Below are 66,505 nucleotides of genomic sequence, written 5' to 3'. Positions count from 1 at the left end.
AAGAATTATATTTGGAATTGGATGAAAGCAAAGATAAAACTACTTAGATACCTAACATTGTCCTTATTTAAAAATAAAAAATATTTTAACTTAAAAGATAAGCCAAAATTTTGAATTTGGACATTTAGGGCCTTGTGTTTGAATTTGGATGCTTTTTTAGCGTAAATCAGATATCTTCTATGCGTAATTATAAAGATTAATTTTTTGACCTTTGTGAGATTCAAATGGGTGATAAACTCTTCCTAAAAGTTTTAACACGCCACACGCGCAAACTATTCAATGTTTTCTTTTTACTAGTCCCACACCCGTGCGATGCACATGTGTTATGTGGTATTTTATATTATAATGTTGAAAAATTATTTGTATAAATTGTAATAATAAGTATTATAAAATGAAAATTATAATAATAATAATAGAGTCAGGATCCGTTGACACCAACTAGTTTGACACCAAATGTTACACCTCTCAATAACGTTTTAACCGATATAAATTTTATAAAATCCACCGTTGGATTGAAAGTTTACATCATATAGATCATTTGTGTAAAATTTCAAATAAATCCAAAATCATTTGATATGTTATTGAGATACATCAAAATTAACGGTTTTTGTATTTTTTTAAATGTCGTTAATCTTTATGTGTCTCAATAGCATATCAAATGATTTTGGATTTGTCTGAAATTTTACACAAATGATCTATATGATGTAAACTTTCAATCCAACGATGGATTTTATAAAATTTATATCGGTTAAAACGTTATTGAGAGGTGTAACATTTGGTGTCAAACTAGTTGGTGTCAACGGATCCTGACTCATAATAATAATAATAATAATAATAATAATATAAAAGTGATGTACTTATCACTTCCTCCAACCAATATATATACCTATATGTATAGAGAATGAGTACGGACCATCAAAATTGAATGAAATATATTTATTTTTTTGGTGGGGTGTGCCAACCAATGCAATAGTGCAACACATAGGCGACACACTAAAATTGAATGAAATATGATAATGATAATGGTTATTATATATTTCAATCCCATAACCTAACTTTTTGCATAACCTTCACTCTTCTCTAAAATTATAATGTAATTAAGTCAATAATGTATATCTTCGTATTTTTTTTTGTGACTAAATTATAAACTCTTTGTTGTTTCTATGAAAACGGTTGACATTTAAATGGGATCAATGTTGAAAGAGAATGCAACCATGTTGATCTTCATTGTCACTAAGAAATGTTATAATAATGTAGAAAAATTTAACATCTTGTGACATCAATTTTTGGATAATTGGAGAGGTATAATTCAATAATAATGTAGAAAATTGTAACATCTTGTGACATCAATTTTTGGATAATTGGAGAAGCATAATTCTTTATTATTTATTATGAGACTGATATAATATAGAATAAAAAAATAGATATGAGAATGATATAATATAAGGAAGTGACGTGGAAACAAAAAAAATAGAGATGAAAATGATGTGACATTATTGTGTGATTTAATTGGATGTAATGAGTGATGTGGATTAGGGTTAAAATGGATAGTAGGAGAACTATCTAGGAATTATATATATAGATTAACCGATTCTAGTAAAAAGAAACTGGATAGTTGAGGAGCTAATTAACTACATTTTTCATGGGAGTTGAATTCTACATTTGGAAGTGTATTCTATAAAAAAAAATACTCATAGGTCTTAATCTCCACCTTTTCCCAGGTTGGGTATTGTCTGACTTTATGGGAAGGAGCACGCAACAATTAATATTTAATACTCTTTTGGGTCTTGTATATAAATAAAGATTTATTTTTCAAGCTTATTGAATAACTATTGTATTTGGTCCATAATATGGACGAGATATGGATCAGATACATTAGTATCAGTTATTAAGTGGATTTAAAAAAGAAATATTTACTTAAAATTGGAGGGAGTGCATTGGTTGTGGAAATATTGGTGATGCCCATACGGGTGGTGCAGTGGAGTATATGAAGGTGCAAATATTAATAACTTTGTCCTTAAATATAATATTTTTGTGAGAAAATTATGAAGATTAAGAAAATTAATTGTTATATTAAATTTTTCAATAATTGATATTGCTTTTATAATTTTATCTTTTAAGAAAAAGAATAAGTTAATATTTTCTTTAGAATATTTACTACCAATTGTATTGCTTTTCCTTAGAGTATTTTCTTTAATTTTTAAAATCTTAATAGTTAAATCTTGCGCAAGCAACTCGTTTTAATGCTAGTCTCTAAATCTTTAATTATTGTCCACCTTGTATTGAAATTATTATTATATAAATAAAATGCACTAAGTTTGCTGGCTTAAAAAAAAATCTTAATAGTTAAATAACAATATATTTTCCCTAAACTTTTTTTTTTTTAATTTCAGATAACTTATACAATTTATTTCTCAAAAAAAATCAAATTCAAAAGAAGTTATTTTAGAAACAACAAAGGATGATTTGGAATTATCACAATGATTAGGATACAAAATATCAGTTTAATTCTTATTAGTTGCGTTTGGATTGTTTTTGTTAGAAGCTGGGCTTTTTGGTATAACGATAAGAGTTTTACTTTTGCTACCTTATTGATTCTGGGATGCGCCCTACAAAATTATTAATATATCCCTGTCCGCTACCCTACCTTTATAACGTCCGCTACTTAAGTAGCGGAATGATAAAAGGAAAATTCGTAAGGTGCGTGAGTAACTGTTGGAACACGATGAAGAAATATGGAGGGAACTTGGTATTGAAATAAACACAAGTGTAAGAACCATGTATAGTGTGAATTGAAAAAGGACTCCTTGAGTCCCACATTGGAAAAATCACACTACTTGGTAGTGTTTATATACCACAAGGTGGCAACCCAAGGGTGTGCCCTTGGGGTACCCACTTTTGTAAGAAAGGGAGACCACACACAATGTCGAATATCGCGCGCCGCCGCCGCCGTCGGGCCACTTTTGTAAGAAAGGGAGACCACACACAATGTCGAATATCGCGCGCCGCCGCTGCCGTCGGGCCGGGCTTGGGCTTGGGTGATATATTAATTTTTTAATACTAAGAAAAAAGAAATTTTTGAATTTAAATTTCTTTTATGTGTGTCCCTTAATTCGCACATGTTAAATGTGCTTAGACCAAGTCTGAAACAGATTTTTATCTGTTAAACGGTCAAATTACGTGTCCCAATTTTTTTGCCACGTTTTGAAATTTGACTGAGCAATTAAACGATCAAATTACGTGTGCCTCCAGCTCCCTACTTGCCTATAAATACCACTTCATTTCTTCAGTTTTTACTCACTTCTTTTTCTCTGCATTCTGAGAAAAACTGCTTCTTTCCTTCTCCTTTTTTCTTCTTCGAAATTATTTTGTTGTTTCAAAATTGAACGGTTGTAAACCGTAGAATTGATATTCGTATATCAATAGAGTGGTTCGATATTTCGTACCATATTTGGTATTATTCTGGCCGATACTACAGTGCAGTAGTTTATCGGTATTTCTTTGAAAAACGGCTGTTTTATCCTGGTGACTTCGCGGTTGATATACTACAGTGCACTTCTTCGAGTAGTTCTGCGAAACGTCTTAAAGAAAGCGACCTAGTACGCGACTCAGCCAATAATAGTTTCGTTGCCAATTTTGAAAAAATTCGTTTTTCTGTTTTTTTTAAATTCAGTAAACCGTTTTACAACAGTAACCAGTAGAGTGACAAATGTAAATCTCTAACAATTTGGGCCTTGTATCTCCTTGCTTTTGAATTGATTTTGTATCAATACTTTAAGGAGATTTTCTTTTCACACTCTGAAATCTTCTCAAGCGCTCTAGAATGCGAACAAGTTTAAAACTCTAAAAACTGAATTGTAAAATTATTTTGACATTTTCCAATATTTGAACCCATCACATCCTCCATATAAAATTATTTTTAAAAAAACTTAAAACTTCTCCAAACAACCCAAAATGCCAAACCCTCACCATCTCCAATTTCTTCTACACATTTATGGACGAAACTCCCTCACAAGTGAAGATTGTCCTCAACAAACAAGAAGTTTGTACATATTTGTTCAGATTTACACATTTTTGCATTTTTTTCCTTCTTGGAAACTAGTTCTATCCGCACTCTATAGTGCAAACCATGTTCCGATGTGTTTGCCCTCTAGAGTGCGAACGTTGATGATGCAGTGATGATTTTTGATGATTCTGCCTACATTTTTTTATCGACATTTGTTGATCTTGTGTTTTTTACTGTATTGCTGCTTCAATGCCTAAATTAGTGAGCCACTTGAGAGAGAGAATAGGGAAACATCAACCGCCTCGTCTAGGAAAGAGCGAGTGCCAAAAGCTCGTGCTGAATCCTCCTCGTAGCAGGCTGAACCCTCTCAACCCTAATTGTAGTTCTTCCATAGTCTCTTGTTTGTGTTAAAATGGTATTTTGAATTTATATTTATGTTGTTGATTTTCATTTCAATGTACTATACTCCCTCCGTATCAAAATAATTGTCATCCTCACTTTTGAATGTAATACTTTCCAATTGTACCCCTAATAATTACTATATGTATTATTCCCAAGGAAACAAACCTATAATTTATAGGGGTAATTTAGTAAAAATATTATTTCTTTTAACAACATTATTACATTTCTTAATATGTGTAAAACAAATTTAAAGGACAATCTTTTTGAGACGGAGAGAGTATGTTTTTACTAATGTACTGTACTGTGTTGTTATTGAAAAATCATATTTTCTACAACGATTCCTGTAACAAACACTTATGCTCCCTAGAATGTAACCATGTTTCACTTGTTAAGCATCGAAACATATTTTTTTCCAGAACTTGCGCTATGTAGAATGTGAGAGGAGCATGTTTGGACATATACAGGTAGTGCGCGAGAAAAGTGGGGGTGCGAAACGAAAAAGCCCACCGTAGGGACTAAACAAGAGTAAGTTTTGAGAGAGAATTGGTTGCTTGGTAAGCCCGTTAGTGAAAAGATTAAATAGCTTTTTGTTTTCGTTCATTTCCTTTAAAAAAGTTTTATTATCTTTTTCTTTAACATGCATGCCTTTAATTATTTTTTCTGACAAATATAACACATACCTTTGATCTTTCATAGTTATTTTTCAAATTTGTCACATCAATGATATTTATAAAACATATTAATTTTCGACTCTTCAGATAATTTAATTACTCTTCCATCCAATATAAGTGTTAGTGTGAGTGATAGTGAATCCTCTAATGGTTGATTAACGTGTAGTAATTGATTAGTTATCAAGAAAGACAAAGTGAACATGATTTGGGTGCTTCAATTCAATAGCTAAACATCTTTTTATCAATTTATTGATAGCGACACAAATAGAAAAGAACAATGATTTGAAAGAAAAAGAAAGGGAAATCAAATAATGTGGAATTGTTTGTTGATAAGTTCCATAAATCAGGTTCACTTTCTTGACAAAAAAACTTTGTTTGAAGATCTGTCCAAATGATTAGAGGAACATGGACCCCTAACCCATTCATGCATGTTCCTCATCGTTTTGGATTTGGATTTTACCATTAATAATACTCTTGTTTGTAAATGGCCTGTTTAATCATTAATGTTTATGTTATACATGTGATAATGTTTGTGTTATACATATGTGACTATGCTAAGAACATTTGTGATTAAGATTTTTAGACTCAAGTTTTTACCTCAATTTATTTTATCTAAAATTAAAATGATAAAAATTATGAGTTTGCTTAAAATCGTATGAGTTTGCTTAAAATTAAAATGATCTAAAAATTATTATGTAGATTACATATATAATATATTATACTAATAAATATGAGAGTAAGTTTGTAAAAAAAAAAATATGAGAGTAAGACTTGCAAGAATATATATGTTGGTGGTTGAAATGAATGAGTTATAGGGAGTGGAGTGATAAATGGTTGCATGCATGAATATAAAAATGTTTATGAAAAATGCTTCTTAGTACCAACGAAACATGAGAATTGATCATGGCCATTGAATTTGTATACCAACTGCACCATGATTTCCGCTCCAACCAAATATTATATGCATGTTCCTTTTTATTTTTTCTTTAAGGTGTAATTCTTGCACTTCGTTTACATCACGGTTCGTACCAAATAGCACAGCTGAATGTTTATATATGATGATACGAGGTTATGAAACCAAAATATTTTAGGGTTTGAGAAATGGGTGTTAATTTTTTAAAGGCAAAATTATATTTTTAATCTTTTAAATTATTTTTATGTTTTACTTTGATCTCTTAATTTATTTTTTTTCATTTCATTTTAGTCCTAACTAGCATAATACCCGTGCGTACGTATGGATCGCGGCGTTGCCACAATTTTTATTATAGAGCGGATATTATATAGTGTGAAATTAGTTCCGTTATAAGAATAGACACTTATATTAATATATAAGTAGAAATATTAGTCATTGTAGAAATTTAAAAAAAGAAAAAGAAAAGGCACTTGTATTAATATTTGTAGAAATATAGATCTCATACAATTTTTTTTAAAAAAAAAACATGCGTATTAATATTTGAATAGGTCCTCATAGAAATTATATATAAAAAAAATGCATGCAATGAGTATAAATATAGATTTCAATAAAAAAAATAGGCATGTATATTAATATGAGTAGAAATATATAGGTTCGCGTACAAATATAATAAAGTAGGCACGCGTATTAATATATGAGTAATGTGTATATTAATATATAAGTAGAAATATAGATCCGCGTGAAAATATATGAATAAATTTAAAATGATTATATAATAGGTAAAGAAGTGAATTGTGGATTTTGATCCCCGTAGCAATTATAAAAAAACAAACACATGAATTAATATATGAGTAAAAATATTGGTCCCCTTAAAAATTATAAAAAAAAAGAAAACAAAATATGATAAGAGATGGTTGCATGCATGAATATAAATATGTTTATATATATGATGATATGAGGTTATATGAAACCAAAATATTTTAGGGTTTCAGAAATGGGTGTTAATTTTTTATTTTTTAAAAGGCTAAATTATATTTTAAATTTTTTTAATTTTTTTATGTTTTACTTTGACCTCTTAAATTTTTTTCATTTTATTTTAGTCCTAAGTTACGAATGTAACAACTCAAACCCCTTTTCTATGTATTTAGTAAATAATCTCGGTGTTTTTTTTTTGGTATTCAAATCTCGGCGTTTTACATCCTACAAATTAAAAATTAACATCTTTTTGGTCCCTTTTTAGGGAAGAATGTAATTTTTATTTTTTTGGGATTTACATATGATTTGTAATTTGTAGGACTGGAAAGTGGATATATGGACTAAAAATAAAATTCAAGAAAATTATTAAATTAAAAACATATTTAATTATTGGCAAATGCTAAATAGTGCCCCCGGGGTACTCTTTAAGCCCTTAAATAGTAAGCTTTTTATAAAATTTTTATCGGAATGCGTAAAGTCAACGCATTGGAAATTGTAATGTTTAACTTTTTGAATAAAAAGTTTCTATAAATGGAATGCTTAAAGAGTGCGGGGCACTCGTTAGCAAGACCCTTAATTATTTTACCATTTTCTTATTAACGAATGAAGAGACATGGGTGACAAAAAATGTGATGTAAAAAGAAAGCGAGGGTTGAGCTAATAGAGTACATGTTATACGGTCATCGTGAACATATCTTAGTTGGTAGACATTATATTATATATATATATATATAAAGGTTGGGATTTGAATATGAGATTCCTCCCTTATTCATCTTAAATGGTAAATTTCTAATCACTAGGCTACTTGACAAAAAAATGTATATGTTATATAACGGGGATTAATGGCGACCCATTTTATTTTTGTAAAAATTATATGGTTAATTAGTTCTAATTTGTTGGGTTTCAAGTGTGGATGGTTCGCACCCACATCGACTATAAATGAAAAGAATGTTAGATATATAAGATAGGTGACTCATATACCTATAATGTCTTAAGGTTTTGGACGAAGATATGGTCTCTCTCTCTCTCTCTCTCTCTCTCTCTCTCTCTCTCTCTCTCTCTCTCTCTCTCTCTCTCTCTCTCTCTCTCTCTCTCTCTCTCTCTCTCTCTCTCTCTCTCTCTCTCTCTCTCTCTCTCTCTCTCTCTCTCTCTCTCTCTCTCTCTCTCTCTCTCTCTCTCTCTCTGTCTCTCTCATGTTGTGATCTTGGAGTTTCCATTATTTCCCCGAGCTTCCTCTGACTCCCCCAACAAGTGTTATTAGAGTTCTAATTTAGTTTGGTGGGGTAGCGGGAGTGAATAATAGTATTGGATCAATTATTAGATGTGATGACTCGCACTCATAGGGAGAATATTGTGAGGTTTCAAGTGTGAGTGATTAAGTTTCACATCAACTATGAATGAGAATAATATTGAATATATAAGAGAGGTGACCATATTACCTAATGTAAATTTTAGGTAAAAATGTGACGTCTTCATCTCTTGTAATCTAGAACATTGATATGTTATTTCTCCTGGACTTGTCCAGACTCTAACACACACTCATTTTTATTTTGTGATTTCTTCCATTCTTTTGTTTTTTCATCTAGTTTCAAATCCATGTTGTCTTTCAAGAATATATTTTCACATTTGGTTTTTTTTTTTTTTAACAAATATTCTAAGATACTTGTTAGCATCTCTCAAACAAATTAGTGTTAATGTTTGCATAATTTATAAGTAAAATACCATAAGATTGAGATGTGTACATATTTCTCACTATGATACTCGGCTCAAAGATTTTTAATAATATTCTATTTATCAAAAGAAGAAGAGAGGTAACATGATTAAAATTTTGTTATATGGTCAATAGGTCAAGTATATATAATGAGATGCACACAAATGAAAGCCGAAAGTATGTGTAGATAGATGTATTAGGTCCAACTTTCTTTTTGTCATTATTTGGTTGCCTTTTTGCAGTGTGAATATCCATCTAAGATGAAGGGGTTATTTTAATTTTGCCCCACAAGGGAAGTAACCTTTTTTCCAAATTTAAAAAAGAAACATACAATACCAAATCCCACTATATGATATACTTTGGCCAAGTTTCTTTCGTTTAGTCTTTGTCCAGTTCATTATTTTATTTGCTCAGTTTTCATCAAGAACATTATTCTTAACAAATCAAAACCACTTTCAAATGTCATATACTAGCCTATAGGAATGAAATTGAAAAGTACATTCGATTAGAATATATATTTAGTAATTTATTATTTTCACATTGCTACGACACCGAAATTTTGAGTGTTCTGAGCGAAATATAAATCCTACATTGTTGTGAAGTTCAACATGTAACTTAACGTCAAAAAAAAAAAAATGTAACTTGGCTCCTCTAAAATTTGGAGCTTTATGCGATTACACACTCTAATTAAATATGTTCATGTCTGTCATTGTATACGGACATAAAATAGAGAAATAATTATATGAGTAAAAGTTTAAATAAATTATACTTAAGCGCCTTCACAATAAACAAAATATACTTAAAAAAAAAAATTAGTAAAGTGACATTAATTCCCGGCTAAATTTTATTTTCATATTCTTGTGTCCATATATGATATTCTCTCCCTAAAATAATAGTACTAAGATTCTAATTCACTTGAGTTGTTTTGATGGTATTGACCTGAGACTTAGGAGCGTGTTCTTCTTTAAGGTTTCAGATTTGATTCTTTTTTATAACAATTTGAGTGTGCTAATTTAGGTTGATAAAAAAAAAATTACTAAGATTCTTTCTAATCCCAAGGTGAAATCATTCCAATCCATATACACTTTTCTTGCTGGCGGGAATTAGCATGATGTTTTTTCTTCAAAAAGAAGAGAGTTGGAAAGAATGTTGAAAAGGAAAAGTTGGTAAAAAGAAAAAGTGGTGGTATTCATACATTATCATAATAGAGTGGTAGTGGAGAAGCTATAATAGTACTACTCCCATCAAATTAAATAATCAACTCAATAGTTTAAGAAATGAAATTAAGTCTACTCCCATCCATAATCCATAAATAAATAAAAATAAGATCATAGATACGTGTTAGCATTTTCCGTAAAAATTAAACATGAATTATTTGCCTCTGATTTTTTTTTGCATTAAGCTTTAGAAATTAGAGGCAAAAGACAGGTGTTGTGTTTGATTTGGTTATCGTAACATAAACATTTTTAACAGTGAGATAGCTAATGTTTTGTAGGTATTAATTTGGTCATATTAAAGGTTGTTTTGGTTATGGTTTATTTGGTAGATGATAAGGTATAGAAACACATTTTGGTATAAACTTGCCCGGTGATTAGGGTTTTAGTTAGTTTCATAAAATAATATTAGGTGTTTTTTCGAGTTGTTTCTAGGTCTAGGCGTGGGTGAAAAGTCTAGGTTAGGTTGAGTTTTAATTTGGCATGTTGCTGTATGAATTATCTGGAACGCTTGAAATGATTTACTCTTTGTAAGGGGAACTGTCTTTGTTGACTCTTTGGTTAATAAGGTGAAACTTTCTTCCTGGAAGTGGTTTTTGGCAACAAAAAAAAAATGGAAACCCCTAGCTACTCCTTCTATGAGTGGGAGGAGAAACCAGTTATGTGTTGGAGCCGATAGAGGTTGGTGGGGTCTGGGTGTTGGGTGCTGATAGCTCTGCTTGGTGGGTGGTTTGCTCCATTTTCTTCCTCCTTTGTCCTTTGTTTTCTCTGTATCTAGTTGTTTTGGTGGCAGGTTTTTGTTGGATTGCTGCCGGATGGTGGCATCTTTTGGTCAAGACACGTGGTAAATAATTTCTTATGTTTTCTTCTTTCGTGAATACTTCTGGTACTCTTTGTTTTGACTTTCCTCATGTATTTTGTAACATCTTTTTTATATACTCCCTCTGGTCCTATATATAAGAAAAAATTTATTTTCAAGATTCATTATAAAGTTGATGCATCTAGACTATAATGTTGTCTAAACCCAAAAATGGACTCATATTTTTCTAAATCAAAAAATTTATGTTAAAGGTACTAAAACAATATTTTCTTCTTGTTTTTATATTGAGACCATTATAATTTTCTTTTACCTATAAATCAAAGTTCTTCAAATAGCAACGTTTGAATCTCTCTCTCCCACACACAACACCAAAATTATTTCTTTTTCCCAATTAAATCCAAATGTTGCAGCTTATGTTAAAAAATTAGGGAATTCGAATATGGGAGTTAAGAAAAAACATAAGTTTGTGTTGAATTGTCAACAACTTATGAGTTTAGAGAAAAAAAGAAAAAAAAAATATTTTTTGGTTTAATTTCGTTTTTTTGGTTTTGGTCTCTCTCTGCAATTTTATTTTTGGATTTGGTCCCTCTAAGTGGATGACTAAGCATCATCATTGACACATCATCCTCGTTTGTCACATCACACATTGCCACATCAGCCTCAATTTGCCACGTCGTCATTTTTGAAACGATACTTAACGTTAGGGACTAAAACCAAAATGATTTGCACATTCAGGGACTATTTTAAAACAAAAAAAGATACAGGGACGAAAACCAAAAACTTGTGAACTTACAGGAACGAATTGATCATTTAAATTTTGAGAGAAGAAATTGAAGTTTGGAAATTGAGAGAATAAATTAAGGTTTGGAAAATTCAAAGAAGAAATTGAGCTTTGAAAAAACTGAGAGTAAAAATGTAACGAGGGAGAATGAAAACAAAGCGCGCAGTTTTGTATCTAGATTAATAAAATAAAAAATTATGTTAGCCACGGTTTAAACTGTGACAAACATATATTTAGAGACAGTCAATATAACCGTGGCTAATATACTGTGGCTAATAAGCGTTTTTTTGTAGTGAAGCTTTTATTTTATTAAGGAAAATGCTAACTAGTGCCCCTAGGGCACTGGTTAAGGAGTTAAATAAGGTATGATTGTATTGGAAATTGTGTAATTTATTTTTTATAAGTATAAAAAATGTTCTTTTCAATGCAAAAATTACTCCTTTTTAGTATCATTAACTAGTGTCCCGGAGGCATTGGTTAGCATGACCCTTTTATTAAATCTGTATTTTTGGTCTTTTATTTTATTTTCTGCAATTCTAATCCCTTAATTTTTAAAAATAGAGACATTTGATTCCACCTCTTATTTTGTCCTTTAATTTTCATGATGTAGCACTCATTAAATGGTCGTGGCATTGTGTATCATCGCTTATGTGGCTGTCACATAAAATATATATTTTTTTTTTGTTATTTAAAATGATGTTATTATTTTTTAATTTAAACAAAAAAAGTTGAAATACAGATAAAATAGAATAAAAAAATGGGCTTCGGCCCTCTTTCTCTACCAAAAAAAATAGAAAAAATAGATTGGATTGTAGGGTTCTTCATTTTCCATCTTCTTCATAAAACTTCATTTTTCAGTTCTGTGATAGTTGGTAGAGACATTGCATGTACATAATATACAGGTGTCGAAGTTCGAACCTCAGTACTCAGGGACGGACCTGGAGGGGGGCAAGCAGTGGCCAAGGCCCCCCCCTCCCCCTCATCTACATACATAATATATCATATTATATCATATACCATTAGTATATTATAATTTGTAAATATATCTATTATTTATCATTTACATTATATAAATAAGAATTTAATTTATATGTATTTACGGTGTAAAAATATTTATATTGTCGAACAATTATAAGTGTTGAATTATTAAAAACATAGCCTTATAATAAACAAAAAATTAGTTGTTTCGAGTGGTAAGAGTTTTGGGTCTCTTAAGTAAGTGGTCAAAAGTTTCATATTTGACTCTTGTGTATGAACAAAATTCGATTGAGGGGAAGAACTTATTTTTTGTGCCCCACATATTTCTCGGAGGCGATTAGTCATCGGTCACCATTAAACAAGAAATTCGTAAATATAATACGATAACATTAAAAAAAATTACATGGACAGATGTAATAGAAAAATCTACATTCATTTTTATTATTATTTTATTATTTTTCGGCCCCCGGTGTGATAAGCTTCTGGATCCGTCCCTGTCGGTACTCCCACTTACTCACCTTAAAAAGTGAAATTTTAGCGGCTAAATTACTTGACAAAAAAAAAAACTCGCATTTTGCATCTTTTTTATATTAACTGTCTTGAACTCGATAACTCAAAGTTTGATTAGAAAGTAATTATGGGTCTGTTTGGTAAAAATAAGCTATAAGCTAACTGATAGCTGATAAGCTAGCTGATAGCTGAAAAGCTAGCTTATAGCTGATAGCTGAAAAGCTAGCTTATTGAAATTAAAGTGTTTGGTAAAATTAGCTTTTAAAGTGGTTATTAAATATAAAATTACATAATTGATAGTGGGTAGTTTATTTTTTAGAGTGGGTAGTTATTAAATTAAAGGGTAAAAATGGAATAAAGTGTAAAAAGCTATAAGCTATAAGCTCAAATGCTACTTGAAATAGCATCTGAGAAAAAGCTATAAGCTAGTACAAAAAGCTTGTTACCAAACACTTCTAATTTTTTGAAACAAGCTTATAAGCTCATATAATAAGTTATAAGCTAGCTTATTTGTGTTACCAAACAGAGCCATGTAAAATTTAAGAAAAAACTATTCCCTCTAAAAATTAAATTTGGATTTTTCATTAACCACTTGAATCTAACAACTATTAAAGCTAGACGGAGTAAACCATTAAACTTTTCTCATAGAACTTGCTTGTATTGAATTGTTTGCCTGGTTATTTTCGTGTTTAATTTGCTAACCAAAGTGAAGTTGTTTTGGAAAACAAATTTAGTTGCTTAAATGTATTGAAGTCCACTCTTTATACACCAAAAGTCATTCAGTGTTAATGGATTGTTTGTTTCGTTGGATTAGAAGTACCAAGAACGTAGCACTAACATGTGAAGTCAAATTTTCCATAGAGTGGGTGTCCTAATTTCTTCCTTTTTGACGATAATCATTCAATTGTCTACCAACTTTTCATAAGCTTTCATTATCAATTATCAAGCTCCCAACTTTTGGGGGAAGGAAAAAATATCATATACACCTTCTGTCGAAAATATATATATATATATATATCATACACCTTCACGTTCATTTATTATACCCCTAAACATTGTAACTAGTTACTAAATATTGTAACTAGTTAAAAAGTGTGATGATTAAAAAAAAATAGGTTTAATTATATTTTTGATGCATGATTTTGGTCTTCTTTTTAAAAATAAAACATTATTATCCCCTATTTTAATTATTATTTTTTGTGGTTTTTCCCCTTACCTCATTTTGACGCATAAAAAAACTGATGTGTTCCATTTTTTTATAGTTGGCACATAAAACACTAATTGGCAATTAATACACGTGGTAAATAATCGTAACATGTCGGTAAATCTTCTTCACTAGAGATAAAATTAAATGACCTCTTTAATGCATTGTTCTTCAGTCTAATGAAGAGGATTTGTTGACATGTCATGACTATTTCACATGTGTATTGTCATATCGGCATTTTATGTATCATCTATTAAAAAAATTGGGATACATCAGTATTTCGTGGTGACCAAATGAAATCAATGACAAAATTGCAAAAAATCAAAATAGGATAACAAAAATGTTTGATTTTTAAATATTTCACTTTCTCTTGCGAGCTTCCTCCGGAAAGATTAAACTACGAAATGAAATACAATCGTCTTGTCTTAATCCATTATATTCCATTCACTTTGGCTTGTTCAATAATTTCAAATTTTAACACGTAAGTCAAACCTCATACGTGAACGTGTGGAGAATTTCATTTTGATTTTATTCTTCAACATTAATTTAAAATAATAAAGAGAAATGCATCGTTATCCTTTTAAGTTTATGTTTTTAACATGGTCAAATAATGTTGGAACAAGTTTGCAACTTAATTGCAGAGAAAAATTTTTGGTATAGAAATAAACACAAATGAAGAACAATGTGTGAATTGAAAAAAACTTCATTTAGTCCCACATTAGTTGGAACACACACATTGATAGTATTTATATATGAAAATGTCACTATTTGGGGTATATTCCAATGGGTACCCAATTTTCTAAATGGATCACACCATGATGAATATCAAACACATGCGTGCGCAGCTGCCTCTAGCCGGGGTCGGACTTTGGGCTTTGTGATATATATTAATTTTTAATGTCCATAAGTGAAAAAATAATTATTAATTATTATTTTCGCTATCAGTGTGCACTCTTATCCATTTATAATTTCGCGCACATGTTTTTTGTGCTCAAGAACAAGTCAGAAACGGAATATTATATCTGTTATGCTTCAGCTCCGTCAACAACTAAGTGGCTAGAATATCTGGCCACATTTTTGCTTTGCTGGCGTGATTCGGCTCCCACGAAATCTTCCTCTTCAATTTCTCACTTGCTCTATAAATTCAGCACTTCAGTTCTCCCAATTTTTTGCTTCAGATTTCTGAATTTTTGAAATCTTTCTTATCTCTCATTTCTTACTTCCAAATATTTTTCTTGTTGTTTCACAGAGTGGTTGTTGCCACATCGAATTGATATTGTTATCAATATTCGACTGATTTTCATATCAGTATCGAAGGTGTTTTTCTGCCCGATTTTTTACAGAGTAGTAGATCATCAATATTTATAGAACGTGCTAATTTATACTGGGGACTTCACTGTTGCTAGTCTGCCTTGCACAAATTTTTGGACAGTGCCGTGAAACATCTTAAAGAAAGCGTATCGAACCGCGATTCAGCCAGTAATTTCTTTACTGCTATTTTCTAAATCGAATTTTTCTAAACCGAAAACTAACAAATAATAAATAGGCTATGTACATTCAAAAATCTTTTAAATTTTATGTTTATAACAGTTACCTCATTTAAGTATTTTAGGTAATAAATAAGTTTTTTAAGTTTTTAGCTTGCTGCATCGTCATTCTTTCAATTATCCTTCATTACAAAATTTGTTACACCGTTACGCTTATAGTTAATCTCATCCAACTTATGTGCATTTTTCATCAAAATATCCACATAGTGAGAGTCAACGTTAACGATCATGGTCCAATAATATAATGGAGGTTAACTGAAATCATAACGATGCAATAATTTACAAACGAATAAATGTTTTATTCACTACTTAAAAAATTTAAAGAACCTAAAAGTTACCTAAAAAACCTAATTGTTAATTTGTTATAAATGAGAAAGTCAAAGGACTACTAGATGCATTTTTTATTTTCTAATAAATATTACTCTCTCTGATCCTATATATAAGAAAAAGTTGACTTTTTAGATTCATTGTGAAATTGATGTATCTAGAAAATAATATAGTCTAAATACATCCATTTTACAATGAATCTAAAGACCGGAGGGAATATGTTACTAAAATTTGCTAGTTTTGACTTTTAAGACCGTGGTGGATTCTGCACCCAACTAAGCAAAATCAACACATCTCTTTCACTTCTAAATTTCCATGTTTATGAATTGAAATTTCAAGTATAGGTCAGTGTCTCAAAAGAGTAGGTGGCCACCATCAAAACTAACTCTTCATTGCTATATAAGAGAAGTAATGGGGGTTAAAATATAGTACAGTTTAATAATGATACATTGATGATGTAAATAGATTTTACGTCTATGACTAATTAATAATTATATTTCATTATTTTATATGATAATTAAATAAAATTGTATTATTTTTTTAAAATTCATTAACCTATAATGAACGATGATATATGATAAAAATGTTGTCAATACATGTAGTTTAAATTATACTAATAAAAGACTATAAGATATTTGACTGTATTTATACATTTAAAGTGTGAATTTTACTGATTTTTTATTTTATTTACAATATGCTATAAAGTTTTTTTTTGGTTTGCAATGGATAGGACCTCGTGATCTATACTATCCAAATCTTTTATCACTATATCAAACTTAGTAATTTTATGCTATGAAGTTCTTTGAAACAAAAGAAAATGATTAAAATTGTTGGGTGTTATCAACGAGGTTTGAGTTTAACAGAAGTTGTTAAATACCTATAATTTGACAAATCAAATTTTTAAATTTAAATTTTTTAGTTGAGAGAAGTATTCATATTTATATCTCAAATATGATTAGGTTCGATAGAGTGGGAATAAGTAGATGAAAAAGCTTTCGTTTGAGGGGTGGAGCATACCCACAAAGAATAGATGGAATCACATTTGAGAGAGATTGTTGGTATTTCAAGTGTGAGTTGAGTCCCACATCAGATGGAAAACTAGAAGTTGAACACTATATAAGTGAGATGACCCACAAACCTTGGGTAAAAGTGTGGTGTCCAACTCAGTTGTGTAGTTCTTCTTTCTATGGAAATTGCTTCATTTGGAGACTCAAAGGTGAAGAATTTTTCCCAACCGAAATAGAAACGGAGGGAAAACTTCCCGCAAATGTAGTTTTGGAATGGGGACAAAATTTTATTTCCCGTCCCACAGAAACTATGTTCCTGAAAACTCGTTAACAAAACCCTATTTATATGTGTATATTCAAATACTTTATTTATACTCGACGTGAGATTAATCACTTACTTAGGCTTAAAACTCAATGTGTTATCCATATGTTATGTACTCATTCACTCTTTCCTTTCTTGTTGGTTCCATCTTATCATTAATTACGGTTTCCTTGTTTCTCACTCTATCTTCACAAGACTTCAATTCAATGCCACAGTAATTTTACCTAAAATAAAAATACATTTATACATGTACTTAAAAAATCAACATTACAAAACAGATTGAAATTGAATGAATGGAGCAGCTCCAACAAATACTTCCAAAACCCAAAAATATAATTTAAAAATTACATTCTAAAATTTAAAACCCCCTTTATATTCCACAATCCACTTTCAAAATTTCTATTACCCTTTTTGAAAAACCAGAACACTTATCAAAATTTTCAAACATAAAAAACAAACAATACAGCTTCAAGAATTCTTCCAACAACAAACACCACCACCTGCCTCTTCCATTCATTCCTTCCACACACACACATACTAATATATTCTCTCTCTCTCTCTCTCTCTCTCTCTCTCTCTCTCAGCTTATTATTATTACACCCATCATCCATCCATTTACCACGCCTACTCAATTTGTGGCGCATGCTATGCCTCATTTTGCCTATGTTTGAATTATCTGCAACACTCTCTGACTTCTCCACTAACCCTTTTAATATCACAAAAATTTCAACTGCAAAATTCAACTCTTTAAGTACTCTTGTGTACTAAAGCTTCAATCTTTAACAGGTTTTTGTGTTTTTCTCTCTGTTTTCCTTCATGGGTCTGTTCCAATTCCTCTCAAAAATCCATTCTTTAATTACAGTTGAGAAATAAAGATTCAAACTTTGTTAAGTTTCTGTGTTTTTCTTAATGGGTCTGTTCTAATTTCTCTCAAAAAGCTCTTTTTGGTGATTCTGAGCTTCACAAAGGTCTCAGAGTGATTGAATTTTGAGACCCCATTTTGATTCTGCAGAAGATTTTTTTGAAGGAAATTTTGTAGCAGATATGGTTGCAGAAGCTTGGATTCTAAAGATGGGTAATCAAGTAAGTTCAAATCTAAAACATGCTCTTCTTCTTGAAACTTTAACAAAGAAAAAACAGAATCAAAAAAGGTCAGAAAATAAAGAAACTATAGGTATTCTTTCTTTTGAAGTAGCAAATGTTATGTCAAAAATTGTTCATCTTCATAAATCACTTTCAGAGTCTGAGATCTCAAAGCTTAAAAATGAGATCTTGAACACTGAGGGTGTTAAGAATTTGGTTTCATCTGATGAAAGTTATCTTCTTGAGCTTGCTATGGTAGAGAAGCTTGAAGAGTTGAACCGTGTTGCTAGTGTTGTTTCTAGGTTAGGTAAGAAATGTTCTGAGCCAGCTTTACAAGGGTTTGAGCATGTTTATAGTGACATTGTTGGTGGTGTTATAGATGTTAAGGAATTAGGTTTCTTAGTTAAGCATATGGAAGGAATGGTGAGGAAAATGGATAGGTATGTTAATGTTACTATGAATTTGTATAGTGAATTGGAAGTGTTGAATGAATTGGAACAAGCAGTGAAAAAGTTTCAGAATAATCAGCATGTGGAGAGTAGAAAAGCTTTTGAGCAGAAACTTTTATGGCAGAGGCAAGACGTGAGACATCTTAAGGATGTTTCTCTTTGGAATCAAACCTTTGATAAGGTTGTTGAGTTGTTGGCTAGGACAGTTTGTACTATTTATGCGAGAATTTCTGTGATCTTCGGCGAAACTGGTTTGAGGAAGGATAGCCTTGGATCACCGGTTACGCAAAATGAATGTGGGTTTGTTTCCGGTAATCTTAATGTTCAGATGAATTCTGAGAGGTTGAAACGCAACTCGAGCAAGAGAAATGGAATTCATCTAGGTTCGACTGCAAGAATGCCTGCGGTGGAGAGACGGGGAACAGCTACTAGTAAGCCGCGGATTGACATGAGGAGTGGCGAATTAGCTTCTCTTCGACCCGAAGATTTTGGTTTTCCTTGTGGAACAAGTCCAGGGAGACTTTTTATGGAGTGTTTAAGTTTGAGTAGCTCGGTTGCAAGATTTGATGATAGCGATGAAGGTTATGTTATCAATCACGAGGATCAATACAGTCACGTATCAAGCAGTCGCAGTGGCGTCATTGCAAATAATAGCATGAAAAGGGAGCATTCGTTCCATTCTGGTGTTCTAAGTCATGTTCAAAGTGGTGTTTCGTTCAGTGCAGATCTAAGACAAGCCAAATCCGGTGTACAAAGTTGCTCTACATTTAGTCCGAAAAGTAGGTTAGCTTTTTATGCTCCTCCTTCGACTCTTGGTGGCTCGGCTCTTGCATTGCACTATGCCAATGTCATAATTGTCATAGAGAAGCTTCTTCGCTATCCACATTTAGTTGGTGAGGATGCTAGGGATGATCTATATCAGATGCTACCAACAAGCCTAAGGTTATCTCTTAAGACGAAACTGAAGTCGTATGTCAAAGATTTGGCCATATACGATGCGCCTCTTGCACATGACTGGAAGGAGAATCTTGATGGGATGCTTAGATGGCTTGCGCCTCTAGCGCATAATATGATGAGATGGCAGAGCGAACGTAATTTCGAGCAGCACCAGATTGTTAGCAGGACAAATGTTCTGTTACTTCAGACATTATATTTCGCCGACCGTGAAAAGACCGAGGAATCAATCTGCGATCTTCTTGTTGGTTTGAATTACATATGTCGTTACGAACAACAGCAAAATGCATTGTTGGATTGTGCAAGTAGTTTCGATTTTGAAGATTGTATGGAGTGGCAATTGCAATGTGGAGCTTCTTTTCTCAATTGAGTATATAGACTATAATTTTTGAAAATCCACAATTTGGTGAGCATTTTATTTGTTTTGAAATATTTTATCATGAGGGTATCATCTCAAATTTTCAATACAATGTTGAATTCTTAAGTTAGCTACTTGAAAAGTATGGTTGTATTTAATTAAAATTAAAATTTTACTTGTGCAATATATAAGAAGTCATAAAAGTTGATGTTGAGCTTGTATATAAGTTTATGTACAAATTGCATATTGCTTAGAGTTTGATTCATTAGAATTATTGTCATGAATATCACAGAAACTAGCATTTGTATTTTAAGGTAATTCTCATCCTTGTGTTGATTTATTGGTACATGTATTTCTGGTCTAGTTCTGTAAAATATAATCAATTTTTTTTTCTGGTATAAAATCTTGAATTAAATCACATATATTGGATTTGTAGCATCTTTTGTTAAGTCTCTTAAGAATCTACTATATTTAAACTCATGAAATATTGTTCAATTGGCAGCCAAATTTTATGCTAAGTTATGTTATGTAGATGCTTAATGAATAAACCAGGTGTCAAACCTCATTAACATCAAGGTAACTTCATCAATCATGAATTTGAACATATCACAATTTTCAAGTGTTCAAATCTACATATAGTTTAAAGGCCTCAAATTTATGGCTAACCGCGTCTAAATTTGTGCTTAATGAATGAAGGTATGTCGATGGTTAATCAGTTTTAACAACCGTGATATATCCATCAGCCATCTACTGAACATGACTAACCATATACAAAGCCAGCCTCAAGGCACAAAGTTGAGGGCGAAAAGCCTTTTTGATTAAAGAAAGAGGGACTTCGATTGTCATCTAGTGATTTTTCATATATAGATTTTTGGCCTCGGGTCGAATTTCCTAGGAACGGAAGGAGTGGCATATACTACGATGCCGGCAGGAATGGAGTCTTGAGCCCCTTATTAGTAAGTTTTCGCAAAAATTGCCTACACCACAAAAAAAAGTTGTCTAAAATTACAATCATGGAAAGATATACAAACCAGTAATTCTCCAAAGACTATCATTTTCTTTTCTATCAAAAGAAATAAGGGTTTAATGAAAATGTAATGTTGGTGTAAAATATTTTTCCTAATTCAATCTGACCAAACATCTCAATTGTTTCCATTTTGGTGTTGGACAATTGTCACAAGGCTAGCCTCTAATGCAGTAGAAGCCAAAATGAGATTACCATATTGATGAAATGAGGGGGGCCTATGGTATAAATGTGCTTAAACTTCTTTAGTAAAATAGGAAAATAAATACGGTACTGTATATTGACTTGAACTGGCACAAAATAGCTACCATTCTGTCATATATTGTATGTTGCATTGACTTGTTTTAACTTAAGTTGGTTTTTTTTTTTCTTTTTCAACTTAAAAGTTAAAAATCTTTGAATCAAGACATCGAGTTCAAGTATAGTTAATAAATTTCACAAAAAGATGGATTGTTCTGGAGAATTCGAATTCGATTTCCGGGTGTAATAATTTTTTGGTTAGGCTTTACTTGCTACTCGCAGCCGAACTTTGAATTACTAGGGTCCACTATTCCTGAAAGCGGAGGATTAACCCAAAAAAAGTTAAAAATCTTTGTCTATATTTTATTTCCCTTTCCAAATATGAAATATAGCAATTAGCAAGCACTCTTTTGACAATACATTTACATTTGGGTTGTAGAATAAAATAAATATAGAATAGAAACAATACATTTACATTTTGTGTTGTAGTTGAAATGTGGAATGAAGTATTATTTCTTGTTTAAGCCAAAAATGACAGGATCAAAAGTCAAATATTTTTCTTCATTTAGTTTTTTCCCTTAATAAGAACACAACAAACAATAAGATGGGGAGGTTTAAAATATTGCTAACTACCTTGTCAGTTTAATTAATAATGTATTTACTAAATTTTCAGCTAAGTAGGCACCATGATGTGGCATAAACATAGAGGTAGAAGGGGCATTCACTTTGGCAATAAAGGGCTTCTAAATATTGTGTATGTGTTAGTTGGGTGCCATTAATCTTTTGTGGGGGTGTGCTTGTGGGTGGTTATTTTCTTTTGTGTGGCTCACAAAATTAAAGTCCATACTATTAGTTTTTTTTTCTTCTTTTCTTTTAAATAGCTTAATGACAAAAATCGCATGTTAAAATGTAGATAAGCCAAAAATTGTAGATTCAAATTTACATTTTAATATATTAAGCTACGTCTGTTTGAATTTAACTTATTTTTAAATTTATAAAAATAATTTATGCAAATAAATAAATATTTATATTGATTCATAATTTTTCACTAAGAAAAATTGTATCTTTAAACTTTATTTTCTCATAAACTATCTTGAAAATATATCAATATTATATTTCTATTTAATTTTTTATCCTCAAGCAAGACTCGGGTTAAAAACTAACAAGATATGGTTTTTTTTTTTCTTTAGGTTTTTCATAATTTTGTTTGCTAGAGATAATTATATTTGATGCATTTATTAAATATACTTTAAAATAAAAGTATTGAAATAAAAACTAAATTTATTTTGAAAATTATAGAAATATAAAATGAATCTAAATTAGAAATGTTTGAAATGTAATTTTGTCACACCAGTAATTTTATCATTTGAATGTCTCAGTCATAAAATATTTAATTGAAATTTTACATATATATATATATATATATATATATATATATATATATATATATATATATATATATATATTGTATATAACATAGTATTAGCCATTAAATGAAGCAGAACATGGAGTGTTGACATCATAACAGTAACACACTTAATATTCAGCCATAATATGTCAATTTCAACGATTGTTACATCTCACTCTCAGAATATTAATTTTTCGTGCAGTATAATCACATCGATGGAGGGAGTACAAGGGAGAGTAGCATGGATTAAAAATGGAAGTGGATTCTGTGCCGTTGAATTCTCCGTGTAGTTATTTTATAGTCATCTGATCGTGATCGGACGGTTTAAACAAATGCAGTCAATTAATACAATTTTAAATCATGACCGTCCAATCTTGATCAGACGGCTATAAATAGCGTGAATGACGACTGCACCAACAACCCGACTGCACGGAATCCGAATCCATTAAAAATGTCATATTTATATAAATATAATATATTATATATGTTCTTCAATATATATATATGGTTCCAAAAGCATGTCTGTCAACCTAGTGTTTAGAGAAATACTTGCTTGGGAACAAGCTCAAATATTATTTGCTGGGCACACTCACAAAAACAAAAGAAAATAAGAAAAAATAGTTAAATGATATGACTTGATGTGGCAATTTTAATTTTTTTTAATATTTTTTTTTTTTAATTTGTGAGTGTTGCCTAAATTTTGTATTTAAATGTTTGTGCCCAACCAAGTGTTTCTCTAATATTTATGTCTTCTTTCTTATTATTATTATTATTATTATTATTATTATTATTATTATTATTATTATTAAACTTAGTGTTTATGTTTTTTTTTTTTTGGTTTGTAACTTGGTGTCTAGTCTCTGTTTATGTTAACCAACCAATTTCGTGTAATTTGGAGCGGTACATGTAGGAAAAAAACTAGGCATATTATTTTTATGAGGCCAAATATAAAATTAATTAAAAATTTATAGTAAAATTAACCCAATATGCAAAACGATTAACAATAACTTTTACATATAAAATCTATTTGAGCATACAACAAAAGTTGTATAATATAACAAAGGTTACAAAGAAAATAAAAAGTGGACTTTATATATAAAATGTACTTAAGCAACAATAGAAGTTGTACCAAATAAACAATAAAGGAAATAAAAAGTGGTAGTAGCTATTTACGAAAATCGAACTTGGCGATTTCTCAAAGATTCAAATCCATCCATAATTGATTCTAAGCTAAACTGAATGGTGATGGTGATGTCTTTTTCAATGTAAACAATCAAGCTATTTGCAGGAAAATTATCATCCGTTTTGTTCTTAGTCTTGTTTTGACAATTTTCATTGCGGAAAAACCTCTCTATATAATTGTTGTGGAGATTGGAAATGTCAAAATAAGACAAATTAATCGATCAATTAAATGATAATTGTTTTACTTTCATGATTATTGTTAAGAAGTCTCATATCGGTTGTGAGATGGCCTGAATAAAGTATTTATATACTAGAGGCAATCCTCACCTTACAAGCCGGTTTTGTAAGAGTATTGGGCCTAACTCAACCTTACAAAACCGGCTTGTAAGGTGAGGATTGCCTCTTGTATATAAACACTTTATTCAGGCCATCTCGCAATCGATATGAGACTTCTTAACAATTATGCTAGTTTTTTGCACATTTCAAAGAGTGTTGTTATCTTTTGGAAAATCTGATGTTGATATATATCAAGCATGTAATGTCTTAATTGCTCAATGAGAATAGAAAGAAAATAAAAAGTCTTTCCTAACATACAAATACAATTATGTCAAAAAAAAAATAAAAATAAAAAATTAATGTAACACATCAGTGAGTTCATATGAATTCTAGTAATTGTTGCTAGGATCACGGTTTGTACTTAAAAGAGAAGTTCCACAGTTTGCGCATTGAATATTAATTTTATAATTCCTTCAATTGAGAATCTATTACAATCAAGAAAATGCCAACCCAATTGTGATGCTCCACTATTACATTTGGTTGATGAGATGGACCTCCCAAGACATATTGTGCACTCATGTCAGGAAACTCTATCTCATGTTTTAGAAAAAACAATTTGACCATCCATCATTTTTGAGTTTTTGAAGAAGTGATTTTATATTAGAAACAGTGGCGGAGACACCATACAGCATGCTCGGGCACGTGCCCGAGCTGCCCAAACTATTATTATTTTTTTTTTATATAAATAGAAATCAGAAAAAGATACACTAAAAAAATAAAGAAAGAAGATACGCGTACGACTTCCACTCCACCGCTCTGTAACCAAAGAAATCAACCGCTCTCGTTCTTTCTCTCTCGGCTAGTCTTCGTTTCCTTCAATCTCTCGCCGCTCAATCTCTGCCGACTGCCACCGCTCTCACTCTCTCTCGCTTTCGCAGAATCGCAGCCTAGCCTCTGTTTGAGGTAAGCAAACCCTAAAACCTTATTTTCTTCCTTGCTCTGTTTGTTCCTTCTCAAATCCTAACTAAACTTGATGGTGTTTATGTTTCTGTCTCTGTTTCCTTGCTCTATTTTCTGTTTATGTTTTTGTTACCTATTAAGTTGTTTTGAATTTTAAGTGATTATATGAATAATTGTTAAGCTGTTGCTCTATTTTCTGTGATTGTATACTTTGAAGTTTAAAGATTGTTAAGTTGTTTTGTTTTGAATTTTAAATGTTTCTATTTTCTGTTGTTTTCTGATAAACGTTTCGTATTTCCATTGGTCTACAAACTTATTGAGCTGGCTTTGATATTACCGGTGTCGACAGCATCCGTTGAAAGGGCTTTTTCAGCAATGTCGATTATTAAGAATAAATTGCGCAACAAGATCAATGATGAGTGGTTCAATGACTTGATGATATGTTATACCGAGCGGGAGATATTCAAGTCACTTGATGATATTGATATTATCCGATCCTTCACCGCAAAGAAGTCTCGGAAAGAGCATTTACCTCCTAATTTTATGTAGTATACTATTGGTATGTTATATTTTATCCCTCTTATTTGACTCATGTTTTGTTGGTTTTTTCTAGTTTTTTTTTTTTGTTTTAACTCATGCTATCCAAAAAAATATTGTGGTTAAAATTGTGCCCAAGCTCCGCTATAATCCTGGCTCCGCCACTGATTAGAAACAAGAGGCAATGCATTTAAAATGTCTTGAGAGTGTGATTGCAATGCTTGACAAAGAGTATTAGACAACATATATTTGCTAATAACAAGTGTAGTCTCATCATCAATAATATTAGAAATAACAGTATTGATCATTTGAAGTTCATCATTAGCCATCATATTTGTGAATCTTTTAAAAGAAACACTACTCCCTCCGTACCACAATATATGTTGTTTTGGGGAAAAAATTTGTACCATAATATATGTCGTTTTACGATATCAATATACAATTATTATTGATCTTCTAAAACTACCCTTGTTGAACTCTTTTTACTTTTTTATTTAGGTTTCCATGCCAACCAAATTCAGCTTTACTGAACCAATGTAAAGCTTCAATGTAAAACTTTTACGGTACCAATAGAAGTTACTACTCCCATTACAATTGCATAACTACAGTACGCATGAAGCTTCAACTACCAACCATGTTTTTTCTTTATAAAATCCAACCAGCAACCATGAAATTAACCATGAAGACTGAACCTTTAATAGAAAACTGCACCTTTGCAATTAGAGTAGTAAAATGAAAAATTCCAAATATTCACCAAAATTTTCAGAAAAATCTTTGGAGGGAAGCTTGAAATACTTGGGGTAACAATTGGAGGGATTTTGTTGTTGACAAAGCTTTACAACTTCTTGGTTCTCACACGCCAACCAACAAACAGAGATAGATAAATGATTAGTTGTGGACTTATGATAATAAAGAGAGAGAAATGATTAATTATGGTAATGATAGCTACAACAGTAATTTTACTTTTTCATAAAGAGAGAGAAATGTTTTATCAAGAGTAAAACAGGAAAAAAGTATCATATATTTTGACAAGATTCATATAAGTTACAAATTTCTTAATATGCGTAAAAGTGAGAATGTGACATATATTGTGATACGAAGAGAGTAATAATTAGATTTAGAAGTAGATGTCGAGTAAAATTTGAATGAAATGATTTATTTTAAATACTTTGGATTTTCTAAAAATAAGTTTGACTTATAAAACAGGAAAGTTAATTTTACAGTACTTTTTATCACTTTTGAAATCTGAAGTCAAAATCAATTTTGACATGATGAAATAATAAAAACTCAAATGATGTCCTAAGCATGCCACGGAAAAGGGAAAAAGAGGACCATCGAACACAAGTTTATGGTACAGTGCTTCACGATATTTGTCAGATAAAGCGATGAATTTAAATTTGTACTAAAATTTTTGTGAGCTATGCCTATGCATGCTTCTGGTCCCCCACTTAATCACTATGACAGAACAATCACTGGTTTAGTTCTTCAGTGTACAATGTACAATGTACATGTCATTTTAACTCCTCTGTTGCAACTTGAAGAAATTGCATGTGCTGTGCTGACTTTGTTATGAGTTTCACTTCTGACTCCTCTTGTTTGGGCAAGGTTCATCCAGCTTGCACTAGAGGCAAAAATAGGTCAGGCTGGTCTAGTTTTTTTTTTATGGGGTTCAGGTTGGTTTAGTCTACTCAAATTTAGGTTAGGTCACATTATTTTTGTATATAGAGTATACTTCAAAAGTTATTTTAAAAGATCAAATCGTTGAAAAAATTTGAGTTTAAATTTTTTGTGAAAATAATTTTTTATGAGATTTTATTTATGTTGTGGTCGAATTCTAGATTATCAAGACTCTTTCGAGTTTTTTCTGAAAATCAGAGGGTTAACAAAAAAAAATTTATTTTAAAAGGGCTTCAACCCTTTTATTTTCCAAAAACAAAAAACAAAAGAAGTTATTTAGCTAAAATAGTCGGACTAAATACCATGAAAAATTGTTTCCATGAGTATATCTCGGTAAGTAGACACATTCTATGTAATATGTAGAAATTGAGATGAACCTTAGTACATTCACTTAGGTATCTTAAAATGTAAAATTCAACTATTAGACTACTTGACAAAAAAATACCATAAAAAGATTTTTAGGTTTAATAGATCGACCTACCTACTATTTTTTTTTGTAAAATAGTCTTGTGGCTACAATTTCTCCTTTAAGATGAATAAGTGGAGTGTTCAGGATTTGAACTTTGGCACTTGCATATAAAATGTGATGCCCTACTAACCGAGCTAAGCTCACTAGAGCCTAAATAAGAATAATATTTATTACTATTATTACTTCCTCTAGTATAGATGCGCCAATCATTAAATAAATCTAAAAAACAGAGTAGTTCTTATAATAAAGACATCATTATATTCTAAGTTTATTCTGATACGCTAACCCTAAACCTAATCATTTTTTTCCCCGGTCATTTTCCCTCTCATTTTAACCCTAATTTAATTCAAATAAAATGTTAAAAAAATACCCCAACAAGAATCGAACCCAGGACCTTTAAGATTTACTTGGTGAATTTACCATTAGGCTACATGAATCAATCTAATATAAATTGGTAATCCACATGTAATAAATATGAAATCAATGCTTAATTTTGTTTAAATAGAAATCAACCCCGTTTTTTTTTATACAACTCCAATTTTTTTTATGTAATACACATTCCATTTCTTTTTATACAATTTTTTTTTTGTTTAAATAGAATTCAATTAATTTCTTTCCTCTCATTTTTTCTCTGGGTTTTTACGTTAATTAATTTTCCATTGGACTTTTGCAATATTCAGTTCCAAATTAATTTAAATAGGATATGTTATAGATTTGGATTTGAGTTATATCTCTTATATATTATAAGCTTCCTAGCATAAGCTAACCCTAAACCTAATTTTTTTTTTTCTTCTCATTTTCCCTATCTTTTTATTGTGGCTTTATATTTTAAAAAAATACAAATTTGTCTACAATAAAAATCGAATCTGCATTTGTTTAAAATAAAGTCTTTCAACCACTAGAGTATGCGCTTCAATTATGATAAAAGTTAGGAATTCTAATATGTTAACCATATTTTTCAATAAATTTGAACGACAACATTTCTTATCTCTATTGATGGTATAAAATTATTTTAAATTGTTGTGCATATTTTTTTTCTCTCTTTTTGGTACAAACAATTACACTTCATTTATTAATTAATTTATATATACGTAATGATTTATACGACACCGTATACCGTAGTTCTTCTTCTCCGTTACACATCACCTTGTTAGATCTCAAACGAAAAGAAACCTTCTCACCGTTTTCTCACCTTGTTTCTAAGCATTCAAACAAGATCTTTCACATAATCACTGATTCTCACTGGAATCGCAACTTTTTATTTTACTCACCAATGAGTTACAGAAGGTTCGTTCATCTCTTCTTTCTCTCGAATTTTCTAATTTACGCTTTATATTCTTGCGAATTGCAATGCATTACCTTGCCAATTTTGTAATTCACATTGAAAATTTGGGTGATTGTAAATATCATTAGGGTTGTTCTTAGGTTTGAATGCTGATTTGAATTTTGAGTCATTGTTGGAATCAATGTTTTAAAAATTGGCCGGTGAGATCTCTGATTCATGGTTATATTGCTTTAAACTACTGGAAATTGAAGGAAATTGTGATGCCACCGTGATAAATTAGACATTGTTGTTTGTTGGTTCACGGTTCAACCGGTTGAATTGTTCGGTTTTTAAAACATTGGTTCATTTGGATGGAATAACTGATTCTGTGAATCCAGGTGAAACTTTTTTTTGTTTTCTTTTTTGACAGTAAATAATCCATGTGAATTATTCATTAGTTATTGTGAAACAAGGTGAAGTTGAAGAGGATCATAAAGGTTATTTGGTATTTAAAACAAGTTATAATCAAAATTCAGTGAGATGCATGTTTTTTTGAAGGATTGAATTTTAGGAACCAGGGACAGATTGATATGTATGTTTTTCAATGTGAGATTTTGATTATAAGCTGATTTTAACAGAAAATAAATTAATAGAATGTGTTTTGAGTTCAAAGCTCAAATGTACTATGAAATTTGATACTGAAGAGTGAAGTCTTTAATTGGATGACAAGACAAGTTTTTGAATGTTTGTGGTTCAAAGAAATGAGGCAAAACATATTTTTCTTTTTTTTTTTGCCATTAACCCTCTGGTTTCCATGGGAATGACACTCTAGTAATTCAGAGTTCGGCCACAAGGTAAGTAAAGCCTGGCCAAGAATTTTTCGCACCAAGAATCAAACCCAGGTTCTCCCGCACAATTTGTCGTAGAGGGGGCTCATTAACCACTTGAGCCCAATGTCTTAGTTGGAAGGAGAATATTCTGAAAAGTGGCATCTTCCTTATTTGTTTGTGTAATGCTTAATATTACCTTTATTATATTTTGTTGTGTTGTTATGAATATGCTATGGCCTTGAGTTGAGGCTAAATATGTTATTACATACTATACCTTTGCAGCAGATAGTTGATGCCACAGTACAGGTTTTCTATAAAGAAATATTAAATAAAAGTAAACCAGTTGTGATACAATTTCTTTTAGGTCTTCGTGTTATTTTCCATAGTTCGTTGTTATTCAGTTTTTAAATCATCTAGGATCTTGAACTTGTTGCCCTGTGTCATCCTTTGTGAGTTGATGTCGACTCTAAATGTATTATATAATATTAGAATTAGATAAAAATTTGTCTTACATTTTAAATCAGGATAAGATTTTGATGTCAAGTTTCTTATTAGATACTTTGCTATTCATTTTTTATGTTTTGGTAGTATACCTTTTTTCATCGAGTTATTTCAATTTCATATTATCACTGGTTTGTTTTCTGCAAACTTTGTTTGTCTTAACTCTTAACACATGTACAAAAGAATTATTACTTAAAGGAATCTGTAGAATCTATCATCTGGGGGAAATTAATAGAGGAAAATTCACTGGTTTAGTTCTGTCGAAAACAGGTTATAGCCTACTTAAAAATAAAAGATTATTGAAAAATGGTCTGCAAACTAGTTGTATGCTATCATATACCATGTGAAGAGTTTATTTCCTAACTTTCATGCCATCTCTAGTCAAATGTTGAGTTTCCTTTTAATTAAATAAATTTTACTTCACCACAAGAGGACCGTTTTAGTACTGCTACTGCATCTTACTTTTCTTTCTGCTAAATCTGCTGTTGAAAGTCCAGAATTCATCTTGATTCAAACTTCTTCTGATGAACATTTCTATCATTGTTTTCAATTTATTCAGGAAGCTGTCAATCTTTTTGATCATTAATAATTCTTTGCAGTTTTTTAATTCAAGCATGGGCATGATTCACTATTGAAATTAGATAGCTTCTTATATGAAATCCAAACCACTTATAACCAACTTGAGTGAAAAATTTACGGCTATTTTTTATTATTTTTTCCAGTTGCCTTTGTTATCTTTTAGAAGATTGCATTTCATTATTCTAGTTATTTTTGCCAAAAAACGGCTATCTCCTGTATATTAACTCTTATGCTGTTTAATTTTCAAATACAGAGATAATCGGTCTTCTAAGTCATCCCTTTTAGATTTGGATAGTCTGGAGGAGGGTGGTTTAAGGGCTTCTTCTTCTTACTCATCTGAAATAAATGAGCAAGATAATGATAAAGCCATAGATACTCTCCATGACAGAGTTTCTTTTCTAAAACGAGTAAGTTACTTTTCTAAAGCATAAGTTTTGTTTATTTAAGTACTAATCTCTTGTGTGTATCAATTAATTTCTTCTCTTAACATCTCACTGTATGAATTCTCACTTATTAAATCTGTTAGTGTTGACATTATTATTTGCCATGATCCTGGTGTTGTTTAAAGTTGGTTATACATTGTGCGTGTACATTGCTTAACTTGTTTATAATTTATGAATTTTTGTTTTGGTGCTTGCTGAAATATTGGGAATAAATTGTTTGCCCTGTTTATAATTTTCTGTACTAAAAAAATAAATGCGTTAATATTTTCAATTTTTAACCGGCATCAATGTATTTTTAAATAAAAGGTCATCAAATCAGATAAAGAATTCATGTTTATTCCAGGTCTGAAAATGCTTGTAATTTGTCTATCAAGATTCTGTGTGCACATGGTTTTAATTTACTATTTTCTGGTGTTGTCTTATCCAAAACAAACTATCGTGCCTTATCGTAACTGGCATGCTATTACTATTTACTATATAAATGTGTACATGTGCATAAAAAATATGAACTATTGGTCAATAACTAAATTAACATGTCACAGATATTATGTAGCCTAAAAAAATAGATATTATGTAGCCTATTGTTTTACACTGCATAATTTTTTAATTATTAATATTATTAAAATGAAATGTTCTATTGACTTATATTTTCTTAATAGGACTTGTAATATTTACTTGATCAACAGTTAACAGGTGATATACATGAGGAGGTCGAGAGTCATAACAATATGCTTGATCGGGTGGTATGTAAATTATATACTTTTCTTGTTTCTGTGAAAAACTTTATTCTTTCTGTTCTGATTAGATTCCATTGTCAATTAGGGTAACAAAATGGATGGATCAAGGGGTATGATGTTGGGAACCATGGATCGATTCAAGAAGGTAGCATTTTTACCTCTTAATGTGCCTTACTTTATCTACTTTTACTGACCACATTATTGGAAAATGATTTAGTGTATAGAAACTGAATTTTGTAGGTTTTTGAGAAGAAATCGACAAGGAAAACATGCTCACTTGTGGGTTATTTCACACTGGCCTTCATATTCTTATACTATCTTATTAGGTAATATAATTCGATAATCCATTCATTTTTTACTCTAATGTGACTGCAGTACATGTCAATAGAGACACAAATCTTAGCCCTTTTATAACCTGTCCGCAATGATATTAGTAGATGTGTGTATACAATTTGATAGGTACATGCACAATGTAAGCTTTAAGTAGCCACTTAATACAGCTGTTGGTTCATCTCTACTGATATTAACTAATCAATTAGTATTTCATAATATTTGATCAATTGAATAATAACGTAGATGTTTACATTTCACTGATGCAAACTTGCTCGTGCTTTGCAGGATGCTTGGATATTTTACACTAGGATGAAACCTGTTATGTTAAAGATGACTGGATTGTGGGATTGATGTTTGGAAGCAAAACTCTGTTCCTATGCTGTAAAATGTTTGAACTATTGGCATGTGGTTTGAAACTCAATTGTGAATTTTGATCCTTGAAAATAACTGCATATATGAAGCTTAACATTAGTCCGTTGTTTACTTCCTCTCCTGACCTGGTCCTGTATAATTTTCATAGTGGCCACTATAGTCTTGAATTCATTTATTATGTAAATTTTAGCAATATGATATTATTTATTTATTTATATTTATTTATCCCGTTGAAGCGTTATGAAACTAGCACTTTCCAAACACACCATTGTCATGGATCCCAGATACACTTGGGAACACATGGCCATTTGTGTTTTGTATCTAAACATCTTACATGTCTTATAAACTTTTGCTGGAGGATGTTCAAATAACAATGAGTTTTGGTAAACCGGCTGATCAGAGTTTTGTGAATGATCCTCCGGGTTGTCTCTTAACAGGACCTTGATAAATCAACTGTTTTGCTCTGGGCGATCTACCTTTCTTCTGGCTTTGTAAAGTAGCACGTTGAAGTCCTTCTCATTATCATTTAGGAGCATGGGTCTCGACATGTGCCAAAATCAAACAGGTTCACTATGTTCGCTGCTGCCCGTTTGCCTTTCTCCTTATTTTTCGTCCGATGGGGATCTTGAAGGGACGCCGGAAAACATGAATGACAAGCTTCTAGGTCAGCGTCCATTGTGGCTACCAGTCCACCAGCTATGTGGTATTTCATTTTGAGGTGCATAATTGAGGTGACAACTCATAGCTCTACTATGGTTGGATTTCCAATAATGCAGCAGTAAACTGATTTTCAATCTACGACGAGGAATTATGAATGAGAGGTATTTGTCTGCTTTATTGCCCCAACCATAACTAGGAGCTTAACGGATCCCTAGGGTTTGATTTTGGCATTGTTAAAGCCCTAGAGATCACAACCGTTGCACGTGAGGATGTTTTATCTTCGTAGTTGTAGTTCGTGGAGGAGTTTTATGAACACTATGTTGCACGAACTGCCTTGGTTCACTAGCACTCTGTGAACTTCGTAGTTGGCAATTAAGACCTTTATTAGGAGTGGGATGTTGCTGTTAGTTCGGCGTCCCATTGACAAGGTGATCGTCTCTGAATGCTAAAGCAATTTTGCTTGTGGTTGTGGGGGAACTCCCCCTTTCTTTTGTTGGGTCCTCTGACCGCAACAATGTTTTTAGGTTTCTTCTGATTGTTGTGATTGACTCTTGTCCCGTTGCGGGGATATCACTGATAATGACGACTACAGTGAGGAATAGCTCATCTACCTACTATGGTCTAGTTTAGTTAGGTTTTGCGGTATGTTGTGAGGTTCAAACATTACATGCAACCCATCCAAGAGTGAACTTTGGGTCTTCCTGACATTGTGATTTTCTTTGATGGATTTTCCAATGCCCTACAAGGTGAAGAATTATTTGTTGTTCACGAGTTAAGGGTTGATATGATCTTGACATGACATCTCCTTGTTCTCTTAACAACTCTTGTTGTTAGAAGGCGGTGGTCAAGGTCCTTAGGAGGGAATCTGTTTTTTTTTTTCTGTGCCGTCTTTGGTTGTGGCGAAAAATCTGAGGGGATATATTTGACCTATTCTTTATGATATGGTTGGGTTCCAAATCTTGTGGTGGCTTCCCTAGGTAAGGAAAGTGTCGGAAACATCGTGGCGATGCTTCATATGACACTATTTCCAAAGGATCTGAAACGTTTATCCATGGTTGCAAAGGCATTCACCATCGTCTTTTGGTGAGTTTCAGTCATCATATCTTGAGTATAGGGTGTTTTCCCTAGTGAAGTTGCTCATGATCCACTTCGGACCTGAGATCTGGATGATAAGGTTACTGATAAGTTGTTGTGTAAGGATTGTTAGTGGTTGAACCCCATTGTAAAGGAAGGGGTGGTGCACAAACTCCGATGACCAAGTTAGTAGGCGCCGAAAGTGAGAGGTATATTTAAGAGTAGATATCGTGTACCTGATGCATCCTTTTGGCAGACTTATATAAGGAAAGAATTAGAGTTGTCAGAACCTAGAAATTTCTTCTGCCCCCTTCGATTGTGACAAGTGTTGTCCAATGACAGGGCGGTGTTGGGAGGTGGTCGATGTGTCTTTGTCGAGCGGTAAGCAGCTATAATCGCGGTGTGTCCATCGTATAGCCTGCTTTGCTTTATGTGGATCCGATGACACGTGTAACACCCAAACCATTTGGGTCGTTACAACACGGTCTAGCTCGCAGATGGTCTTTTGCCTAGTCCAAAATAATATTATTAAATAATTTTTATTGTTTTGTCAAGTAGCATTGTGACTAGAATTTCACCGTTTAAGGTAGAAGCACAAGCTAAAGGAGAAAGGAAAAGTTGAAAAAGGAAGGGGGGTGGGTAGGGGTGGAGCAAACTCACCTCAATAGTTCTCACTGGACGAGAGGCGACCTAACCCACTCATCAATCACGGTGTTCAGCTGACTTGAATTTTTTTATATACTTGATAAACTAGTCCAATAACCTACTCAGCATCACTCAGAACGATTAACTAGGTCAAATAAGTGGAAGTATGAGGGCTCGAACCTCGGTCCCTACAATAATTTGCAATGTCCTTGTCAATTAAGCTATGCTCATGTGGACAATATTACTAAATATTAATTTATAAATTGTGCTTATAATGTCATTTTATTTTAACCAATAAAGTCATAAAACCAATAGATCATGAGTATACTGAGAACTTATAAAAAGAATAGTAGTAGAAAAAAATACTTAAAAAATAAATCAATAATAAAACAAATGATTTTTTTAAAGTATTTATTGTAAATCTCTTTAAATAATGGTAAAGGTCTTTTATAAAACAATTATATATATATATATATATATATATATATATATATATATATATATATATATATATATATATATATATATATATATATATATATATATATATATATATATATATATATATATATATATATATATATATATAGGGGTTTTCTAACTTAGACCCTAGTTAGGTCTAAGTTAGCAAGGTGCACCTTTTGAGTTGGACCAAAATACCCATTCTTTTAATTTTTGAAAGAATAGAGCAACAGGGGCATTTCTGTAATTTTACATAAAAAAAAAAATAACAACACGCGCCCCACCTTCTTAAACAATTAATAGACGTCGATCCAGTGTCGCGCGCGTACGGAAGGACCATGGTTACAGACCGTTGATTTCCATCAGACAGACAAGATGTGATCTCATTAAGACTGTCTGATCAATCAGACAGCCCAGATCATCCTGATCTATCAGATCATCTTGTCTGCGCCACACTAGATTATATGCTGGAGAGAGAAAATTTTGCTTTTGAAAAAGGCAGCCACGTGTCAGCATATGAATGGGTCTGCGTGATTTTTTTCATTTTATACTTTAAACTCGATTATTTCGTCGTAAATTAATTTTTTATTTTTTATTTTTTATACCAAAATTCATAATTTTTTTTCTCTACAAATAGAGACTTGGTTCGTTTGATTTGGACACCGAAAAAAAAAACGCAATTTTTCACTACTTTAAACTCGATTATTTCGTCGTAAATTAATTTTTTATTTTTTATTTTTTATACCAAAATTCATAATTTTTTTTTCCCTACAAATAGAGACTTGGTTCGTTTGATTTGGACACCGAAATCCTTCTGAAACCATTTAGCTTGTAGAATGGTTTCAGAGAGTTGTAATCTGAAACCATTTTGCTGGTAAAATGGTTTCAGAAGCAAATAACTAATAATCAACTTACTGAAACCATTTTACCAGCAAAATGGTTTCAGATTACAACTCTCTGAAACCATTCTACCAGATAAATGGTTTCAGAAGCAAACACAATTAATAAATTACTCACTGAAACCATTTTGCTGGTAGAATGGTTTCAGTAAGTTGATTATTAGTTATTTGCTTCTGAAACCATTTAGCTTGTAGAATGGTTGCACATAGTTGTATTCTGAAACCATTTTACTGGTAGAATGGTTTCAGTGAGTAATTTATTAATTGTGTTTGCTTCTGAAACCATTTATCTGGTAGAATGGTTTCAGAGAGTTGTAATCTGAAACCATTTTGCTGGTAAAATGGTTTCAGTAAGTTGATTATTAGTTATTTGCTTCTGAAACCATTTAGCTTGTAGAATGGTTTCAGAGATTTGTACTCCGAAACCATTTTTCTGGTAGAATGGTTTCAGTGAGTTGATGTAAGGTAGTGAAAAATGAGATTAAGGTAGTGAAAAATTGGATTTTTTTTTTCTGTGTCCAAATCAAACGAACCAAGTCTCTATTTGTAGAGAAAAAAAAATTATGAATTTTGGTATAAAAAATAAAAAATAAAAAATTAATTTACGACGAAATAATCGAGTTTAAAGTAGTGAAAAATTGCGTTTTTTTTTCGGTGTCCAAATCAAACAAACCAAGTCTCTATTTGTAGAGAAAAAAAAATTATGAATTTTGGTATAAAAATTAAAAAATAAAAAATTAATTTACGACGAAATAATCGAGTTTAAAGTATAAAATGAAAAAAATCACGCAGACCCAATAATAGCGTGACACGTGGCTGCCTTTTTCAAAAGCAAAGTTTCTCTCTCCTCCCATCCTGTCCACCACGCGCACCTGTCGGCGCGTGTCATGCACGCGCGTGATTTTTGTCCTGTAATCGCGTGACACGTGTCCTGGGGGGGGGGGAAAAAGAAGTGGGGGCGCGTGTACTGTTGCATAAAATTACAGAAATGCCCCTGTTGCTCTATTCTTCCAAAAAATTAAAAAATGGGTATTTTTGTCCAACTCAAAAGGTGCACCTTGCTAATTTAGACCCAACTGGGTCTAAGTTAGCAGCCCCCATATATATATATATATATATATATATATATATATATATATATATATATATATATATATATATATATATATATATATATATATATTCTACAGTGTCTAGTAAATAGAGATTCAATTATTCAAACGTGTCCGGTCTACTTAAAATTCTACAGTGGTTAGTCAAAAATAATTCTACAGTGGAAATCAATTCTCGATCGTGTTAAATGACATTTTCTTTGAATATTGATATGATATTAAATATCATAACAAATATGTATTACTTTTGGTCTATATTTATAATTTTGAGCTTGCGATTGGACATCAAGTTAACTTTGGATTTTGAGCTTGATTTCAAGGTTATCGTGAATTTGGTTCATAAAAGATCCGATTCTACGCTTTCATCCAACCTCTTTTTTTTTTTTTTTAAGTAAAAAAAAAAAGAAATCTAACCTCTTTTTTGAGAAGTGACCTCTCTTTTTAAGCTAAGTAGTCATTGAATAAGCTTAGTTATTCAAATCTTCGTAGAAGCAAATTGATGTGCCATTTACTTGTTACAAAGGTTTGTTCAATGATGTTAGTTGTGTTGGTCTACCTCGATGGTGCAATTTGTTGCAATTTTTTTTTTTTACCATTAGCAAAAGTTGTAATTAAATTGATGTTGACGAGAAAGATAAAAATTTGAGTTACGTAGACTTTTAAATGAAGTTGCTTGACAAATGACCCGATCGACACAATATTTAATAAAAAAACAAAATTAAGGCAAAATTTTAACGAGAATAATTATTATCTATAGATATATCGTTGCCATAACACCGATAATATCGAAAGCCCTTCATACATGCACAACACAAGCACCAAATCAAATCCTTTTGAATATATAGATTCACGAGTACTAGAAAAAGGTTGATTGATGCCATGATTACTATTCTATGTATTTTCTCTTCCTGGATAGGAAAAGAAATTAATTAATTGCATTCAAATTTTAAATTAAGAGTAAAAAATAAAAAACACAACCATAAAACTAAATCTATATCACTGCCTGACTCCATCTGCATGCCTGTGTTTTCCTACATCCAAACAATCATTGTTTTTCTTTATACTCTCTCCGTCCCCTAATTATACGATTCTTTCAAAAAAATTATCTGTCCCTAAATATAAAACCATCTACGAAACATACACATTAATTATACTAAGCTACAAATTTCATACGGGTAAAATGTGTAATAAAGTCTTATAAATAAGGACATATGAAGTCTATAGAAAGAGTAGGAATAGCAAAATTACATTGCAATCCTTGGCCTTCAAAGTTCTTTGTCAACAAGGAGGATTCTTCTCTTCATTTTTCACTTTCTTCCAAGTAACAACTCAAACAAAGAAAGTGTAATAACTAGAAAAAGAGAAAAGAGAAGAGAAATATGGAGAGATATGAAATGAAAGAGATTTATTTGTTTATATATAACCAAATAAATCTTTGGCCATGCGGATTGTTTTTTGCAAACCAAATGCGTGTTTTGGCCGGTGATCACCCTTTCTTGACTTACCCTTTGTCCCCATTTCTTGTAAGACACAAAACTCTTTTTTCTTTTCTTTTCTTTTTCTTATCATGTAATTTTGTATTATGAAATCAGCTATTGACGTTCGTGTAAAAATATTTTACACTGATATAGCATGTCTGTTAAACTCATATATTTATAAGTGTTTTTTACCAAATCATTTTAGTCTTCAAATTTATTTTTAAATTATGAACATCTTTTTGTTGATCACCTTAGTTCATAAAATTATGAACAAAAGAGAAATCAAAGATGAGTAAGTTTTTAGTCTTTATAAATGTATCAAATTTTATTTTTAGTCTTTATAAAACATTTTAACAAATTTTGGTACCTCAAATATTTTCTATCATGATATTTTGTCACTGCTTTTAATTCAATACATATGTATCAGTTAAAAGTTTAATTTTTTTTCCCAACCAAAAATTTCTCTTACAAAAAGTATAAAATATTCAATATATTTAAGTACCTAGAGCGTCTTTTGGGGGTGTGCGACGGTATAAGACCTCATAAAAATAGGGGATCTAATTTTTTTTAGGGTCATGCTAAACAGTGCCCCTAGGGCACTAGTTAAGCATACTAAAAAAGGAAACAAATGATAAAGTTAATGATGAGAGAGAATAACTTTTCACATCATTAAAACATTGAATGCACAATTTACGAGATAAAACTTCTATATTTGTATCCTTAACTAGTGCCCTAGCATTTTCCTTTTTTTTAATAGGGTATTAATAAATGAGAGATATAAAACTAGGGATTGCAGGCTTCCAAATGAGAGATTGTGGAGTTCAAATACTTGAGATTCTCTTTATTCTAAAATAATTGATTTATTAGTTACAAAATGTCCTAAAAGAAATTTTTCTATTGTGAATAAATTTTTTAGACACTTTATAGCTAATTGTTATACTATAGTTTTATTAAATGAAGATGCGTGTAATAGAGATTGTCATGTTTCTTAGACGCTTTATAGCTAATTTTGCATTGTTTCTTTTATTATGACCTATTTTAATAATCTCACATGGTCTTCAACTTTTTGGAGAAGTCCTTGTTGTTAGACTATGGATCTTGTTCATGTTAATTACAAGAATGATTATATTTTTATGTTATTGGCAATTTAAATCAACGATAATTTTTTTTATAAAAAAAAAATTACGTTGTTTTTATTAAATAGTCACTTTTATATTTTGCAGATAGTCTCCAAAACTTTGGAACGCCCTATAAGTACCAAGGTGACAAACTCAATGTAGTATTCAAGTATCAAAATACTCTTTTGTAACTTTTTTTTGTTTGGGTCATGCTAACCGGTGCCTCCGGGGCACTGGTTAAGGAAACCAAAAAAAAAAAATTTTAAAATTGAAAATAACATTTTAGATTTTCGATGCGTTGACCGCACAAACTTCAATATGATATTACTATATTTGGTTCCTTAAACAGTGCCGGCACTGTTTAGCATTTTTTTTTTTTTTTTTAATGTTTTGGTTTCACACTCTCGACTTTGTAATTTTGAGAATCTAAATCACGGTCACCTTTTCTAATAATGCTTAGATACGCTACTACTATTTTATTGGAAAAAAGTCGGATTATAATGATTTGGAACAAAACTCGTATTAATGTTAATATGTTATTGTGGTCGCTCTGTAATCGTAAATTTCTGCACCATTATGTGGGTGATTTTTTATGCAGTTTTTGGCCGGTCATTTATGACAAAATATTTTTAAAGCAACTCTGTAGACTTAATGAGAATCATTCAATTCCGATGCTCCAAAAAAGTGAAGTATCATGTCAATATTCGTTCGATATTTTTTGATACGCGTAACAAAAAGTAAATCATTCACCTAGTTTTTCATTTTCTAATGTGATTCTTTTAAAAAAATATTTAATAATATAAATTTAATTGCATCCATAAGTATCACATATTATTCAATAAAATACATAAAATTGATCCATATAAATTTATAAATTTAATACGGTAACTACATTCTTGAAAATAGTAGTTACATCCAAATTCTCAAAACAAATTACTCACAAATATAGAGTAAAGATACAATAGTTGAAGACTTTAGGGAAAATAAAACTTGAACTCTTACGACAACTATACTAGGCAGGGTCGGTTCCGAGATTTTGGAGTTTATTTGAGTTTCATAATCAATGGCAGTGCAATGGGACCAAGATGCACGTTATAAGATTCTTGAAACCATCATTGAACTTAGCCAAGACAATAATAGACCCATAGAAGAAGCCTTTGAACTTTTCAGCGATTTCATCAATAGACCTAGAAGACACTCATCCTTTATGGAAAAGTGGATTGAATTCGTAGAAGAAATCTCTGAAGAGGATTTTGAAGCCCAAGACAGTGAGTCAACTGAATCAGTTACAACTCAAATTGAGCAAGATTCCAAGGTTTACACAATGGAAGACTTTCGTAAGGCAAAGGTACACATGGATGATGAGGAACCATCACAAACCAAGGAGACAGATGCCACAAACTTTGAGAGATTTAAGGAAACATTGAAGGAGTTAGAAGATGAATGTATATCCATATCCGAAGAAGTTAGCGCAATACTCAGAAGGAAACCTCAACCAAAGCGGGACGACGCAAAAAGTCTCCCAATACCTTGTTCTATTGGGGAGGTGAACTTTGAAGGAGCGCTCTGTGATTCTAACATTAATTTAATGACTCTATCTCTGGTTATGACTGACACCATGGAAGAAGCACATAATGAAAAAGAAGATAAAGAGGAGGATCAAGACAAGCTCCTTATATAAGGAAAAAAATTAGGGTTTTAGAACCTAGAACTATAGAATGTTCATGTAGCCCGCCCCCTATGATTATCACAGGTGTTGTCTGATGGCAGGACGATTTTGGCAGGTGGTCCACATGTCTCTGTCGAGTGATAATCAGCTATAATAAGGGCTTGTCCATAGTATGGTCTGTTTTGCTTAATGTGGATCTGGTGACCCGGTGTAGTTTACAAATGTCTGAAATAATATTATTAAATATTAACTATAAACGATGCTTATAATGTCATTTTATTTTAACTGATAAAAACTATATATCAATAACAATAATGGAAATTTATAAAAATACTTTTATGTTTGGTAAATTTTTATTTTTTTTTGTAAAAGAATCGTGGTACAATTTTTTTTTAAAGAATTTATAAATAAATGCGATATTTTGAAAAATATTAATTTTAAATCTCTTTTAGTAAGGGTAAATATATTTTATATAACAATTGTATATAAACAAAAATATAATAATAAACCTCTACAGTGTCTAGTCAACAAAAAAAAAATCAAATTCGTGTCCAGTCTATTTAAATTTCTACAGTGTTTAGTCAAAAAGCATTTTACAGTGTTTAGTCAAAAAAATTCTATAGTGAAAATCAATTCTCAATCGTGTTAAATGATACGTTCTTTGAATATTGATATTATATTAAATATTATAACAAATATGTATTACTTTTGGCCTATATTCAAACAATCGATATTTCAAGTTTGTTTATATAAGTAGCACAACTGGAGTAATAAGAAAAACAAAACAAAACAAAACACATTTTCAAAGTTTTGTTTTGGTTTACACATCATCATTGCCATGGCTAGAAAGAAGGTGAAACTTGCATATATAACATGTAACTCGAAAAGGAGGGAAACATTCAGAAAGAGGAAATCTGGTAAGATAATAGCCTAATAAATCATGTTTATATTTTTCTTGTATAACATACATATCATGCCATTCTAAAATGGTAGCAGTATGTTTTTTTTTTTTTTTAATTCTCATTTGTTGCTATTTTTTTGTTTCGCTTAATCTATATCAAATTATACGTTTAAATTGTACAAATTATGTTTTAGCTTTAATTAAGTAATTATTTTCATTTTACCATCAATTATATATTGTTTAAGGATCTAACAATATTATTTTTCAAAAGGTCTTATGAACAAGGTTAATGAACTTAGCACCCTTTGTGGAATAGAAGCATGTGCGATAATTTATGATCAAAACAATCCTCAAGCAGAGGTTTGGCCATCAGATTCAGGAGTCAAACGTGTGTTGTCGAGGTTTGGGAGTTTGTCTGAATTGGAACGAAGCAAAAAGAAAGTGGATCAAGAGGTCTTCTTAAGGGAAAGCATAGAGAAATCCTGTGATCAATTGAATAAAAAAATGGAGGAAAATAGGAAGAAAGAAATGGCCAATATAATTGATCATTTCATTCATAATGGAGAATTTAATAGTCATTTAATGAGCAAAGATGATCTCAATGTTTTCTCATCTTTTATTGATGAGAATTATCTGAAGGAAATCAATCAAAAGATGAAAGAAATGCAAATTGAAACCCAAGATCCTTAGGATCAGATGGGATGTCAAGCTAATGAAGTTAAAAGAGCGCTTGTTGGGAGGCAACCCAATTTTCGAGTCCTTTAATGTTTACTTTTTGGGTCCAAAAATAATGTTTACTATTTTTGAAACTTTCATGGATGTATGAATAAAATGAAATTTTACTTATATTAATTGGTTATTGATAATTATAGAATAATGACACATGAATGAAATCCAAACGTGCAATAAATTGCACCGCTTGTAACAGCCCGATCCCCTTTTCTACGTATTTAATCGGCAATCTTGGCGCTTTACCTAATGATCTTCTCTACTCCCCTCTATAGTTTTTGCTTTTAGTGGGAATCGAACCAACCCTGAGGTTCAAGTTTATATACGTGTTCAATCCATTCCCACTAACAATTGAAAGAGGTTTGAATCTTAACTCCACTACCAATGTATGAAGATCCGACAGTAACTAGAACTAATTCATGGCCAGTATGCACAGGTGCATGCGCACAAATTTGCTGAGTTTATCATTTCCTATTTTTATGGGTTTTATTTTTCTATATATATGTACGGTTTTTTGCATTGAAAAATAAGGATTTAAAGCCAACATTCAAACTAGGGTTTATAGAGAATTCTCTTGGTAACTAGTGTTGGGATTGAATCATAATTTATTCCACACTAGGGTTTGGATTGAATCACCATTTATTCTCCTTGAAGAAGCACGGGAAGAGATTCAGGATCAGATCGTTGAGTTAGGTTGAAGACTGATTCTTGTAAGGAACATCTCTTTGTAAAGTTACTCTATTTGATTAGTAGAACAAAGTGCTGCTCTCTCCCAGACGTAGGTCATCTTTGGACTGAACTGGATAAATAATTTTGTATTATTTTACTTGTTCTCGTTGTTTTTCCTTTGGTTTGTGAAATATGGCATGCAGTGAACATATGCTACACAAGATGCTACAGCAACTGTTGTAGCAATATAAACGCTGAATATAATAAAAGCGATAAATAGTAGTAAAGTAAATAACACAGATCGTTTGTTAACCCAGTTCAGTGCAACGTCACCTACTCTAGGGATACCAATCCAGGAATGAATCCACTATAATAGTTCTAGTTCAAAGCCCTCGACCAACACCCGATTCTCGACTTATCGCCTAGACACTACCCGTGCAAATCCTACCTAGGAACCTCCTAGATATGAGACACCGTCCCAATTCCTTCAAACAACACAAACAGTGTTGCTATCAACTTAATAACGATCAAAGATGGAAACACCCTCCTAAGAAACTAGACTTCACCCTCGCTTAAAATCTCTCAAGTGAAACACAATTAAAAACACAAACTAACTCCGTACTTCAAAGCTTAGGAGTAGTCCACAATTAAAACCTAAGACACAGTCCTAAGCTTGCATCAAAGTGACACAAGAAAGGTTCACAATTAACAACACACTCTAAACCCTAAAACTCACACTTTTAGTAAAACACGGTTTAGATTACATGAGAAAAATAGGTCTGAGTCTTCACGTATTTATAGTCTTGAATTGTCTTGATGTGCAAGCTAGGTTTTCAGACACACAACTTGTAAGAATTGCGGCCAGCCCTATATTGTATTTATAGTCTTGAATTGTCTTTAATACAAAAATATATCACGTTATATTTTTGTTTCAAATAAAACACATAAACCGTCTTTCATAAACTTGGAGAACAAGGCGCGGTTTGGCTTAGCTCATAAGCTTGATCATATAAACGAAACAAATCTTGCCTGCGATATGATATAAAAATTCCTGTGCGATACAGACCAGGCAATGCTGTACTCACATGCTACAACATCTTGTCCAACATCTGGCTAGAGTTTGCTTTTGCAAAATGTAGCCAATCACAAAAACCCAACAATTTGCGATTATATTTGTCATTCCCGTTAATATTGGTTGCTTGATTTATTTTCTTTTTAGAGTGTGTTTTGATGAGGGAAAGTAATGTTTCGAGGGAATTAAAATGATTTGAGTTAAAATCCATTGTTTGGATAATAATTTAAAGGATTTGTGAAATTCCAAGAATTTTGAAAATGATCCGTTCCTTCCAAAAATGAGGAATTTTAAAATGACACCTAATTAGAGAGAATTACAATTCTCTTGAGTTTCTAATTTGATTTAAATACAATATGTTAATATTTGAGAAAAAACGAATTTTTAAATGATTTAATAAAAATAGAAAAAAAATAAAAATTTAAAAAAATAACGCCAGACCACCACATTCAACGTCGGAGCTTCGAAAATCCTAAAATCGACACTAAACCCAACCAGAACCCAAAAATCGATAGAAAAATCTAAAATTGACACAAAACACTAAAATCGACCCTAAACCTTAAAACCGGTGAAAACACCTAAAATCAGCTGATAACCCAAAAAATCGGCCGAAAAACTTGAAATCGGTCAAAAAAATCCGTAAAATATACTAAAAACTCTATATTGGCCAAAAACACTACAATCGACCCTAAACCTGACCTGAACCTTAAAATTGGTCAAAACCATAAAACCGGTTGAAAACCCAAAAATTCGGCCAAAAAACCTAAAATCGGCCAAAAACCCTAGAATCAACTATAAACCCTACAATCGGTTGAAAAACAAAAAATTCGGCCGAAAAACAAAAAAAACGGCTGAAATACCAAAAATAGGCCAAAACACAAAAAATCGACTATAAACCTTAAAATCAGCCGAAAAACCAAAAAATCAGTCGAAATACCAAAAATCGGCTAAAACCCCAAAAATCGACTATAAACCATAAAATCGACCAAAAACACTAAAATTGACTCTAAACCTGACATGAACCCAAAAATCGGTAGAAAAATCTAAAGTTGACCTGAAACCAAGGTTGTCAAAACTGGACCAGACCGGCCGGTCGAACCGGACCTAAATCCGGTCCGGTTAACACTTAAAACCGCTGAGGAAACAAACCGGAAAAAAAAACGTATGAACCGTTGCCGAACCGGAAAAAACCGGTGAACCGGACCGGTCGGTCTGAGCGGTTTAGCGGTCTGTTTTTTTTTTTTTTTTTTTCATTTTAGTTTTTTTTTTATAACGTTTCAGTATTTTTTTATTTATTTTTAATGAAAAAAATCAAGGAAAAGGAACAAACAAGCTAACTCTATTTCAAGGAAAAGAAACAAAAACTGACCCCTTCCTCTTCCTCCTCTAGTGGCCATTTTTAAAGTCATAATCACTGCAAAACTTTTCTTGATTTTTTCTTTTGCAACTTATTTTAATAAATACTTAAAGTTTTAGCTTCTTCATTTATTTTCAATACCAACACAGGAAGCCAACAACAGCATATATAAAATAAAAATTCCAACTTTGTTGAAATTGAAAATAGGTTGTGTAATGATGTTGTGGGAGTGGAATATGAGTGCTAAAAGGAGATTGATAAAATAACAAGGATCTATTGTTCCTTTAACAATAGAAATTTGTAAAAAAAGAAGTTAAAAAGGTGGGAGAAGAAGAAGAGTGAAATCAGACAATGAGACAAGAAAAATTTTGTGGAGGCTGCTGGTTATGCCTCATCAAAATTTGAGAGTTATAAATACTATAATTAGGGTTTATTATGGATTGGGCTTTTTTAGCAAGGCTGCTAGTTATATCTTATAAGAGAAGCCCAAAGCTCTTAAAAAAATAAATCTTCAACATGTTTTTTTTACACTATATTAATATTTTTTTGACAGAATTATTTATATATTAATTAAAATATATATTTAATTAAAAACGGTCCGACCCGGTTGAACCCCGGTCCGACCAATTGAACCTTGAACCGCTAAGCTTACCGGTTCGATGACCGGTCCGGTTCTGACAACCTTGCCTGAAACACTAAAATTGACCCTAAAGACGACGCTGAACCCAAAAAATCGGTCAAAAAATCTAAAATTGATTTTGGGTGTTTTGGCCGATTTTTTGGTTTTCGGCCGATTTTAGGATTTATAGTCGATTTTTGGGGATTTGGCCTATTTTTTGGTTTTTCAACCGATTTAAAGGTTTATAGTCGATTTTAGGGTGGATAGTTGACTTTTGGTTTTTGGTCGATTTTTGGTATTTTTGCCGAATTTTTGATTTTTGGCCGATTTCAGGGGTTTATAGTCTATTTTTGGGGATTTGGCCGAGTTTTGGTTTTTTGGCCGATTTTAGGGTTCATGTTTGACTTATATGATCAAAATTTAGGATTTTGTGTCGATTTTAGGGTTTAACATCGATTTTAGATTTTCTTGCCGATATTAGGGTTTAGGCCGAGTTTTTAATTTTTAATTTTTTTTTACGAAAAAGCCGATTTTTTAATTATAATTATTATATTAAGATAAATAAAATGAAATGAAAGAAACTAAATTACATTACACAAATAATTTTTTTTATAATTGATGAAATTTTACCACTTTATCCAAACAATAAAATTTGAAAATTAATTGAATTCCCTTAATATTTAATATCCACCGAATTTCTATAGAATCCCTCGACATATTCCCATATAGAACAAACATGCACGCACGAATCCATATTTCCTATTTCTCATTAAATCTATATTTTTCAAACATATTATCCAAATAGCACCCATCACTGATTTGTATACCTTTTCAAAATTTATCATAGTCAATTACCTCGTTAACAGCCAAGACTCTATCAACCATTTGCCTCTTTTTAAAAGATGAATAGATTAACAAAAATTAATATATTTAGTCCATATTATAAATGTTAAGAAGTATCAATTCTAAGATGATATCAGAGTTTGGTTTATGATTCGTTGGATCACTAATTGTTATCAATTTTTGATCGGATTATCCATCATTTAAATCGGATCCCAAGTCTGACAGTGCTCGACGTGAGGGGTGCGACTTGGCATGAATATGTGTTTATAAAGTATAGGCATTCTTATTTTATAAACCGATTTTATAGAGTTGAGTTAGACCCAACTCTCAATTCTAAGAATAAACTAAATTTATTAATATTTTTATATCCATTTATCTTCTATAAAAAGGACTAGATATATTATTTGCCAAGTTAGAGAGAGATAATTAATACTCCCTCCGGTCCTAATAATAAGAGAACTTCTACTTTTTAGGTTTATTGAAATACTAATGTATTTGGACTATATTATAGTTTAGATACATTATCATTCCAATGTATCTAATTAAAAAGTAAAAGTTATCTTATAGTTAGGACAAGAGGGAGTATGTGCTTGCAATTTCAAAGAATGGAATGTATATTTAGTCAAGTTAGTCAATTACATTTATGCGTGTATGTGTACTTTGAATTTAGTGTAGTAGATCGATAAGAATTTCTCCAAAAATCAAACGTTGATGATGCAATGATATATATGGTGACAGGAGAAAATGGCGTGCTCCCACCTTTCAACTTGCACGCTACACCACAAAACCTAATTTCCAATACTTCCAAAAGCACAGCTTTGTTTTTATTTATATTTTTTAAAAAATAGAGCTTGTTGTATGTAACGTGTATGTTTATGTGGTCATTATGGCGTTTATACATAATAATTTGATTTTTTTTTGACGGAATACATAATAATTTGATGAACAAGAAAGAAAAGGAAAAAAAGCACAGTCAAAGAGTACAAGTAGAGTCAAATGCATATTTTCTTGACAAATACTACATGAAAATATATAGTCAAGTATAAAAAGGTGTAATCGTGCCCAATGAATTAAATCAATTGTGTACATAGCCAGCGATTTATCTTTTTAATAAAAGACGAATCAATCTATTTCATTAGCAATAACATAGGTTTTTTTTGAAGCTAAATTAGCCCACTCAAATTGGCGCAAGAGAGAATTGAACCTCAGACCTCAAGTGGAACACATTCCCACGTCCCAAGCCAATACCAATACACCATTAAACTGAAATATTAAGATTATGAGCTACTCTATTAAATTGTTACTAATAAAAGTAAAGTTGTAACAAGTATCAAATAGGTCAAATGCATTGTCTTTTAGGTTTAACATTCGTAATAAATTTTATTGTTACTCTTTTAATGACTCTATGTTACAAAAAATGTTTATGTGACCATCACCCTTCAACATCTGTTATTGTTATACTCACAACATTTGATTATTTGGATCATTGCCAACGACTGCAAATATCGTAGCACCACAATACCCATTTAAAAATCTTCAATCAAACTCAAAGAATGATTTGTACTTTAGGAAATTTTGTTCACATCTTTCAAGACACAAATAGATTCTCCCAACTAACAGCAATGTAAGCATTTTTGTACGACCACATAAATGCACATAAATGCACAATATCATATCACTTGATAAACGGCTACATATAAATGTTTTTGTAACGAATAATTATTAAGAGTGTACCGGTGTAATTTATTATGATATTCAAAAATCAATTTAAAACTTAAAAATGCATAGCTTTTATTTTGTGGGTTTGATATAAGCCTCTACCTTTTATTTTAATTTTTAATAATACTCGTGAAAGTGTCACATTAGCACAAATTAACATTTAAGAATTTTTATTTTTGCTTCCTTAACATGTGTTTTAAGGACACATCTTAACATTCTTCTATATATATATGCGCTCCCCAAAAAAACAATTTTCACTACAACATTTACGCTTTTAGACAACAGTTCAAAATTGTAGCCTAAACCATGAAAATTGTTGCCTAAAACTATAGGGAACAGTTTCCACCCGTTTTATAAGCGAGCGTTACCTATTATCTATGGTTACGGTTTTTTCGCGTTTTGGGCACACTTTTAGAAACCGTCGCCGAAGCTATCGGAAATAGGGAACAGTTGTTCAGCAAACTTTAGGCAACAGTTTTTACCTGTTGCCGATTTTATTTACAGTTCAAAACTGTTACCAAAAGATTAAGCAAAGGGAACAATTTTCAAGTGCCCCTGTTACATATAGGCAACATAATTTTTTATTTAAATTTTTTTTTTGGGTACAAAGGCAACATATTTTTAAATATGCATTAATATAGACAATACTTTTAAAAATATTTTGACCAAATTTAATATTCAAATTATATATTTGAAATAAAAATGAGGCAAAAATACATGAACTCCTTTATTCAAATATTTGTATAGTATTACATAAATGCATAGTGGAGTACCTCCACTCTATGGTATGGGTACTAAAAAGTAGCAAACATGTACTGTTACTATAAAACACATGAAGACTTATTCAAATAAAAAACTATAAAACACCTAAAGTCGTGGTTAATGCTCCCATGACTTTTTAATACAAACTAAGACAATATTTTCTCAAAACTATAAATACAACTAAAATTGAGCAAACTGTAAAATAGTAAATTTCCTTTCAATACCCCGACAATCTTGGCTACTTAATCATACGAAGAATCACCTACAACATGCCTTATGTTACTTTCTTTAAATGATCATTATCAATTCCAACCTTTCTTTGATCGTAATTCCTTTTCATCGTATTTCTCCAATGCAAAACCTGCTTCACCAACTTAATTAATCAATAGCTGAACAAAAACATAATGAGGACCCAAAACTACATCAATCAAATTAAAGATAGCATACTACCACAAACCTACTTATAAACTATTTTTGAACGTTTCAAACCCAATTGAATTGAGTTCTCCAATAATTGATGCATTTGCTCTTATTCTTAACTATACAAGAACAACAAACGATCATATTCACAAGAACAATAAACTAGTATATGTTAAAATATAATTGCCAATCTACCATTTTTTCTTTAAACTATAAATTTTATTGATCGCTAAAAACCAAGGTTGTATAGCATTGTAAGGGGGAAGGGAGCACATTGCTAAAACCAATCCCATTATACCTACCAAACTGTTACCAAAAGATTAAGCAAAGGGAACAATTTTCAAGTGCCCCTGTTACATATAGGCAACATAATTTTTTATTTAAATTTTTTTTTTGGGTACAAAGGCAACATATTTTTAAATATGCATTAATATAGACAATACTTTTAAAAATATTTTGACCAAATTTAATATTCAAATTATATATTTGAAATAAAAATGAGGCAAAAATACATGAACTCCTTTATTCAAATATTTGTATAGTATTACATAAATGCATAGTGGAGTACCTCCACTCTATGGTATGGGTACTAAAAAGTAGCAAACATGTACTGTTACTATAAAACACATGAAGACTTATTCAAATAAAAAACTATAAAACACACAAAGGGCGCACACCAGAGAGAAACATAAGCTAATGGCATCCAGACAAAATACAAAATAGCATAAACTATTTCTTTCTTTTGAGAGTGTTGTGTCTGCTCTGTCTGAATTCTCATAGGTAACATATAACATATGCAATCTTAGTTCTCTTTTTGTTATTTCTCAAGAAGGTCGTGAGGCAGATATATTGTTGGAACTCATGGCAGGGAAATAACAATATCAACAAAGGAATAAAATATTGAGGCATAGTTTAATTTAATTTAATTTAACATTAAAAGAAATACTTTACCACTACTTACATGATACATGGAAGTTCGAATTCATAGAGAATAATCATAGCTCAGCCTAAACAAAGTTTTATAAGTAGATATTTCATCAAGCACCTTCTTTGAAAAAACAAACAAAAGGAATGTACATTATTTAACCACGAGAACTAAGCTTACTTTGGTGTTGCAAAACGACTTGAGATTGACAAAATATAGTTTGCTAGAACTCTAGAAGATGTTTTCCCTTATCTCAGTGGATTCACACATGACTTGATTTCAAAAACCCCACCAAAATACCTGCATAACAGTGAGTTAAAACATTAAAATGCTTCTTCCTAACATTAAATTGAGCCACAAAAATTCAGCCAGAATCTCATAGCCAAACAATCGATATCTCATAACCAAATTAACCAAAAAAATTCAGCCACAACAACAAAAATAAACAAACCCAGAAAAACAAACTAGAAGAAAAAAGAACAGACAAACCTAGAACCACAAACCAGAAAAAATCCTTCAACAAATTCAGATCTACAATCTGTTAATTCCTTCTCAGTGTTCATGCTTAAGCTAAAGCTTACATGATCAACCATTAAACCCTTATCGTAGCCACCAACGCCGCTAGATAATCTCTGAAACTATAACGCCACTAAGAAGGTCGGGGAGATAGGGTCTTTCGGATTGAAGCCATTAATTTTGGTCAAAGAAAAAACACGAGGAAGAGGAATAGATCTAAAACCCTAAAAAGCTAGGGATTGAATGGTGAAAGGGAATATAGATCTGAAACCCTAAAAATCTAGGGATTGAACAGTGAGAGGGAATTTAGAAAGCTACAGATTGAGGTAGATTGTCGATTTTGCGGTGGTGTTTGAAGAGTAGGAGACGAAGGAGAAGGAAGGCACACGGTGGAGTTTTGTGTTTAGATTGGACTAGTTTTTTTTTTTTTTTGAGGGAATTGGACTAGTGTTTTGTATTGAAGTAAAATTATTATTATTTTTATAATAAGAGAAATTTTTAGGTGAGTCCTCACCTAAGCATTAATATTAGTCACAACCAATCACATGATTACAACTCATTAAATAATTACATATAATTAATAGTGTAGTAATTAATAAAATCAAATCTCTATAACAAAAAAAAAAAAATTAACAAAACTAAATCTCTATAAATAAGGAAAAAAAAACATACATGTGCACTTTATAATTTATTTTCACGCTCATTTTTTTTTCCTTCTTTACATACTAAGCTTTTTTTTTATTTTTTTTTACTTACTTGAAAATAATTAAATATTTTTTTTTACTAAAATTAAATATTTTTTATGGCACTATATTAATAAGATAATTCAACCGTTAATTTTACTAAGTTTGTTTATCAATTATTCACTATTTTTTTATCCAACAAATTCATAATAGTTTGGAGTTTTGGACGGTCCCTAAGTTTTTTAAAAGTACAAAAATATTAATGAATAAAAATAAGGTATATTCTTTATTAGTAGCGAATTTGTATTATTATTTATTGGACACCGCTATTCCATACGGAAAATTCTTTAAAATATAAATATAAGTTATAGTATCAAAATATGATAAGGCATTACACTTAACATGACGATGTATTAATCATTGAAGTGTTCACATAAAAATAATTGAACCATGAAAATTAAAAACAAAAAGAGAGAGCTTAGAAGAAAAAAAAAGAGCAATTAGAAAGAAAGAAAAAAAAATTAATAAAGTGCACAACACATGTTTTTTTATAATTTTTTTTTCTTTCCTTATTTATAGAGATTTGATTTTAGTTGTTTCTCAATTAATTATTTGTAATTATTTAATATATTAATGAGTTGTAATTATGTGATTGGTTGTGCTTAATTATTAATACTTAGGTGATGACTCACCTAAAATTTTTTCTTATAATAACATAGTCAAATATTTATCTTTCAAAAAATAAACTTAAATAAAAAACTTTGTAATGTTGAATATTAAAAGTAACGGTGCATAAATGTAGCCTTTTCTCATAAATAATGTAACAGCTAAAAATTGTTCCCACAAATATCTAGGGGCACAGTTGTTAACTATTGCAAAAGAAATATCATAATAACAGTCCGTAACTGTTCCCTTTTCAGTTTAAGGGAACAATTATTTAGCGTTTCCTAAAAAGAACTGGCAACAGTCATAATGTGTTGACTAAGCCACTTTTAGGTAACAATTTTTACGTGTTGCATAAAACATTGTTGCCAAAGACAACAATTGTTGTAGTGTTTATACAATATTAAGTATTAAAATAGTTTAGTTTGATTTGTTTTGTTCTCTATTCTTAAATTTATAGAAATTTTACAACAAAGCTTAGGAGACAAAAATTTACCTTACGTGCTTTACAAATTCTCCAACGGAAATTGTGATCACCAGTGGAAACATCATATATTTATTAATACGATAACTAAAAAAATTGAATGGGGTAATTCTTCATACGTACGATATGTGCTAGGAGTGAAATTAAGTCCAACCAAATTGTTGGAGAATCTATAGTTTCAGATGTTGGGCAAGATGGGTAGAAAAATCCACTCCTTGCTTCAGCCCTTCTTCTCCCACATACAGACAGACATGCCTCTTCTTTTTAGACTGATATTATTGGGAACTAATGTTTTTTATTCCATTACTTTGTTATTCTTTATTGGTGATCTTTTTTCCAATTCTTTTTTAGTATTGCTGGTACTTAGTTACTCATGTACCCCTCCTTTGATTTCTTAATATTATTATATTTGCTATTCGAAAGAAAAACAGTCATTTTTTAAAGTCGATAAACCCTTAAACATAGTAAATTTATTTTGAAACTTTTAATTTACAACAGTTTAAGAGGAAACACAATAATATCACTCTAAAAAGGAACCATCAATCTCTGACTTGTCAAAATCTTTGGTAGCGAGGCGTCATTGAGAATGTTAGTGCGTCTACATGTGTGCTATATGTGGATTATGGTCTGAATCAGCTGATCACTTATTCGGCTATTGTAACTAAATCTCACCAGTTTGGTATAATATTCTTCAGTGGTTAGGTGTGGAGTTGGTGCCTCCTCATGGTGTTATAAGGTTTTTTTACGCTTTCTTTAGGCATGAACATAGGTAGAAAAGATAGATTTGTGTGGTTGTTTATTTGGCAAATTATTGCGTGGACTATCTGAAAATCTCGAAATGACGTCTTCTTTTTAGATGAGACCTTTTCTATCGAGTGTTTGGTCAATAGAGTGAAACTTTTATCTTTGAAGTGGTTTCTAGGTAAAAACCCGGCCTTACTCCCCTTGTTCCTTTTACGAGTAGGGTATCCACCCTACTTTATGTTGAACCGGTAGAGTTTGTTGGGGGTGTCGTGTTGGGTCCCGATTGGTCAGGGGAATGGAGGCCCTCTTGATGTTTTGTCTTACTGGTGGTTGATGTTGGAATATTTCATAATATTGCAATAATATTATGTGGTCAAATATCTTTATATATAATTATATTAGCTATTTATCAATTAGCAGCCTTAATTGATTAAGTGATCAAATAAAGTTAAAAGGCCTATTAGATTTTTATTTAGAAATTAATTAATTAATTGGATATGAGCTCAATATGAGTGGATGTCAGGATGACCCATTTCGGAATAATGGGAACTCTAATTGGCCATCACCTTATATATTGGCTATGGTCCCCAATATACCGTACATGAGAAAATAATCTCTTCTCCCCATCTGAAGAGAACTCAAGGCATTAGAGTATCGGTTGAGGAAGAACCATACAAGCCGCCAAACTTTCCTTGTGTTTCAGGAGTGTTTATTTCATGGATTCGTTATATAGGTATTCCTAATACTGATCTTTGATAAATCAACATGTCGTAGATCCTGTTTTATATACATGCTCGTATGGTTATTTGGCTTCCGCATTAAAGTAAAATTATAAATTTAATCTTTATTGTTGAGCATGTTTTATATGATGAATTAGTAATTTTGAGGAGTATTCTTCTTTGTGAGGAGTATTCTTCTTTTCGTGGGGTAATTTTGAGTTGTTCTAGTTTGTTGGTGTTTTCTTTTCATGAAAAATGTCCACTCTTGGGGAAATTAATGGGGCCCTCTGCATAAGCATATATGATAGAAATCCTTATATACCCCAAGCATACATCGACTTCTCCTTCTTGTCCTACAAATAAAACATGATAAGAAACTTGTTAGTGATCCCAATCACCAAAAATATTGCCCGTTTTGAAAATCCTAAAGAAAACGTCTCTGAATCCAGATAATCTTTTTCCAAACTTTAACTAATATTTTCATGAACAAGAGATAGAAAATTGTGACAGAGTTCAAAACTGAATTAATGAGGACCCCCAACAAACTAAAAAATTATTCTTTTAAGAACCAAGCCAAAGTTATTGGAAATGAGATGAATAGGAGCATCTTAGATCTGCTCCCTCGTCGGATTTCCAACCGGGAGCTTGAGGTACCTGAAGCTGAAGGACCCCACTCTACGGTTAATTACAAGTCCTTTTTGCCAAACCTAAGAAATCCTCACACTAACTCCCATCACACAACCGCAAACTAGATGTTAGCTTAAAATTCCGAAAGATCGTTTTTAGAGTCCAACCGTTTCCAAGAAAAGAGTAGGATGAAAATGGGTAGGGTATGGGTAGGGTATTATAGTACCCATCCCCATACCCACGGATAGGGGTGTACATGAGTTGGGCAAATCCGGTCGACCCGGTCAAACCCACCCAATCCAACCCAAAAAAGTGGGTTGGGTCGGGTAAGTGGGTGGATATGGATTTCAAAAATGAAAAACCCATTAAAAAAATCGGGTTTCGGGTAAAACCGGACCCAACCCAAAAAACCCACTAACCCACTAATGCTATGTTTCTTGAATTTTTTTTATGAAAATATTAAAGATTTTTTCATTTGATTATTAAATATTTTTATATTGAAAATGAGTTATACTATGTTTTACGAAAATAAAAAAAATTGAATAATTTTCATAAACAAATATATAGTGATTCATGATTTAATCATTTGATATTAAAAAAAACAAAAACATCATTCGGATAACACGCTATCCAACCCGTAAATTAATAGTTTTACACAAAAAAAGGGTGATTATTTTTTATAGTGAAAAAAAGTTACCCTATTTTTCAAGAAAATACATTGATTGACTTATTTTTATGAAAAAATATGATGATTCAACATTTAGATATTTAATATAAAAAAAATTGGAAAATAATTTGGGTAACCCACAACCCAACCCAACCCGGAAATTAATGGATTTACCCAACCCGGCCCAATGTTATAACAGGTGGTTATTTTACTAAACCCAACCCGGAGTACCATATGTAGTTTGGGTTTTGGTTTTGGCCAAACCCAACCCAATCCGGCCCACGTACACCCCTACCCACGGATTGAAAAAATTTCCGTAACCATTATCATACCCGCGTGGGTAACAACTTTTGCACCCATCCCTACTTAGGTACCCATACCCGTACTCGTTACCTGTATTTTTACTATAAAAAAATCAATCAATTATAAAATATTATATCATTTTAACAGAATTAAAAAATTTCAAAAATTTTAATATTAACTAATGAAAATTATAAACAAAAATACTACCGACCTTATGTTAAAGTTCTTAAATATTCACATTATTTTTGTTATAAATAAATATTTTTATTAAAAATATACAATAGTTGAGATTTAAACTTTGATCTTTAAGATTATTAAATTAAATACTTATCACGATAAGACAAGTACATGTAATATTCAATCTAAAACAAAATCAACAAGTCAAAACTCGGTTGGACTATCTAGCGCTACTCCAACATGTGGAATATATTTATGTCAGTTCTTGATTCTGTGAAATGTTTTGCATCCACATTCCTTCGATGTTGTCTGCATACTGAAATCACTTCTTAATATTATTAAAAAAAAAAAATAGTATTCCTAATTAATAAAATAATAAAGGAGTGTTAACAAGGAGAACACTTCATGAATATCGTCTGATCAACAATCACTTACTAGCTAGCTAGTACTCCTTTTCCATCTTATGATAAAAAAAACCATCTCCCATCTAAACCAATAATTAATTAATTACTTAATTAATTAATGATCTCTTTCATATCACACACACACACACTCCTTTACTTGATTCCCTTGAGTCATTGAATCTAATTCCTCCTCTAAACTTCTAAGCACCTCTCTTTAGTCTTTGCTTTCCCTTCTCTCTCTTCCTCTCTCTCTTTAATTTATCTGTATAGCTTCTACTGAAAGAGCATCTATATGTCTTTCATATATATATTTAGGTAATAGTTAGACACAAGAACAAACCCTTTTTTGTTTTTCTTATATCATGAGCTGTTAAGGTTTGACTTTCCTTATCTCTTAAAATCAAAAATAGACAAAAAAAAAAAACAAAAAAACTTCAATTTGGTAAATTGTCTCACAGCAAGTTGCAAGAAGAAGTTGCTGCCTTATATAGAATCAGTCAATTGCTTTCTTTAAGAAGCAAACTTTGAGTTTTAAATTGAATTTTTCTTATCTAAACAACAACTTCATCATTTTATTTTCTCTACTTCACCTGAAAAGAGAACAAGAAAAGAAAACTCTCATTAGAAACAACAATTCTAATTTTGAAATTTTCTTGTTCTTTCTGTTGTACTTGAGTTGAGTATTTCTTGTACTTCATTTTCCGTTAAAAAGGAAAAGCAAATCTGGCTAATCCGTGGTGGACAGGTCATCAGGTAGGATTGCCTGGGGTGGTAGATCATAACTCCCACCCGTTAGGCAGTCCACCTGGTATAAACAAACGCCACCACACCGAACTTTTTATCAATGAAACCAAGAGAAGAGATGAAGAAGAAGATGATGAAGATAGAGACAACGACGATGATGAACCAAAAGAAGGTGCAGTTGAAATCGGAAACCGAAGACCAAGAGGAAGACCACCAGGTTCAAAAAATAAACCAAAACCACCAATCTTTGTAACAAGAGACAGTCCAAATTCACTGAAAAGTCATGTGATGGAAGTTTCATCCGGAGCAGATGTAGCTGAAAGCATAGCTCAATTTGCAAGAAGGCGACAACGCGGTGTTTGTGTCTTAAGCGGTAGCGGATCAGTAGCAAATGTTACCCTTAGACAACCAGCAGCACCAGGAGCTGTTGTAGCACTACATGGAAGATTCGAGATTCTATCGTTAACCGGAGCTTTTCTACCTGGACCTGCTCCTCCAGGCGCTACAGGACTAACAGTATACCTTGCTGGTGGACAAGGTCAAATTGTTGGAGGAAGTGTTGTTGGATCTTTAATTGCTGCTGGACCTGTTATGGTTATTGCTGCTACTTTTGCCAATGCTACTTATGAGAGATTACCACTTGAGGATGAAGAGGATGATGATAACGGCGGCGGTGGTCATGTAGGACATCATGTTGGAGGAGGTGGTAATTCATCTCCTCCTGGAATTGGAAGTAGTGGCGGAGGCGGTGGTGGTGGGGGCCACATGCAATCTGGCCACCTTCCAGATCCATCTTCTTTGCCTTTGTATAATTTGCCACCAAATCTTCTTCCTAATGGTGGTCAGGTGGGACATGAATCATTTCCCTGGCCTCATGGAATTAGGCCACCTTATTGATTCCGGTTGCAATGATGATGATGACGACGGCGACAACAATGTTGTCTTTCTAGCTGGTTTGAAAGATGAAAGTTGGAGAAGGGAGTTTCTTTTAGAGTAATGAAATAAATATTTATATATATATAGTAGTAGTGTTTGACTGTTTGTGATGAAATGTGATGAGAAGTGATGAGAAGAAGCAATTTTATTATTATAATTTATATCTATGTATGTGTATATGATAATTAAGTAAGAACTTTCTGTGTGTGTTTCTCTTTTGGTTCTGTGTTTTGGAATAAAAAAGATGATGATGGGTTTTTGTTATTTAATTCATTTCTGAATTGTTTATCATGTTTATATATTATTATTCTCCATGATCTAGTATTTTTTTACACTTCTTGTTGGTTGCTTGGTTTCTTTAAATTTAATTATTAATATTCTACTTATATGAATTAAATACATGATGAGATTAATGATTAGACTTGGGAGATATGATTATGAAGATTAAGCTTGATTTGGATTTGCTTAAAGATGTACAGCTTCTAATTCTATATTACTATAGTCCTAACTGTTTTTCTGCTGGAAAGGAAAATAATAGGACAGAAAAGAAAAAGATTCATAAGTGATTAAGTTTCTCATACAATTTTTCACATAAATTTTGTCTAAGCTGAAATTTTATTTTTATATGTATATATAGAACCGATTCTTAGGGTTTGTGAATTTAAGCTTTACATGTGCACTTTGCTTGTGTCCATTGCAAAACATCAAGTAGTAATCAAAAGCAATTAGGGCTATTTTGCTTTTTCTTATTCTCTCTCTTTCACACACACACACACACATATATATATATATATATATGCTTTTGTAGCTGATTATATTATTTGAATCCGTCTTTAGCAGCGATGATTTGAATTCTGTACATTTAAAATTTTTATACTCACTTATATATATATATTCACTTATATTTAGTGCAAATATGTTTTGAGATAGTATTATAGATGTTAATTTGACCTAAAAGACAAACTAAATATAGATGAATGTATAATTTTTAAATAGAGAATGAAATCATCTTTAAAAGAGAAAATACCAGCTTATTTTTAGAAAATACGTGCATGTAGGGGTTGATCTAGACGTTTCAGTTTGGTGTGGCTAAATTTTAAAAAAACATAAATTATGAATTTAAAATTTAAAAAATATTGTTTAATTTAATACATTTATAATGAAAATCGTTTATCATCCATTTCTTGAAAATAAGCTAAAATAACATCATTGTTAATTGTTTTAATTACACCCCTTTTTTCACCCCTTTATTATCTACAAATTTTAATTTCACCCCTTTTTCTCTCAAATTGGAAGGAGATAAATTGATGGGTCTTGCACCATATCAAAGTTGATTTTTTTTTTTATTGTCAAAAAAAAAGTTGATTGTTTTTTTAGATTGGTGTTCGGAGGTTAGAGGATCACAAGAATATATTTTTTTTAACGACAAATATACTTATACATAACTTTTCGTGAAATGCAAGTTTGTTAGTGAATTAATCTATCATATATCTTGACAATATGAGATATGGGGAGATCAATATGAGTCTATATTTTCTATAAAGACGCCTACAATGGAACTCTGGTAAATTTTTTTGGTATTTTGTGAATTAGTTTATGGCAAAACTGAAATTTTTATTTTAAGGGTTAGATTAGGGAAAAATTGAAAGAAAAAAAATTCAAAATTGAGAATTTTGTTTAAACCTAAGTTTTGCTCAGACTCTATCAATTTTCTAGCTCTGCCACTAGAAGAAGTAGTGTATTAATCTATCAAGCATATATCTTGACAATGAATTTCATGAACGACATGTAAGGGCCCGTTTGGTGCACAGGATAAGAGACATGATATGATAACTATATCATATCCTGTCTCAATCCAGTGTTTGGTGACACAACAGGATATGATAAGTTAATCCTGAAGCTTATCCTATCCTGTTTCTCTTAGATCGTAACATTAAGCAAGGAGTTGAGCGCATAATTTGAGCTGTAATTTTTCTTGGTCCATTTAATATCACCTGTAGTTTCTCTAAAATTAAGTTGAGGTTACTACCTTTGTACTCTTAAATTGAACCAACCATCTTATGGAATTTTTATTTCTTTAATTTACAACTTCAATTCCAATAATCCCTTGCAACTAATTGTCCAACAATTTATTATTTATTTTATTGTCAAATGATTGTATTTTAAAATCTTAGGTACCTTTTTATGAGTGTTAATTAGAACTGTCCAAGAAACTTTATTTCATCTTTTAGTGTTCTATGTATTTGATAGTAGGGTATATATATATATATATATATATATATATATATATATATATATATATATATACTACCGTCCCAAAATATAAGGGAAAATTGGTCAAAGAAAGTTGATGAATTTGGTTAAAAATTCGGACTACATACATCAATTTTATTTAACCCATTTTCCCATATATTTTGGGACATAGATAGTAACAAGAATCAAGAATAAAATAAAAATATATATGAAGAAGAAAACTTAAATATTTAAAATAAATGTATCTAATCTAATTAATATGAATATATATATAAAAAATGGTTCAACAATTGACCCTTACAATTTTTTGTAAATTTTAATAACACATTATATCTCTTTATTTACTCTTATTATTATTATAAACTTCACTTTTTTCTTACTAATTAAAAGTGGAAATTTACATTAGACGAATCCTAAAATGGATTAGAGTACGTACAATACATCTTAAGAAATTGAACTATATATTTTTAACAAGTGGGGTGTACATTATAGTTCAGCATGATTAATTTATCTCTTATTATATGGTCTTATGGATTGGTTAAATTATAAACAAATGGGTTTGGTGGCATAAGAGGAAAGACACATAAGAATTAATGTCATAAGGAGTTCATATGTTCAACTCCCTCCATCCAAAATAACAATTAAAATTCTTGACCAAAACAAAAGTTGACAAAAAATTAAAACAGAAAATAAATTATTTATCATTAAAATAGAAAAACATAATATAATATAACATGATCGTCTAATATAGACTCGGTTTAAAAGTGGACACCATTAATTAATTTTGATAAATATCTCATTTTGGCTTGTTGAAAGAAAAAAAAATTAATTTTGAAAAATTTAAATAAAATGTTTTTTCTTCATTTTCTATTATTTGAAAAATGGTAATTAGACTATTTTTAAAAGGTTGACATTAGACATACCTTAATATTTTATTCAAGTTTGCTGATATTCAAGTGCATGTTGTGTCTATGGAAAGCTTTCTGAAAAAACCTAACCCAAAAGGTGAATGTACATAGTTAACTTGAGTGTGGAAATAAAATAACCAATATATATATAAGGTGAAATTAATACAAACACATATAGTCAAATATGGTTGGTGGAGACAAAGTGTGCGCTACATTTATGTTTGGAGATAAGCTAGAATGAACATAGAAATGGATTAAAAATTTGAACTATATTAAAACTATACATGAAATCCAATTTCAGGAAAAACCAGATTAAATTAGAGCCAATTTACGATAGACAAGTTAAAATAGAAGTCAATCTTCAAAAAAAGGTAGGCTAAAATAGTAGTCAATATGTGAAAAAATATAAATTATATATATAAGTCACTAGATTTAGTTTAGTGTGGCGAGAGATTTGAATAATATGTCAGAGGTTTTGAGTTCGATCTTCAACTCCATTATAAAAAAAAAATAGAATTTGTATGTAAAATATATCTATAAAACTCATATAAAATATATTCTGGTTATATAAAATATTTTCACACTAACATTTTTTTTTTTGAAGAAGCTAAATTAGCCCACCGAAATTGGCACACGAGAGAATTGAACCTCGACCTCAAGAGGAGCACAATCTCAGGTCTCAAGTCAATACCAATGCACCAACCCAAGTGAGTTTTTTCACACTAACATTTACGAAACATCTTGTATTCTTTTTTATTTTTTGTCAAGTAACCTAGTAGTTAGAAATTTCATCCTTGGAGGGGATAACTGGGATGACCGAACTTCGAACCCTAACCCCCTACATATATAATGTAAAGTCATGCCAACTGAGTTAAGCTGACGGGACGAAACATCTTGTATTCTTTTTTTTTTTGGATTTCACCACCAGTTTAATCTGGTTCGGGGATCAACTCTGACATCAAGTGGTTTTAGCCTCATCCCAATCATAGTTGCCGAGAATCGAACCGTAGTTCTCTCTTCCAAATCTTGTGTCAATTAATCACCATTGAAACAACTAAAAATATATTTTTAAATTAATGGTATAACACAACAGATTGATTTTTATTTTTTTTGCTTGCTGTATAAAATTCATTTTGCATGTCTATTAAACTCATTTATTTAACCATTTAGACAATTTTTGTTTATATTAAATTGTCAGCTCATTTATTTAACTCATTTACTTAACTTTTTACTCTCTGTCCCAAAACTTTAGTTTTTTTAGAGTTTTGCACGGAGATTAAGAAATGATAAAGATTGATAAGTTAAGTCATTTTTACTCTTACTTTATATTAAGAATGAGAAAATATTTAATTAATATTTTAGCTTTAGTAAGGTTACAAATGATAATCAGCTAAAGATATTTAATTATTATTTAATTAATATGCATTGATTTCTTAAAAAAACTAAAGATTTGACACAAATCTGAAAATGTAACATAATGAAAGATTTGGGACAGAGAGTATTTTTTAAGTGTCATCAAATGAATTATGAAACAACAGTCTTTATAGAAATTCTAAATTATTCCGTTTGTCGCATGCACATGACCTCAGTATTGCACAAATTAAAGTGCTACTACAAACCTTGGGTGGGATTTTATTTATTTTTAATGGCAAATAATATTATGTGTTAATATAAAAAATAAAAATAAAAACACAAGAGAATGTTAAAAAAAAGGTTTAATTAGTAAAATAGTTCCTTAAAGATATTTTTGGTTTCACATTGGTCCCTTAAAGAAAAAAAGATCCGAATAAGTCCCTTAAAGAAAAAAAGATCCGAATAAGTCCCTTAAAGAAAAAAAGGTTCGAATAGGTCCCTTAAAGACATCTTCGTTAATCAGTTTGGTCATTTCCGTCCATTTTTTCGAGGACCAAACTGATTAACGGAGATGTCTTTAAGGGACCAAACTGATTAACGAATATGTCTTTAAGGGACCTATTCGGATTTCGGACTTTTTTTTTCTTTAAAGGACCTATTCGATCATTTTTTTCTTTAAGGGACCAATATGAAACCAAAAATGTCTTTAAGGGACCATTTTACTAATTAAGCCTAAAAAAAATAAAATAAAGAGTACAAAAAATACACTTTATCAGAACCCAACAATTTTTAAAGTAGACAGGAAAAGAAGAATGCTCCCAACAAACTAGAACACCTCAAAAACACTTACACGAGAAGGAGAATATCCCTAAGAAAAAGAGAGACAATGATCAACCACAGTTAGGACAAAACAACAAGAGGGTCTTCAATTCTCCTTATGTTAGCGCAACAATCGGGGAGTGTCGAGCGAGGAGCATTCACTTTTGTGGGACTTTTTATTTTGAGCAACACACCTTTGTGGGAGACACACCACTTGTCCACCCAAAACCTTAAGGTGATAGGTGAGTGGGTTCTCCCACTTATAAATCTTCAAGTCACCACATTCCTATCCAATGTGAGACTATTTCCACAAACTCACACTTGCTATATTCTCAACACTCCCCCTCAAGTGTGAGTCCACAATGCTCCCCTTCAAGTGGAAGCTCTTTCTTCCACATACCCTTTGTACTGCCGTTGACTCACTTAAACGGGACACTCTTATACCCACATGTGGGACACTTACCCATGATCATGTGGTGTACTTTTTGATACAAGTAAGTCGGTCCCTTTCTTGAAACCAAAGGCTCGTGATACCATTTGTTAGCGCAACAATCGGGGAGGGTCGAGCGATGAGCATTCACTTTTGTGGGACTTTTTCTTTTGACCAACACACTTTTGTGGGAGACACACCACTTGTCCACTCAAAACCTTAAAGTGATAGGTGAGTGGGTTCTCCCACTTATAAATGCTCAAGTCACCACATTCTTATTCAATGTGGGACTATTTCCGCAAACTATGTTGAAGAACAATTCAATCAGTTGCACAAGATGTTGTACCAGATGTTGTAGCATCTGTCCCTCTGTTTAGTTAGTTACTTGCTTTGCAAGATAGTTGTTAGTTTGTTAGTTATAACAGGTTGTTGTAACTACTTTTGGTTTGTTGGTTAGTTAGTAACTAACTTGAGTTAGTTACTCTAGTTAGCTTGTTAACCAAACAATACACTACAATTTGTATCTCTATAAATTGTATTCATATGATCAATAATAATCAATGCTCTCGTTGATGAAATTATTCCCTCTCTCTCACTCTCTTCCACTCTAACACCTTATTCATCGAGACCCAGCACGACACGCAAAACATTTGGTAGTGATTAAAAGTTGTTCCTGATTTGGTGTTAAAAACTCGAACTTGAGCAAGAGATTGTTAGATTCAAATGTAAATATCAATCTCAAATTATTTATGAATGAGTTTAATATTGAATATATAAAAGATAATATCTTAAAATTTTAAGTAAAAATATGACGTTTTTCTCTCTTATAATCTGAAACATCGATTCATTGTTTCTCTATCTGCTATCCGGACTCTTCG

General features: G+C 31.3%; 4 protein-coding genes and 1 long non-coding RNA gene across 7 annotated transcripts; 4 read left to right on the top strand and 1 right to left on the bottom strand.

Annotated features, from left to right (window-relative positions):
• Positions 1 to 17,680: 17,680 nt before the first annotated feature.
• On the top strand, positions 17,681 to 20,545 carry LOC123884723 (protein PSK SIMULATOR 1). Its single transcript, XM_045933893.1, has one exon. It carries the CDS (start codon positions 18,433 to 18,435, stop codon positions 20,242 to 20,244), a length of 1,812 nt encoding a protein of 603 aa, XP_045789849.1. The 5' UTR covers positions 17,681 to 18,432; the 3' UTR covers positions 20,245 to 20,545.
• Positions 20,546 to 29,117: 8,572 nt separating this feature from the next.
• LOC123923024 (bet1-like SNARE 1-2) lies at positions 29,118 to 33,289 on the top strand. 3 transcript variants are annotated; one of them, XR_006814256.1, is made up of 6 exons: positions 29,118 to 29,292; positions 31,433 to 31,586; positions 32,309 to 32,365; positions 32,445 to 32,504; positions 32,584 to 32,685; positions 32,978 to 33,289. XR_006814256.1 is itself a non-coding variant. In XM_045975676.1 (6 exons), exons 1-6 carry the CDS (start codon positions 29,279 to 29,281, stop codon positions 33,003 to 33,005), a joined length of 399 nt encoding a protein of 132 aa, XP_045831632.1. In that variant the 5' UTR covers positions 29,121 to 29,278; the 3' UTR covers positions 33,006 to 33,289. The 3 variants fall into 3 exon arrangements, 2 of the variants coding, with proteins under 2 accessions (XP_045831636.1, XP_045831632.1); XM_045975676.1 differs by having other exon boundaries at positions 29,121 to 29,292; positions 32,600 to 32,685; XM_045975680.1 differs by lacking the exon at positions 32,978 to 33,289 and having other exon boundaries at positions 29,119 to 29,292; positions 32,600 to 32,689.
• A 10,069-nt stretch (positions 33,290 to 43,358) lies between these two features.
• LOC123892068 (agamous-like MADS-box protein AGL80) lies at positions 43,359 to 43,772 on the top strand. The gene has a single exon (XM_045941919.1). It carries the CDS (start codon positions 43,359 to 43,361, stop codon positions 43,770 to 43,772), a length of 414 nt encoding a protein of 137 aa, XP_045797875.1.
• A 7,021-nt stretch (positions 43,773 to 50,793) lies between these two features.
• LOC123902326 lies at positions 50,794 to 53,156 on the bottom strand. The gene is made up of 3 exons (XR_006807560.1): positions 52,687 to 53,156; positions 52,378 to 52,497; positions 50,794 to 51,213 (listed from the first exon to the last, which is right to left on the bottom strand). It is a non-coding gene; the product is annotated as an uncharacterized LOC123902326 (long non-coding RNA).
• A 4,767-nt stretch (positions 53,157 to 57,923) lies between these two features.
• LOC123902734 (AT-hook motif nuclear-localized protein 20-like) lies at positions 57,924 to 60,133 on the top strand. The gene has a single exon (XM_045952523.1). The coding sequence runs from the start codon at positions 59,217 to 59,219 to the stop codon at positions 59,823 to 59,825; it is 609 nt and encodes a 202-aa protein (XP_045808479.1). The 5' UTR covers positions 57,924 to 59,216; the 3' UTR covers positions 59,826 to 60,133.
• Positions 60,134 to 66,505: the final 6,372 nt, after the last annotated feature.

Source organism: Trifolium pratense, linkage group LG1, assembly GCF_020283565.1.
Source record: "Trifolium pratense cultivar HEN17-A07 linkage group LG1, ARS_RC_1.1, whole genome shotgun sequence".
Lineage (NCBI taxonomy): Eukaryota > Viridiplantae > Streptophyta > Magnoliopsida > Fabales > Fabaceae > Trifolium > Trifolium pratense.
This window is presented reverse-complemented; position numbering and strand designations above follow the sequence as displayed.

Bases quoted from the DNA above. Each gene is read 5' to 3' on its own strand.
- LOC123884723 (XM_045933893.1), top strand. From the start codon at position 18,433: ATGGTTGCAGAAGCTTGGATTCTAAAGATGGGTAATCAAGTAAGTTCA.
- LOC123923024 (XM_045975676.1), top strand. The intron at 32,505-32,599 runs GTAGCATTTTTA...TGAATTTTGTAG, and splicing joins CCATGGATCGATTCAAGAAG to GTTTTTGAGAAGAAATCGAC. The intron at 32,686-32,977 runs GTAATATAATTC...CGTGCTTTGCAG, and splicing joins TTCTTATACTATCTTATTAG to GATGCTTGGATATTTTACAC.
- LOC123892068 (XM_045941919.1), top strand. From the start codon at position 43,359: ATGAACAAGGTTAATGAACTTAGCACCCTTTGTGGAATAGAAGCATGT.
- LOC123902734 (XM_045952523.1), top strand. From the start codon at position 59,217: ATGGAAGTTTCATCCGGAGCAGATGTAGCTGAAAGCATAGCTCAATTT.